Source organism: Cynocephalus volans, chromosome 6 (assembly GCF_027409185.1).
Source record: "Cynocephalus volans isolate mCynVol1 chromosome 6, mCynVol1.pri, whole genome shotgun sequence".
NCBI lineage: Eukaryota > Metazoa > Chordata > Mammalia > Dermoptera > Cynocephalidae > Cynocephalus > Cynocephalus volans.
This window is the reverse complement of record NC_084465.1, coordinates 16,791,566-16,863,654: the sequence shown is the minus strand read 5'-3', so window position 1 is coordinate 16,863,654 and position 72,089 is coordinate 16,791,566. Positions and strand designations below refer to the sequence as shown.

Sequence of the window (72,089 nt, the reverse complement as noted above, 5' to 3'; positions counted from 1 at the left end):
ACCGCGGCAGTCTGTGAAATTAGACGTTATCAGACGTCTGCTGAACTTCTGATTTGCAAACTCCCCTCCCAGCGTCTGGTGTGAGAAATTGCTAAGGACTTCAAAACAGATCTGCGCTTCCAGAGCGCAGCTATTGGTGCTTTGCAGGAGGCAAGTGAGGCCTATCTGGTTGGCCTTTTTGAAGAAACCAACCAGTGTGCTCTCCATGCCAATCGTGCAACAATTACGCCAAAAGACATGCAGCTAGCACGCCGCATAGTGGAGAATGTGCTTAAGGATCTGCTGTGATGGGAAACGTTGCATTCTAAAAAAAAAAATTCTCTTCTTCTTGTAATTGGTAGTTCTGAATGTTAGATATGTTTTTCTTATAGGGTCAAAAGGTACCTAAGGGTATGACTGCAAGTGGAAATCAGGCATTGGCAGTTTTTCCATTTTCATTTGTGTGTGCATTTTTAATATAAATGCGGTGATGTAAAACATTAATGTAAGTCAAGCTGTTTCCATGAACTAGTTTCAGTAGTTCAACTTTATAACAATTACAAATGAACCTATTAAATTTTCTGAAAAAACAAAAGAGAAAGAATGGGGTTACTAGCACCCTGGGAGTCCCTTTTCCATATACTAACCTCCTCGGCTCACCAGAGGTACCCAACAGTCCAGCCTCTCACAACACAAGTTAATTTGGTCCATGTTCGCCCTTGTATAAATGGAATCACGCCATGTATTCTTTTGTGTCTGGCTTCTTTTGCTCAACGTCATGTTTGTGAGATTCTAAATCCTCTACTAGGAACCCCAACTTTCCACTGTGAACTTACACATTGGATATTGGTCTCTCTCCAGTTTCCTACATCTTCTGTCTCCAGAAAACTGTAATGTTAAAGAAAGCCCATTTTATTCAAATAAATATTTAGTGAGCGCCTAGACTGTGCCAGGATTGTTTGGGGCTGACCCCAAAATGTGTTGCCAAATTGAGACTTCTGTTTCAGTGAAACATCTTGCCTACGTAGTTTTCGGGGATGTGGAAGATTCACATTGGTATGTGAATTCAGTCTTTTAAAGGAATTTATTACCTGCCCTAAAAACACCCCAAACTGCAGTTTAGCACACAACTACCAAGAAGCAGCAGAGCTTCTCACATATGTCTTTTGAATACATCATAAAATCTAGGTCCAAGAAGTTTCTGTCTCAATTATTTCTACTTTTCTTCAAATGTTATTTGGTTAAATATTGGGATTCTCCCAGCTAAAAGTTATAACTCTCTCAAAAAGCCCTGACACTTGTTATTCTCTGAGCTTCCAGAAATAACCTATGTGCAGATACTCGACACTGGTTTCCCCATGGACATTCGTGGTACTTCAATCCTCTTGTCTAATTAGTTCGCTGTCAGCATTGCTATGAGACCAATGGTCAGTCACCTTCTTCCTGGGCCTCAATGTTCTCTTCTCTAAAAGGAAGGAAATGTACTACATCAGAGGTTTTTAACCTTGAATCCCTGGATCTGCTAGGGAATCCACTAATCCCTAGAAATTATGTAGGTGCATTTCTAAGGGAATCCACAGTACAACAACCTCCCCCAAATTAAACACCATTTGGGTCCAATGATCACAAGAACATTTTTAGCACTCACATTCTGTAATCCTGTGGCTTCTTGCGTCAACCAGAAAGTTGGATTTTGCTAAGCATCTGGCTCCAGCTGAATCTCAGAAAGAAAAGATGATTCACCTTGCCTTTTTCCTTCCATAAATTTTTCTGCCCTAACAGAAAAAAACACCGTAAAATTGCAGCCCATCAGTGTCTCTCTGATCTCTGCAGGTGAGATAACATCAAGGGTCATTCCATTTAAAATAGCATGGCCCTGGATCCAGACCTTCAGTTTTAATACCTCAATCTGGGTCCGATTGTATTTGTCTGGCTTGTTTTCTAAATGCTGTAGCTATTGTAACCCTCAGAACTTGTTTGCAGATCTGGTTCTCATAACCAAATAGATGGCAACATACCAATATATTCTGAAGAGTTCCAGAGTCTAATTTTCTCTACCCAGATAAACCGCTCCGCAGCAGAACCAAACAGCTAAACGTGGCAGGTTTGCCAAGTCCAACATGGGTGCTGGCCTGTCTGCCACCTGAGTAAAGGAGTGAAGCAGAGCCTTCCCACCTTTCTAAGGTCAGAGCTCATTAATTCAGACACAACAGTATTCGGTTACGCATTCCCTCTGTGTGACTGGTTCACCTGGCAGCGCCCTAGCAACAACGTGAGCCAAAGTTTTCATTACAAACTACCCTGGTCACTATAAAGGAACCATCTTGTATTCCTTACAGAGACAAGCCATGTTGGACTCTTAAACAGTGTCTTCAGTAATTACACCGGTTTCACTGCAGATGGAAGAGGTGGTTTCAGAACTCATCTTCTTCCTAAAAATATACTTCCCTGTTCTTAGGTATAAAGAAATAAAACTACACAATCATCCCTTGCTACTCCATGTGTGGCCCGCGAGCCAGCTGCAGCAGCACTCGGAGCTTGTTAGAAAAGAAAACAGCTCAGCCCCACTCCAGACCTACTGGAGCAGAATCTGCTTTCTCACCGGACCTCCAGGAGATTCTTAATGGTCAGCGCATTAAAATTTGAGAAGTACTCCCGAGGAATCACCCCAAACCTCACTAGCAGCCGGTGCCTGACTTCTATCTGCGACATTCTAGCAGATAACTAATGATCGATAAATGTGAGCAGAGGAAAAACTTGGAGGGAGGGGGGTAATGAAGAAGGAAAAAGGGGAAGGAGTGGGGGAGAGCACGCGGGAGCCTCCCCAACGGGGCTCCAGACCTCAGGCATGTGCAGTCCGCCTTCACAGTTTTCTCCATGGTCACCTGCTGTCACCTCCATTTACCTGTTTAATAGATTTAAAATGTAACTCACTCTTAAACTTTCATTACCCTTGAAAAGAAAGTTCATGCCTCGGGTTTTATGTGCTTGTTACATTTTTTTCTAAACATACATTAAAATAGCTTCATGGTTATTAACGTTTTGTTAAGTGTTCTTCCTAATCCCCCCAGATTAGGGATTGCACCACACCTGGGGACACCTGCTCTGGAGAAATGATTGTCCAAGTGCAGAAAGTGCCCTGAGAGCCAGCACAAAGCGTACAAGGTGGGTTCTGTTTTCTCATGTTCTCATGTCCTGCATTGCAGGACACGGGGCGTGGTGTGATAGTTGTTATTCAGGCAGGTTAAAGCAGCAATTGACTGCACATCAGACTCAGTGCAGACCACTCACCAGAACCTGCTTAATTCTTAAGGGTACTAGAAAGGACTTGGGAGAAAGATCATAGAGTAACAAGCAACCATTCACTCAATAGTCCAAGGTAACGTAAGGTACATTATTTAGTTTATTTTACTAAACCCATCACTAGCACTGCAGTATAAAACTATAATCTGGGCTCAGAGCATGGATCTAAAATAAGCAAGTAGGGCTGGGTTGTGGCTCACTTGGGAGAGGGTGGTGTTGATAACACCAAGGTCAAGGGTTTGGATCCCTGGCCAGTTGCTAGGAAAAAAAAGAAAAACCAAGAGCAAAATAAATATAAAATAAAACAAGCAAGAAGCTCTCTTCTGCATATTGCTTTGCCTTAAGGAGCCCAGGAATTTCTGATCCCCCGTTCACTACAACTTTCCTTCACTCAGCTGGTCTTCATAGAGTTTTTAGCAACTTGTAGAAAGTATACTTCCCCTTATCCTTTGAGAAAAGGGAGATGCAAAACAAGCCAAAAATTTTATAATGTGAACACACGAAAGTGCTACTTTTTCAGAGAAACAGGAGAAACCAAAAATCCAAAAGAAAACAAAATAACCAAGAGGTAAGAAACAAACACTAGAAAGGAAGGTAGCGATTAATTGTGGGACTTGCTAGCAGTTCTCGGGAACTGAACAGTCATACACACATTGGAGGGTGGCAGCCTCTTTTCCAGCCCCACTGAGAACACAATGTAAAAAGAACAGACTCAAATCGTCACAAGAGCTAAAAAAGAACAACTCTAACTTATTAGGGATATCAAACTCTGATCCAAACCAACAGAAGAAATAATGTGCTCGCCTCAGAAAATCTTTTTTAATGGATAGCTTTAAAAAAAAAATCAGCCCAGCTCTATTACGGGTTCGGGGCGGTTCTGGCTGGCCATCAGGGAAGCATCTATGGTCCCTTTCAATCCAGTTATAAAAAGCTCCTAGGACCTCAGCCCCAGCCTTTTCTAGGAGTACAATTAATTCTATTGCATTAAAGACTGCCTGTGGTAAGTGGACCATCAATGGACTCGAGTCTTTCTGTTACTCCTGTTTCTGTGCTTGAAAGAAAAGGGGTCTTCTCACAGACCTCTTTGTAAACAGACTTTCTGCAAATTGTGTACAGTATAGTAGCTGCACCATAGGAGGGAGAATTTGTCACGTAAAGCAATTCTATGACGTGCTTTAGCATCAAACTGAGAATCTGCAGCAAAGCTGGATTTCGAAAAGCAAGATGGAAGAGCCCAGGCCCAGTAAAAGGATGAATTACTATCACACCTAGGCCAGAAATGCAGGACAGCTGGCAGGTGCCCAATGCATGTAAAGCTGTGAGCACAGTGCTCAGCCCGAGAACCCAGGCGATACATGGCAGCTCTTAAAATACTTCCATCAGCCTTGTTTGGATACTGCTACCCTCTTCCCCCGCACTGCACAGAAGGACCGGCAGTGACCTAGGATCAAGATTGCATGTCGTGCTCATCAGTCTGTTCGATCCCCTTTCAGGAACCCATGGTGGTTCAGATCCAAGCTCCCCACACCTGCATCCAAAGTGCTCTCCGGCCACCCCCAACCCTCTTCCTCCACCTGGGTCAGGCCAGCCTGTTCTCAGTCCCATGTACAAGTTCAGCTCCTTCCTGCTCACGTCGTCTCCATTCTCCCAAGAGCAATGAGGTGAAAGTAAATGGGCTGACAATGACCTCCACCGATTGGAGCTGAAATACAGGTCGAGGACAAACGTGGAGGAAGAGCCCATGAATGAGCCCAAGTCCAGCCCTGTCCTAGTCAGGTTCTCCAGAGAGACAGAACCAATAGGAAATGTATATAAATATAGGACAGGGGACTTAGGGGAACTGGCTCATGCAATTGTGAAGGCTGAGCTGTCCCACAACAGGCCATCTGCAAACTGGCTGCTGGTAGCGTGGCTCAGCCCAAGTCTGGAAGCCTCAGAACCAGGGAAGCTGATAGTGTGATTCTCAGTCCGAGGCCAAAGGTCTGAGAGCCAGGGGGGCCACTGGTGTAAGTCCTGGAACCCAAAGGCTGAAGAGTCTCGAGTTCTGATGTCAGACAGGAAAGCAGAGTGTATCCAAGTTCCAGCGGATGGGGAGAAATTAAGCTTTTCCTCTGTTTTTGTTCTCTCTGTGTCCCCACTGGATTGGACGCTGCCCGCCCACACTGAAGGTAGATCTTTCCCACCCAGTCCACTCAGGCCCACATGCTAATTTCTTCTGGAAATACCCTCGTAGACACACCCCAAAAATAACGCTGTACCATGTTTCTGGGTATTCCTTAATCTAGTCAACACCTAAAATTAACTGTCACGACTCCCCTCTCCTCTGACTTCTGCTCCCTCCAGAATCCTCTGGAAAGTAATTGACAGCAAATGGCCCACACAGCTGGTGACTATGAGGAGCCTGCACTTCCTCCAAGAAACCCATCCAATGATCATCTGAAAACACATTGCAATTACCAGACATCTGGTTTACTAGAATAATATTATGTATATTTGAGTACCATTTAATATAGAAGTCAGATTTTAACTGTTTTTGGTCAAAGGCCAGACAGAGTAAGATTAGAGAGCAAAGAACAGCACATTGTAATCTTGAGTTAGAGTCAGAGCAAATACCATTTCAGAGACAGTTTCAAAGGAGGAATTATTTCTGGGTCAGTTTGACTGTAGAGTCTAAAATAACTTCAGCCTTCTAAAATAACTTCTCTAAAATAACTTCTCAAAAGATAAACTCTAAAAGTAATGTGCATGTCTGCATCAAAAAGTAAGAAACTTACCTTTTCTGAAACATCTTAAGCCAATACTTTTTCTCATTACCCCCAAGAACTTCCTGGTAAAAAGAGTTGATAGACTGACAGAGTCTAGATAATGTCATTCATCGGTCAAGGCTGCTGAGTGGGAAATGTGTTCCACAAAAGGCTGGTCAGTTTGGAAAAGATAAAGCTGGCCAGCAACGATGCCTTACGGTCAAGTCACTGTAAACCTTGTGTCCACCATAGCCTCCCTGTAGGACAGCAGAAGATTCAGCTACACAGACTTACAGTGCTAAGAACTTGTCATATGTGTCCACTTATTCTGCCTTGTGTGCTTTTGTGTGTTGAAATGTGTCCCCCCAAAAGGCATGGTCGAAGTCTTAACTCCTACTACCTGTAAGCGTGACCTTATTTGGAAATAGGGTCTTTGTAGATATAATCCAGTTAAAATGAGTTCACACTCCTTTAGGGCAGGCCCTAATCCAACAGGACTGGGGTCCTTATGAGAAGATAAAATGGAGACAGAAACAGACACAGAGACACAGACGCAGACATATTTTGTGTGTAACTACTGAACTGCAGATGCTTTAGCTCTCTGTTGTTTTTTTTTTTTTAATTTTTATTATGGAAAAAAATTTTAACATTCAAAAACATAGCGCAGTATAATGAATACCCCTGTGTCCACCCCCCTGCTTCTACAACTGTCCAAATTCTGTGCCTCTTGTTTCATTTTTCCCCAACCCAAGTTTATTGTGCATGGAGGGTTGTATGCAGCATTTTAAAGCAAACTTAACACTTGATGCCAAGTCATCTGTAAAGCTTCAGCCTAAACTACTTCAGATTTTTTTTTGTCATCTTGGAGGATTGTGTATTTTATTAATTATGTAAAAGGAATAAATAGTTTTTTATGTCTGGGTCTTTTTTAAGTTCTTTTATAGTACAGTGGTGAGGTTTTTTGTTTTTTGTTTTGGTCTTGTTTTCTTTTTTTTTTTTCAGTTTTTTATTTGGTGGTTTTTTTTAACATATTCACAGAGTTGTGCAACCATCACCACAATATAATTTTAGAACATTTTCATCACCTCCAAAAGAAACCCTGTACCCATCAGTCGTCACTGCCCGTTTTCCTCCTCCCCACCCCAGACCCAGACAACAACTAATCTACTCTGTCTCTCTAGATTTTCCTATTTTTCCTATATATTATTGTATAATGGGATTATACAACATGTAGTTTTTTGTGACTGGCTTCTTTCACCTGGCGTAATGTTTACCAAGGGCATCTATGCTGTAGTAAGTACCGGTTCTTCCTTTCACTTCATTGGAAATAATATTCCATCGCATAGATATACCACGTTTTGTTTACCATTCATCAGTTGATGGGCATTTGGGTTGCTTCCACCTTTTGCTTATTATGAATAATGCTGCAATGAACACTCATGTACATGTTTCTGTGTAGACATACGTTTTAATTTCTCTTGTGTATATACCTAAAAATGGAGTTTCTGGGACATATGGTAAATATATGTTTAACATTTTGAGGAATCACCAAACTGTTTTCCAAAGTGGCTACAATCACATTACAATCCCACCAGCCACATATGAGGGTTCCAATTTCTCCATAAATTCACCAATGTTTGTTATTCTTCATCTTTTTTATTATAGCCATCCTACTGGGTATGACGTGATACCTCATTGTGGTTTTGATTTGAATTTCCCTAATGACTAATGATGCCAAGCTTTCTCACGGGCTTATTAGTCATTTGTGTATCTTTGGAGAAATGTCTCTTTAGATCCTTTGCCTGTTTTACAACTGAGTTATGTCTTTTTATTGTTGGGTTGTAAGAGCTCTTTATTCTGGATACAAGTCTCTTATTAGATACATGATTTACAGATATTTTCTCCAATCTGTGAGCTGTCTTTTCACTTTGTTCATGGTGTCATTTGAAACACAAAAGTTTCTTATTTGATAAAGTCCAAATTACCTATTTTGTCATTTGCTGCTTGTGCTTTTGGTGTGTATCTAAGAAAGTATTGCCTGATAACATCATAAAGATTTAGTCCTCTGTTTTCTTCTAGGAGTTTTATAGTTTTAGCTCTTACATTTAGATATATGATCCATATTGAGTTTTCTAAATATATGGAGTGAGGTAGGAGTCCAGACTGATTCTTTTTCACGTGGATACAGACATTATATTTTAATTCTATTTTTTATTATCTTGCTCAATGATATTGTACCTGTTTTCCACAAATCACCTTTTAGATGACTTTTATCAACTATGGGCAGGAGTTTAAAAAAAGAAAACCCTAATGAAGAAATATTTCGAATGAGGAAACGGTTAGCCCTTCCTGCGTTGCCTGTCATCTGTAACTCACTTACCCAACTTTAGTATTTTCCCCTATTCTTACAATATTCTCTAGTGCAGTCCACCACTTGGTTGACTCAGTCTTACGGTACCAATTACTCCTGCTCTAAACCTCAGCCATTCAATTTAAAACTTCAATTTAACAAGGACTCCGGGTAGCGACAATGTGTCTGTTGGTCCTGGGTAAATCAAGAGATAAAAAGACAAGCATCCTGCCCTCAGACAATCACAGCTCAGATGCAGAGAGGTGGCATGTAAACAAACGATGACACAGAGCGAGCACAGACGCAGGCGGGAAGGTGTGACTGTACGAGGGGCCTGGGCAACCTCACGACGGGCAAAGATCTGAGCAAAGCCTTAGAACTGGGCCCTGGCGGGGGACACCAATGTCTGACGCCAGCTGGGTGAGGACCTTGTTGAGCTAGAGACCAGATATCCCTTCCAAAGGGCGCAGTCCCCACTCATCCCCAGCAGATCATATCCCTACAGCCAGGAGGATCCAGGGGTGCCAGATTTCTAAGTTTTTTTCAAGAGAAGTTGAAAAAAAAATCTAATTTTTGTGTGTATCCCTCATTTTCTTTCTTTCTTTTTTTTTTTAAAATAAGATGACTGGTAAGAAGCTCTTAACCCTTGACTTGGTGTTGTGAGCACCACACTCTCCCAAGTGAGCTAACTGGCCATCCCTATATAGGGATCCGAACCCGTGGCCTTGGTGTTATCAGCACCGCACTCTCCCGAGTGAGCCACGGGCCGGCCCTTGCATCCCTCATTTTCAAAAGTTGTTAACTAATTTGAATTTTAAAATCTCTACAGTGAGTTCCTCAAAAAGCTAAACACAGAATTATCATGTGATGTAGTAATTCCGCTCCTAGGTATATTCCCAATAGAACTGAAAATAGAGACTCAAAGAGATGTTGTACACCAATGCTCATTGCAGCATTATTCATAGTAGCTAAAAGGTAGAAACAACCGAAGTGTCTCTCAACAGATGAATGGATAAACAAAATGTGGTATGTCTATACAATGGAATTTTATTCAGCTATAAAAAGAAATAACGTTCTGATACATGCTACAACACAGATGAACCTTGAAAACATTATGCTAAGTGAAATAAGCCAGCATAAAGGACAAGTATTATACGATTGCACCTATGTGAAATATTTAGAACAGGCAAATTCATAGAGACAGAAAGTAGATTAGAGGTTACCAGGGACTGGGGCGGGGCTGGGGGGATAGGAAAGATGAGAAGTTATTGCTTAATGGTACAGAGTTTCTGTTTGAGGTGATGAAAAAGTTTTGGAAATAGTGGTGATGATTGCACAACACTGTCAACGTCATTCATGCCACTGTGTAATGGTAAAAACAAAACTCTAGAGTGGCTAGGCAAAACATCTCAGGGGTTGCGGTGTGAGCTATGGGCTCCCACTTTGGGAACTTGAGCTCAGAGTGATTAACACAGACACCTCATCTACTCTGAAGACCTTTACATGCAAGGCCTCGCCAACAATGCAATGCTCTGCACTACATGGAGTGGGGTTGGGGAGTTGGATGTCATTCAAAGTGTATATCCCCAATCCTCAAGGAGATTAAAGGCTAGAAATAGACCTACCAGTAGTAATACGGCAAAGCACTTTTAGGACATCCCAAAAAAACGTGCCTGGAGAGATTGGGAGAGAAGGAGGTCACAGCTGGGTGTGGGGTTCACTAAGGGATCTGTGAAGGTGCTGGCATCTGGGCTGAGTACTGGAGACGATGAGATGGCCTGGTGCTGCAGGGGAAGGAAGAGCAGGAGCAGAGGTCGGGGAGAACAGCAGAGTATGGAGTCCAGGTTGACTGGAGCAGAATCCAAGTACAGAGGTAGTGGAACTGTAGGAGGGGACAGGACAAGGGGACCAGGGTGGCCAAATCAAGGATTTTCCACTTCATTTTGAGCAGAACAATGAAGTTCTCAAAGCTGTCCCTGAGAATGATTAGCCAGTGTGCAAAATGGGTTGAAGAGAGGAGACAGAGGCCTGCCAGGAGGCCCCTGAACAGCAGGGTGAGAGGTGGGAAGGTCAGGACCCTGCAGTGGCCGTGGGCTGGAGGTGGACGGGGTGGGCCGGAGGGGCTCTCGTGGAGGAATGACAGAAACCGATGGCCACAGGAGGGACAAGACAGTGTGGGACTGGGGCCGAGGGTGCTGGCTGCAAAGATGACAAGAGATGGTTGTAGGTTGAGGGGGAAAGGTTTGGGGAGCTTTGATTTCTGGTTTTTGTCTGTGTTTTAGATCAGGGGAGCCTGAAGGAGCAGAAAGAATCGGTGGGGAGTTGGGGAGACTGGCGACGGGAGGGGAGAAGGTACAAGAGGGAGCAGAGTGGAGAGAGCAGCAAAGGGTTAGGGTCGCACAGACGGACGGGGGTGGGGGACAGAGGAAGTAAGACGGCCTCACACTCAGCAAAAGGTAATAAACGAAGCGACGAAGTGAGGGGACCGGGAGTGACTCTGATGGCCGAACAACAGCACATGCGCTGTAGACCATGACATGGGGAGCTGACAGGAAGAGCTTGGTGGCTGCAAGTGGCGCGGGGCCAGCGGGCGGGGGCACCCACTCAGCGCAAGGCCACCCTGTGCCCCCGTGCTGCCCAAGGACGCTTAGGGTCCTGTAATAATGTCCCAGAGGGATGCTCGGTCACAAAAGGCACATCTATCTGGGTTTTTGTTTTTGTTTTTTTTTTAAGTCTCCCCCCAATACTTTTAAAAAAATTGACAAATAAGAATATACTTATGGGTACAGTGTGATGTTTTGATGTATGTATGCACTGTGGAATGATTAAAGCAAGTTCATGAACATATCCATCACCTCACATGCTTAGCATTCTTTGTGGAAGCATATTTTAAATGTACTCTCTTAGCATTTTTTAAATAGACAGTACATGATCACTAACAAAAAGCACTGCTTTGAAATGGTCAACCATGGGGTTTTCTGAGCTTGGCAGAGAAACAAGGGCAGGTAGCCTTAGAGCAACCGGGAGGATGAGCAATCTCGGCCGGACGTCAGGAGGAGCCCAGGTGGGCAGGACAGCAGGTTAGAAGGAAAACTGGAGGGCCTCCCTCATGCCAAGTATGATAAGCTGTGCTGGCGCTAGTGTTTCATGATGAGAGGGACTCTCGAGCCTGTGTCTGGCTAAGTGCCCCAGCCATGAATTAGTGATGTCTGTCAAAGGAAAGGAAGAAGAGGGCACCATGACCACAGCTTGTCAACCTTGTGAAATGTGGCCAGAGCGATTGTGAGCTGAAAAGGTTGGAGGAACAACCCCATGTGATGATGAAGTCCAATAAATCTGATTGCCATTGTTGGTGACAGAAGTGTCCTGCAAATAGAAGCACCATCATCAAGGAGATCTAGAAAACTAGGAGGGTGGGATGTTGGGACGGTCAGTAACTTGGATGTTCAATTCTTTCATGGCGATGGCAGTCAGGAGGGTAGGAGAGGATCAGTCCAGCACTAAACTCATTTCAGGAAAGAAGAGAGATTCCTGGAAGTCAGTAGATAAGCGAGACGATGACAGGTGACATAATCACAGTTCAGGACGCACAAGGGAAGAGGCTGATGAACAGTGATGACAGAATGCAATTTGTTTCCAACGCTGTCATGGGCAGGACCTATGCCTTCTCTTTTATCTTCCAACCTAGCGAAGACCCTAATGCGTGGCAGATGCTCAATGACATGTGGAATGATGGGAAACATCTCCAGGGAGCACGATGCAGTCCATTCCCTTTTCCTGCCCCCAACATGAGGGAGCTGCAAGAAAAGGACACAATCTATGGGAAGTGACATGATCAAGAAAGTCAGGTGGATGGTAGGAGGACTGGGGCTGGGAGGGGGCGGGCTGCGCCAGGGGAGTTGCATCCTGGGCCTCTGCAGCGAGGGAGCCCACTCCTAGGACTAAGTATCAATTCCAGATGACAGTTCCAGGGAAGAACGTGTGGATAATCCAGTGAAACCCACTCCTACTTGAATAAAACAACTCAAAATGCAGGTCCTGTTGGTGGTGGATTGGTTTCACCTTTTATGTGAAAGAGGTTTACTGAAAAAAGAGGTGTGATAGAAATCAAACACAGATCAGGGGTCTAATCCCAACTGGGCTAACCAAATCTGTGCCCTTTTGAATAAATGCTGAATGACAATCTCACTGTGCCTCAGTGTCCTCGCTTTACAATGGGGCTAGATCTCTGTCCTACTCATTCCATGGGATTGCCTTGATGAAGAAAATTAAAAGCTATTTCAAAATATTTCATGTTTAAGGGCCCCAACTTATCCTGTTGCAGCGAGTTTTAGAAAACTATCCATTGTGCTTTAAAATGTTGTATAATGTTTGAAATAAGTGGGTTGCCCACCAGGAATCAGCAGTGATCTGGAGACCTGACGGTATTTATTACAAGTTTTGACGCCTGTGCAAAAGTGCTGTCATTCACACCCGACCTCCTCCTGTTTTCTGTCCTCACGCAGGACATAATCTACACAGCACCGTATTATTCATCTCATGCTGCTCTTTTTGGAAATAAATATATTTGGATGTTTGTTACTAATGTGGCATTCTCCCCAGAGCATCTGTGCTGTGCAGCAACTAGGATGGAAAACAGGAAACCACTAAAGCGACACACTTCCATTCTCACCCACAGTGCTGTCTTTCTAGACGAGTGCCCGAACCTGGACTTCCATAAGGTATCCTGGGACAACGCTGGTAAGTGACAGACACATCAGAGCTGCAAGGCAGACATGTCACAGTTTTACTTTATGTATTTCCAAGAAAATCAGCTTTGTAAAGTGGCAAAAGAGGTAAAATGATTTGCTACAAAAGTAAAGTGGGACACACAGCAAGAGCTGTGCACTGATCAGAGGACATGAGAGCTTGGCCAAAGGAGACCATTAGACATGTGTCCTGTCGGTTGACCAGCTGAAGATGGATTCATTTCTGAGCATAACATGGCACCAGTATGATTTTTAAACTAGTGATTGTGTCGCAGGTCAAATACAGTGAACCCTGGGCCCAGATCCATGCTAGGGTATTCAGTGTTGAGCCATGGGGTACCTTCTCCAGTAATGGTCCGCAGTAGGTGAGGACCATGCAAGAGACGTGAATGCACCTGGCCCAAACATTATCCCGCGAAGCAGAAATCCGACAGCGGTGATTTCATAAATATAATTCTTGCTGAGCAAGGGAAGAGAGAAAGGAATAAAGAGAAAAGAGTGGGACAAAGAAAGAGAACAGGATGCAGATTAGCTTTCAGAAGGGCAGAACATGACATTGAGGGACACTGTAGAGATCTGTGCAGGAGCAGCATTCAGTTCAGTGGTCCCTAAAGCCAACGGTGAGGATTCACTCCTTCTCTGGAGCATACCCAGGGCAGGTCCCCTCTCCCCCAGCACCTCCCCAAGTGCGTCAGCCTCCTCTCTGCTCAGCAGTCCAAGGATTCTGGGGAAGGCACAGAATTTAAGTCAAGGGAGGAAGCTGCAGGGAGCCTGACTCATGCCATCCTCAGTCACTCGGATCACGGGTGGGCAGGCCTGCAGGAGATGAATCACTGGGAGCTGTGAATGCTATTCTGAGCTCTGCCAAGGACACGGGTGCTCTTGCTGGCATCCTGGCACCCCACACAGTTTCTCTCCTTCCCGAGCTGGCTGCCAGGAAACAAGTGTTGTAAGAACTGAGTATCCAAGTATTTTTAGACCAAGACAGAAACCATCTAACACTTTCTATTCTTCCTATTTCCTTCTTGGTTCCTGGAAATCACTGATAGAACACTGGAACTGAGAATCAACTCCTTCCCAGCCTCATTGAGGCAGACTTGCTAAGAAGCCATTTCAGGGCAGGGCAAGGCAGGGCAGTACAGGGCAGGGCAGACCTGGAATTCTCAAAATGAATCACCTGGCTATTGATCTGACTGAAAGTACCCAAGAAGTACATAAGTTGAAGTTCTAAATTCTATAAGGAAAAAACAGACTAGTGCCTACAGCTCTGCATAGCTGCACAGCAACTGAGTTAATTTCTCCATCTATCTGGCTCCCATACAGTCCACAATGACTTACATCCATGCAAGCCATAGACAGTTCAGTGCTGAACAGACTACATCAAACCCACCAAATGCTGCTACCAGAAATTTAAACAAGAACGTGTCTGTGTAGCATATTCACATGGCTTTGCACTAAATTGCAAGAGGGTCCGCAGGAGAAAGTCAGCTGTCCTCCATTGTCTGGTGTCACAGAACCGTGAGATGGGCGTTTGGAAAAGCAAAGGTTGTGCTGTATGCTTCAGGAAGATGGCGAATGCAGTATGTTCCATTAACAAATATTTACTGAATATGAGGAAGGCATTTTGAGGGTTACAGAGATGAGGGAGGAACTCTCAAGTGGGAGAGATACGGACACAAATCATTTTAAATAAGCACTAAGTCCTGTGGTTTGGTGAAAGTCAGGCAGGATCCATGACTGTGCCTTAGAGAACAAGCACGATTTCCACAAGTGAAGACACAGAGGTGGTACTAAAGGTGCAGAGAACTGTCCCATTTTTCTACAAGGATGTGGGGAGATCAAACGGAAAAGTCACGTGGGGTTTGGACACACAGTGCCTTAAATGACAGGCTTGGGGAGCTTGGGCTTGATCCAGTGGGTGTGGAGAGCCCACTGAAGACCCTAAAACGGTGACAGTGATGATCAAATCAGAGCTTCCAGAAGCTCAGTCTGGCAGCTGTGTAGCATGGATTGAAAGGGAGAGAAACCAGAGGTAGAGAACCAGTGTTTTAGTTCAGATGGGAGTAATGAAGGCCTGTTCGAGCGTAGTAACAATGGGATAGAAAGGAAACAGGTGTGTACAAAGTTATGGACGTGATTAAACAGAGCCCAAATATTCACTGGACGTGAGGAAATGAGGGAGAAAAAGCCATCAAAATGACTCCGGAAAAGAAACCACTGGAGATGGACATGTATTTTTTTTTCTTTTCTTTTTCTTTTTTTGGTAGCTGGCTGGTACAGGAATCTGAACACTTGACCTTGCTGTTATCAGCACCACACTCTCCCAAGTGAGCCAAGATGTGTTTTTTCAAGTAGAAAAAATGATTTTTTTTTTCTGGCCAGTACAGGGACTGAACCTCAGACCTTGGTGTTATCAGCACCATGCCCTAACCAACTGAGCTAAATAGCCAGCTTAGAAAAAATGATTTTAATCCAGATTGACTGAGAAGAGACAGTGCATATGGACATGAGGAGGAGGAAGAGATTTGGGGGTGGTTCTCCCTTGGAAGGCCATGTAGATGACCGGAACACAGTCAAAAATGCTTATGAGAGCAATCATGGCTGGAGAGAGGGATCTGGGAGTCATCCACACAGGGTCCCAATGGGAACTGTGGGGCATGAAAAGCTTTCTGAAGGTGACACTAACCAAATGAAGACCTCCACTGAGAGAATGAAAGAAACAGAAATAAAATAGGCAAAAGCAAAAAGAATGAGTATTGGTTGAGTCTCAATCCATGCCTGTGCTAAGAGATTTGTGTGTGTGGTCTGTGAAGAATCTTTCCCATTTTACAGGTGAGAAAACTGAATCTCAGGTAGTCTACCAAACAACCCAGCTCCCCACATCAGAAACCCAAGAGTCATTTTCTACAAAACCATCTCCTTCACCTCTCACAGTCAGTTGCAACACACCTTGTTAATTCTACCTTCTAACCTTCTTTGACTCTATTCCCTTCTTCCAACCTTACTTTAGGGTCTTGCTTTAGTCCCTCAACTCTTCCCTGCTAGGTAATAGCTTCCTGTCTCCAGGTCTCTGTTCATGGTCTTACCCACTAGCAATCCATCTTCTCCCCCACCACCCACGTGTTCTCACACACAAATGCGGTTCTCACAAAGCCTTCAGAAGCTTGCAAGGCCCTCAGTGAGTTAACTCCACTAACCTGCTAGGGTCACCTTGGGCCCCTCACTTGCAGGCACACCACACTCCAGCCTCATAGTCCTTCCTGTGGTTCACAGAATACAGCTTCCTTCACATCTCTGCACATATTCTCTCTCTTCTAAGACTATCTCCTACTGGTGTTCAAAGCAATTCAGACATCATATCCTCAAGTTGTTCTGATCTCCCCAGGGGCCTGTTTTTTGCACCCCTCACTGCCCTGACAATACCTCCATTACCGTACTTATCACACTATGATATTAAATCCATATGACAGTCTCTCCCATTATACTATCAGCAGTTTGAGCAGAGACTTTCTTTTTTACACTGGTGTCTAACACTCGAGATTTCCCAGTAGACTTAATGAACTAATCAATTCAAACACAAGTCTGATTCTGGGGTTCACATTCCTTCCACTATATAGAGTAGAAAGAGAAAGAGGATAGTGCAGGATGACAAAAAGGCAAGAGGCCATTCTGGAAAAACTCACGGCTAACATAATACTTAATGGTAAATGTCTAGATGCTTTGCACCTAAGATCGGGAACAAGACAAGGATGTTCGCTCTCACCACTTCTACACAACATTGTTCTTACTGGAGGTTCTAATCAGGGAAATTGTGCAAGAAAAAGAAATAAAAGGCACCCAAACTGGAAAGGAACAAGTAAAATTATCTCTATTCCCAGATGATGTGATCTTGTATGTAAAAAATCCTAAGGAATCCACAAAAGAATTATTAGAACAAATTAAGTTCAGCAAGGTTGCAGGATACAAGATGAATATGTAAAACTCAGTTGTATATCTCTATATACTAGAGTTGAACAATCCAAAAATGAAATTTAAAAAATAATTCCATTTCCAAAAATTCGAAAAGAAAAAAAATACTTAGGAATAAATTTAACAAAAGAAGTAAGAAGACCTGTGTACGGAAAACTACAAAACATCATTGGAAGAAATTAAAGATGACCTAAATAGATGGAAAGGCATCCCATATTCATGGCTTGAAAGGCCGAATATTGTTAAGATGGCAATGCTCCCGAAATTGATTTACAAAGTCCACACAATCCTTATCAAAATCCCAACCACCTTTTTTTGTAGAAATTGACAAGCTAATTCTAAAATTCATATGGAAATGCAGGGGCCCAGAATCACCAAACCAATTTTGAAAAAGAAGAACAAAGCTGGAGGACTCACACTTCCTAATCTCAAAACTTACTACAAAGCTACAATGATCCAGACTATGTGTATTGACAAAAAGATAGACATACAGATCAATGGAGTAGAATTGAGAGTCCAAAAATAAACCCTTATGATCAACTGATCTTCGACACAGGCGCCAAGACAATTTATGGCCAACTGATCTTCAACACAGGTGCCAAGACAATTCGGTGGGCAAAAGAATAGTCTTTTCAACAGACGGTGCTGGGACAACAAGATAGCCACAGGCAAAAAAATGAACTTCCCTCCTTCCTCATACTATATATAAAAAGTAACTCAAAATGAATCCAACAACTAAAAGTCAGAGCTAAAACTGTAAACATCTTAAAAGAAAACATAGGAATAAATTTTCATAAACCTGGATTAGGCGAAGATATCTTATGAAACCAAACTCAAAAGTGACAAAAGGAAAAATACAGGCTGGCCAGTGAGCTCAGTTGGTTAGAGCATGGTGTTATAACACCAAGGTCAAGGGTTCGGATCCCTGTACCGGCCAGACAGCGAAAAAATAAATACATGAACTCCATAATTCAAAACTGGATTCCAGATAATGGAAGGAATACTTGGGGAGAGAGGGGTAGAGGCTTGCATAGTAGACCATCCACTTGGAGAGTTTGTTTGGTATTCATGGTAGCTGGGGTGGTAGCAGCAAGAGGGAGCCTCAATTCAGAGGCCTGGAGACTTAAAGACTGAACAAAAAGGGTAGAGAGAAGCTGATTGAAGGGAGGGGGAAACTTCAGCCAAGGCTGAGAAGGGGGATCTCAAGACGGGGAATCGTCCAGGAGTGGAACCTCTAGATAATCTTGATCTCTCAGTAAAAAAGGCTGGGACAGAAATGTAAGTCAAAAATAAAATAGAGGGCTGGCCAGATAGCTCCCACGGTTAGAGCGTGATGTTGGGAACACCAAGGTCAAGAGTTTGGATCCCCTTACAGGCCAGCTGCCAAAAAATAAATAAAAGAAAAGAAAAAAACAGGCCGGGAGATCCCCACTAGTAATAGGAGGCGGGGGAAGGGGGAAGGAGAGAGAATCAACAACCAGGAAGGTTTCAAAACACAAGATGTAAAGTAATAACGAAATGCAGAACACAGGGCACTTCCCGGTGCTGAAAAGAGCAGCACGCGGTGACTTTGGCGCTCTGTCTCCCCCTGCTGAGTCAGGAGGTATGAATGACCTGCGATAACGGAGCTTAACAGCAGCGCAAGAACTGTTTCTTTGCTGGGGAGGAAGTGGGAGAAAAACATAAGCGTTGACATAAAAATTTCCTTACATATCAGAACTGCCATGATCCTGCAGCATTAAATGAACAGATAAAAAGGTACACGGGCTGTGCCATGCCAAATGCCAGAAGTATGTGGCGGAGAGATGACACTGGGCACCCCTCTGGGCCACTCTTGCTAGTTTTTTCTCTGAAAGGTTCTCTTTCCGATCCTTTTATCCAGAAGCTGCATCAACAGTCTCTAATTGATCACAGAGACCGGCTGGTGTGCTTGGGCAGGGTGGGGATTTGGTCTTGTTTTAACTTAATTAGGGATCTTTCCTTCGGTCATGACACAGGCTTATTTCTCAAAAGTTCTGTTAAATGACAAATCTGGGGATTATGCAGCACTAACTTGCTCTCTTACATGAATCCAACTAGTAGCAGCAACAAGGTAAAATCTTTTTCACACGACAGGGGCAGCTGGGGAAGGATCTCCCTGTGGCCTGCACATTAGTCCTTGCTCTTTCCACTCCCAGCCCCACACTCCTGGCTCCAGCATGGTTGCTCTTTATTTTAGAAACCCATTAACATCTTCATCCCATGAAACAGAGGCCCGTTATGCATGCTATTCACTAGGTACTGTTTTTAATGGAAATCAACAGCAATGCTGTTAAATTCCTACAGCCTTCTATGGTGAGCCTAGGAAAACAAACAAAATGCTAAATAAATAAACAAATGCACGCACACACAAATATCTAGGACTATGGTATCCTGATGGCACTCTCTAGGGCATATAATAACTATGAAACAAGGTAAAGGTCTTTGAAGTCTTCAGATGAAAGGTTTTACCTAAATCCAATCATCCCATTAAATCCATAGCAGCATTCCTGACAAACAGGGTGGCCCTTCTATTTGCATTTCTCTGATGATGAAGTTCTGAGATGACAACTTTCTCGTGCCACAGTGCAAAAGGAGATTGAAAAAAGGAGCAAAATCATTTGAAACCATTTATCTAATTTCTGAAAGGGCAAAAAAGAAAAAAAAAAGTTATTTCTTCACTCAGAGGGCAATAGCAGGCAGTAAAAAGCTGACTAATGGCATTTTGGAAAGAAGAACCTCATTCGGGGTTAATCAAACATTCATTAGGAAGAAGCGTAACTGAGCAGGGACCTTGATCGAAGGGGAAAGTCAGACCTGGGTGAGCTGGCCATGAAGTAATCACACCTGGCCAGGGACACAGAATGAGGGAAGAAATTACAATGGAAGAGTTTATTAGGGGGACAGAATTCTCCCCAGACTCAAACAGAAGGATCAGGAAAAAAGTGAAGAGGTGCTTATTTATTTATTTACTTTATTTTTTGCAGCTGGCCAGTGCAGGGACCTGAGCCCTGGATCTTGGTGTTACAACACTGCACTCTAACCAACTGAGCCAACCGGCCAGAAGGCCACTGCAGAGAGAATCCCGATCCCAGCACAAGGCGGGCCAGCCAGGGCAGCCCGGCCTGCGAGGTGGGGCCCTCGGCCCGGCAGCAGATGCGGGCTGCGGGGAGCTCGCACACCCAGCCGCACGACCCAACAGCTCTGCTCACCCTTCAGGACTCCGGCCCTGAGAAAGATGAGAGCAGCTGCCCCATTTCTACTTTGGAAATAAGCCTAGGACAAAGTTGGGTAAAGGAATGTGGCCACACGGCACAATGGAGAAACACTAGAGCAAAGTCAAAGACCTGGGTTTCAGTTTAGTCCTGGTTCTGTCACTTACTAGACTGTGTGATCCTGGGCAAACCACATAAATTCTCTGTCTTGGTTCTCACGTGTAAGCTACAGAACCACCTGCCAACCTCACGAAGCCTGTGAGTAGTGAACGGGACAGCAGTTCTTAAAGATTTATACATGCATGAAGCATTATCTTACTAATGACTGAAAGACCACATGCTAGGTGTCCAGGTACACAATTCCTTTTCAGGTGTCAGACTTGTTTAATTATATATATATGTAACTATATTATATGTAATTAGGTTATCGATGTGTATATAATATACGAGGTTCTTGCTTCTAAAATGCCATGTAGTAACATGTCATGTATAACAGACACACGTATAACCATTTAAGCCATTTGTATTATTTACAGTCATGTATATATAAACATCAATATTTCAAAATTGTATTTATTCTAGATATATACTGAAACAAACTTTGTCACCAGAAATGATCAGGGCAATTAAAGAAAAGCAAGAAGATGCCACTGAATCTAAAAGTACAGGAGAGGGGCTGGCTGGGTAGCTCAGTTGGTTAGAGCACAGCCTCGTAACACCAGCCACTAAAATAAAATAAAACTACAAAAGAGCCAATGCGAGAAGGTAAATGGACCTGTCTTGATTAAATGGCTGCTATGTCCTTGGACATGGTGCTGACTTTTGTGAGGCACACTATTTAATTAAGGAAATGACAACTTAACCAGAAACAACCAGGAAACAAAACAAGGCAGTAAAACCAATCGGCCTGGGGCAGACTGTACCTCGAAGATAAGGGCTCTAGAAGTTTACAGAAGGAAAAGAGCATTACAGGCAGCAGGGACATGGGGACACTGAGAGGGATGAAGGGAATCTGAAAGGCTGTGAAGAGGACAGTCAGCGCAGCGGAAGTGAAGAGAGCAGCTTGAATAACGTGGAGTGACACAGAGCCCACTGTCTGCTGTCGTCGAGCTCTCTGGGAGAGCTGGGAGAGCCGACAGGGCTGCTGCAGGGCCGGAGACAAGAATGGACTCAGAGCCAGCCAGTCTGACAACACGGCGGCCCCGCTAATCTGTGGCCATTTACTGCAGGAGGATGGTGTCGTGTGCAGAGCAAGTGGAAGGGCAGTGCGTAGGGTCAGGGCGTCACAGCCTGCTCTGGCCACCGTCCATTCTCCATTTCCTTCTGTCTTTCCCAACATGATCATCATTTACTCAGAACCAACCAGGCAGGGAACTAGCATTGGAAAAAGACAGCAAGAATTTCCTTGGGGAGTTAGATATAAAAATAGGTAAGACAGAAACAGCTAAGCACCAAATAAGTAATAGTGACGTTGCTACCAAAGGAAGGAGAGATGGTGGAGGGATAGGGAGGCTGGTTGGGAAAGATTTCTTAGACTAGATGGTGCTTGTGCTTGGCCAAGCCTTGAAGAAAAATGACTCAGGAAGCTGGGAGTAAAAACGGAGGATTACAGAGAAGTGTGAGTCAAGACAAGAGGAATGAATACACACGGCCATCTGTAGCGAGCAATGAGCTGGCCAGTCTGATTCTGTAGAAGGTTCACAAAGAGTCAATGGGAGATTCGGTAAAGAAATAGACTGAAGCTGGTTGACAACACCAAGCATGGTCAAGGGTTCGGATCCCTGTAGCGGCCGGCCACTCCCCGCCCCCACCCTGAAAAAAGAAATACATCGAAGCTGGATTGTAAAGAACCTTAACACCAGGCACTTGATTATCTTGACCAAAGTTTCTAACTTTGTGGTCCAAGGATGCGCTTCAAGTTTTGGCCCATGAACACCCTGTAACAAAATTCTGAATGTTTTTTATATGTGCTCTTTGATGGGGAGAGGGGAAGTGGTTTTCAGATTGTCAAAAGGTTTAAGACCTAGAAAACTTGAAAACAATTAATGCGGGCAATTGACAGAGTGGTCTGTGTGGGAATCGGGAGGGGGGTGAGGATACATAAGTTGAGCCCATTTCCCTTGAGACTGCGCTTAGCCACACACCAGATACTACTTAACAAATGATGCCGTTCCTCTTTAGTGGTTTCTGATTCACTAAGTATCTAACAGCGCCATTGGTAAATTACAAAAAACAACTCATCAGGGAGAGTTGGTGACACCTGCTTTGGAAAGGAAACCAGCAGAGGGTGAGCAGTGAAGAGAACCCAGGAAAGGGGTAGGAGGTAAGGGTGTTCAATGAATTAAATTGCCGTGGAAGCCAAGTAAGAGAGTCCTGGGAAAGATGAAGTGGTTACCAGTTTCACGTGCAAAAGAAAGATTAATAAAAATGAGGAATGTGGGGGGAGTCCCCAAATCCAATGATCTTCAGATGCACGGTTTGTGCAGGGTGATGAGATGTCAGAGGTTAAGGATAAGGTGTTCAAACCAGGACGCTTGGAGAAGCAAAAGCAAGTGCTATTGCTAATGGTGGGAGAATGACAGACATAAACCAGGACTGTTCTGGGCAAACATAGAGACAGTTAGTTACCCAGATGAGGAGGAAGTACAGCCAGAAAGGCAGCAGATACCATCTGTTAACTCTAGGGGGTTGCTGTGAAAAGAAAAATAGGACATTAGTCAGAAGAACTAGTAGGGATCAAAAAAGGCTTTATCAGTTATTTATCTGGGAGGCAGGGAGGACTCCTGGAGGTTTCAGAGAAGAGAAGGAGTAAAGGGCTAAGAGCATCATGTATCCTCCATACCAACATCAGGCTGCACAGAGGTCTTGCAACACTCCTCGCGTGATGCTGACTGTGGCCCTCAGGTCTCTCAGGAAGCAGGAAAGAACAGAATAAACATGTAGGGAAAATACAGGAAAATGGTCAGGGCCCCTCATATGTTCAGAATCTTGCCGAGCATTTGATGTAAATAAGCACATGCGCCCAGGTGTTTCTTGGTTATTGTCTAATACAAGTGCACACGTGCACCCAGGTGTCCTGGGTTACGGACTTTAGTATAAAGGACAAGTGGCTCTGATCCACAGTGCCCCCATTCCCCGGCTGCCCTCCAGAGGGGGGTAACAGGGAGGCCGCTGCTGCTGCAGGAGGCTATTGCTGCCAGTGCCCGTGGGATGCCCTGAGAGGCCACTGCCACTGCTGCTTCTGCTGCTGCTGTAAGCTACTGCTGAGGACTGAGCCCGTGCCATTGGCCAATGGCTCCTGGGATCTTTCCCAATTACCTAGTGTGGACCTGTGTGTAAGGGGTCTGGTGACCCAGCTTGACATGTGAGGAGTCTGGTGACCCAGACTGTACAATGGGTTTGAAGGGCCTGAGCCCTAGCCCTGATGGTGCAAATGGAAAACTTAGTGTAATTAAAATAATGAAATGTTTTGGCTTTAGTTATGATTTGCCTAGCCATACAATTAGCGTAGCTATTGCTATAGCAAGACAACCGGCGTAGTCGCGGAGCTTTACACAGCAGGAGGGGGAGGGACATTTCTTCCTTTGAAACTATAAGGAAAGAGGAAGGAAAACACCTTCAGAAAAGAAAAGGCAGGCCACAGCACAAAGTAGCTTTCACTGTGCCTCTTCTTCAAGGGGGGGGGAGATTGAACTCTTGGGTGTTAAAGTTCATTCCTGCCTAGGCTGGCAGAACTAGAATAAGAAAATATATTCATAAGGCAATATATCATTTCGTCTACTGCTGAGCATTTATTTTATTTTTAATTTCATATTTGGTACAGCTTGGGGCCATACATCAGGGGAACACTCACCCACTCAAGGATAAATTGGGTACTGGGTAAGAAAACACTGGTTAGTGTTGGGACACACAGACGTGACCACACTAATGGCATGGGGGGACGGGAAACTCTCTGAGCCAAATGTCAGCAAGAAGTTCAATAATAAACTGGGGCTCATCTACAGACGGTTCCGAAATTACAACTAGGCGATTCATCCAAACTGAGCACCATCTTCCACGGGGAAAGGACAAGTTTTCACAGAACACAACAGCCCCTAAGGTAGAGGAGCCAGGGCAACGCTGTGGCACCAGTGCCTGACTGCCAGAGAGCGCTCACTGTCAGGAAACCTAAACACCTGATCACAGTCTAAAACTCAGAGCTCACGGTCTAGATTTAAACCAAGCGCACAGATCTTTATTATAAAAGTCAGTTTATTTTCCCTCTCTGTTTCATATTTTCCCTTTTTCTCAGTAAATGAGCAATAAAATGATTGGAAAGCTGCATGATTAAATAACAAGTTCATCGACACACCACATTTCAGAGTATAAAGCGAGAGGCTGAAAAATATTCCCTAACCCAATGCAAATTAGGTATCCCTCAAAATTGCACATCTTCCTAATTTGATTACATAATTTAAAATATATATATAAAATGACCTTAAAATATTGATAATTAGCATAGAATTCACAGCCCTGAAGACATACATTCTACAATTTTCTAAAGAACAAACACCCCTCAGGCACTAGTAATCCATTAATGTGATTCAATGCCACATACTAAACACTCACTAGGACAAAAGGTCTTTCCCTTTTCTCTAATTCTAGCCTTCTGCTGAGGTAACTCCAGGAACCAGTTGTAACCAGTTGTAATTTTAGAGATTAATCCTCTAAAATTTGGGTGAAGCAGATTAGCCTCCTAGAGGGTCCTCAAGTTCCCACAAACCCACAAACCTGGTGGAGTACTTCAATCATGTTACACATTGGAATGTTCAGGATAACTGCTGTACCTTATGGTCCTTGAAAAGAAGGCTAAGTACTTCCAGGAGTCAAGTTAATTCTGAATGAAGATGGGGGAGAACAAGTTGACAGTAATTTGAAGATATTCCTGCTTCTAGAGCTGCATGACTTTTAGATCAGACACAGAGTGACTGAGCCAATAAGCATGTAGTGTGATCTTTCTCACCACAGTTTATAAAGAGAGTCTTTGTCCAAGGCAGGCTTACAGCTTCATCCAGCTTGAGCACTTTATCAGGATTTGATGCTTCAAAGATGAGCACTCTCTGCAAACTCATTACCAAGGCAAAAGGCAATGACCTTTTCTATTCGTGGAGCACCTCATCAATAAAACCATGCATGGTTCTGCCTCCCGTCTGCTCAGCTTGTGAGCCAGGAGAACAAGAGTCCAAGTCCAATGCAACATTTAAGGTTAAAAGGATAAACCTCAACAGGCCAAGCAAAGACACTGGCAGATTCACAGGCCATTCAGTACCTTCATAAAGCATCAATAAAAATCATCAACAATGATTCCTGTAGGCCACTGAAAACATTTGTGAAGCAGCAATAAAAATAATCAACAATAATTCCTGTAGTGTAGAAAAATAGCCCAGCCTTCCCTACCGGTCAGCACCTCCGGTGGCTGGCAGTGTTGAAAGAGGCCTGATAATCCGAGGTTCTGCTGGAGCTCTTAGATGACCTCAAAAGAGGGTGAATTAGAAAACATAACAGTCCTGACGTGTCTCCCACGGTTCGTTTCTTCTTGTGGGCACCAGTCACCCACTCAATACGTGAGCTTGTCTCCTTTGCACAAGATACAATACTTCCCTCACTATTAATGGTGAGATAAACACAATTGTACAACTTGTCTGTGAAGAGAAAAAAGTATTACATATGCAGCAACAATTTAATTACTTCTGTTAGAACATCATGTTTTGAACATAATGGATTTGGATGATTATACTCATTTTGACTTCACACAAAGATAAATTTTAATCTTCAGTGAATCAGAAAATGATTGAAAATTATAGTTAATATTACAAAATACTTAATGTCACATCATGGTTGTCAAAAAAAGACATGAAGTACACAATGTGCCATAGGTAGAGCAGAAAATTGATACTGGAGCTCAGATTAAAACCAGTATTTCTTACAATAATAGATCCAGTTTTCTTTCTATTCCTAGTATGATCAAACGAGCAGGTCATATTTCCCTCTACTTAGTGAGGATGTCAGACGCGGAACACAGAGTTATACGGCCCAGTCCTTAGGAGGTAGAAGGCAATGAGAAGGAATCTCCAGGGAATTCCTAGAGATGGACTATCCCAGGGCTCCCTGGACAAGGCTAGAGCACAGCTGCCTGGACTTGGGGTGACCCCAATTAGGATGCCCTGGGTTCCAGGATGGGATACTGAGCGCATCCCCTGGTGGACAGACTATCACCAGACTCTCTCACGTAGACCTGTCTTGAGTACTGTCCGATCAATAATGTGATAGAGTATGTCACATGCTTATTCAACAGACAGCAACATTTTAAAAGCACAAGGCATCACTCTGTATTAGCTATTTCCCAGAAAGTACAAAATCCCAGCCAAGAATGTCTAAGAGATAACAAATATTTCTTCAAGAGACTATCATTTTAGAACCTTCGCACATGACAGTGTTAATTATAGCCATGTTTCTTTTTTAACTCTGTGTTGCTTGATGTACATTGTAATTTCCTTCAGAATTCCCAGATTGCATTCAGTAGATAGAGAGTTGACTAGGAGAGTACACTGATTAATGGTTGGAGATACTTTAAATAAGTCTCTGTTTTTCTGGAATTATAAATGACAATACTCATTAGACTCAGGTCAAGGGCAATCCGAGGGCCCTTTTCCTCCTTGAAAAAATAATGTGCCTTTTAGACTAATAAAATGTTACTTTTCACAAAAGGGTCTTTAAAAGCAATGAGTAGTTTTGCTGGTTTCAAGAAATGACTTAAATAAATGCTTTGAACTAAATTAATAAGAAAAATGAGAAGTTAAGAGAAAAAAAAAAAAAGGCATACACTTACCATGAGAATGAAAAAGTAGAAAACCCACATCCATCCTAGCTTGTCCTGGATCAAAGACACTAAATACTAAAAGGAAGAAAAAAAAATTATATAATATGATTCTTTATATAAATAAAATGAAGTAGCTAAAAAGTACGCTGACTAAAGGTGTCTATCTTAGAAGATAAGAAGTGGGTTAGGATTTGTATAATGTTTTGCAGTTGACAAAGCTCTTCCACATACCTGTTCTGTTTAAGCTTAATTAACAGCCTCACTTTGTAAGGTTGCAGAGTCTGAATACAGAAACTATATTATAGAAAATGGAAGTTCAGAAGTTTTATTTTTTTTCACTTTGCCATTTAGTTTGGGTTTTTTTTGGCATCTGGCCGGCACAGGTATTCACGTTGCCATTTAGAGAGGAAGATAAACATCTTCAAGCCACTCCCATTTAATCATTCTTTCTTCCACAGAAAGGTACTATGTAATTGATGTTTTCAAAAACAGTTTGTCTTTTAAGAATGCCACTCATTTTTTCCATTGTGCCATTTGCTTATAGGATTACTATTCTACCTTAATGTTCTACAGTATATCCTTCTATTACTTTCAATTACTGAAAAAGGATCTAATAGCATTTAATCCATTTTCTTTTATTATGATAAAATATATCTAACAAAAACTTGCCATTTTAACCACTTGGAAGTGTGCAATTCAGTGGCATCAGTTACACCCATGACGTTGTACAATTATCACCACTATCTATTTCCAAAATTTCTCCATCATCCCCACTGCCCCATCTCCCCAGCCCCTGGTAACCTCCAATCTATTTTTTTTTTTTTCTTTGTTGGCTGGCTGGTGCAGAGATCCAGACCCTTGTCCTTAGTGTGACCAGCACCGTGCTCTAACCAGCTGAGCTATTTGGCCGGTCCCTACTTTCTGTCTCTATGAATTTGCCTATCCTAAATATTTCATGTAAACAGAATCATACAATATTTGTCCTTTTGTGTCTGGCTTATTTCACTTAGCATGTTTTCATGGTGTGTCCATCTTGTAGCGTGTATTGGTGCTCCATTCCTTTTTACGGCTGAATAGTATTCCACTGTATGAACAGACCACATTTCGTTTATCCATTCATTTGTTGATGGACACTTAAATTGTTTCCACCTTTTGGCTACTGTAAATAACGCAGCTATGAATACTGGTGTACAAATATCTGAGTCCCTGTTATCAGTTCTTTGGGGAATATACCTAGGTAGGAGTGGAGTTGCTGGGTCATAAGATAATTCTACATTTAATGTTTTTCTTAAAGAAGCACCAAAGTGTTTCCCACAGAAGCTGTACCATCTTACATTCCAGCCAGTGGTGCAGGGCTCCACATCTTTACCAACACTGATTTCCTGTTTTTTAAATTATAGCCATCCTCGTAGGTACAAAGTCATATCTCACTGTGGTTTTGATTTGCATCTCCCTAATGACGAGGGATGCTGAGAATCTTTCCATGTGTTCATCGGCCATTTGTATATATCTATCATAAAGATTTGTCCCTATGCTTTCTTCTAAGAGTTTTACAGTTTTAGCTCTTAAAGTTCAGTCTTCGATCCATTTTGAGTTAATTTTTGTATATAGTATAAGGTAAGGGTCCAACTTCATTCTTTTGCATGTGGATATCCAGTTCTCCCAATACTATTTGTTGAAGAGACCATTCTTTCCCATTGAGTGGTCTTGGCACCCTTGTTGAAAATCAAATGACCACAGATGGGAGAGGGTAACCTATGTTCTTTGATCACATTACTACTGAAATTTTTAAGTGGGAAAAATTAAAGCATGACAATTGAGTGATTTAGCCTAGATAACATCATGTAAAGCAAAAAAGAGGGGTCTAATCACCCATTAAAGGAAGCATAGTGGCCTTCCACACTCTCTGACTGTAACTTAATCTTTTTCAAAGCAGTTTTATTGATATTTAACTTATGTAACATAAAGTTCACCCATTTAACATGTAGTACTCAATGGTTTTTAGTGTATCTACAGAGTTGTGCAGCCATCACCATTATCTAATTGTACATTACCATCACCCCCAAAAGAAACCTTGTACTCATTAGGTGTCACTCCTCAGCCCTACCCAACCCTAGGCAACCACTAATCCAATTTCTTTCCTTACAGATTTGCCTGTTCTGGACATCTTATATGAGCAGAATTATATACAATATGTGGTCTTTTGTGACTAGCCTCTTTCATTCACTTAGCATAACACTTTTGAGTTCATCCACGCTGTAGCATCTATCAATCCTTCCTTCCTTTTTAATTGCTGAATAAGTTCTCCACAGTATGGATTTACCACATTTTATTTATCCATTCATCAACTGATGAACATTTGGGTTGTTTCTACTTTTTAGCTGTTATGAATAATGCAGCTGTAAGCATTTGTGTAGAAGTTTGAATGCAGACATTTGTTCTCATTTTCCTTGGGTAGATACTGCAATTTAAGCTTACTGAGCTCCTAGTACATGTCAAAAATGCACTAAATATTGGGAACACAAAAGATGAAGGAAACAGAGTTCTTCTTCCCAAGGAATGCAGAGTCTAGGACAAAGGACAGACGGATAAACCAGTAGAGGAGATTCACCGTGACAAGCGCTCTACTAGAGGTGTGTATCAACTGCCATGGCAACCAGGAAGAAAAAACAATTAATTCTTTTCTTGGGAAGTCAGGGGAAGGTGGAGGCAACCACGTTATTCAGGGTGAGTTAGCGGAGTGGCTGAGGACAAGGCTGATGGAGTTTAAACAGTAAGTCATGGAGTTTGGGGTTTCATCATCCAGGCAAAAGGAAATCACTCAAAAGGGAGCACGGAAGAGGAGTGAGTAAAGCACCTGATGTGCTCCCCCAACCACGAAGGCAAGTCTAATCTGACCCTAGGGATCTGAACGCTAGCAGGTGTGACATTCCAAATAAAAGTAAACTCCCTGAAAAGCTAATTATAATACACCTATTTAATTAATGAAAACACTATTGAGGAAGGATAATTTAAAATACTGTAATGTCCAAAAAGGATGCCCCATATAGTCACCCTTTACTCCATATATGAAGATGTCTGAACTGGTGGCCAACAGCAGTTTTTGAACTCAGAGCACGACTGGGTGAACAAATTTCTCCTACCTTTGCTAAGTTTTTTTTTTTTTTTTAACCCTTCGGTCTTATAATCAAATATCCTAAGCAAATCAATCACTCATTCTATAATCATTCAACAAATATTTGAATGTTTACTGTGTGCCAGGCACCATTCTAAATCCTAGGGCTACAGTAGAACACAGAACAAAATGTCACCCTCCTGAAGCTTACATTACTTACCTGAAGCTTACATTACCATAGGAGAGACAGACATTTGCAAGTATTCTATCCGGCTGGTAGTGATAAGTACTGAGACGGCTTACTTTCCCCCAGTGCCTGCTCCCTCATTAGCCACTAGCAACCAGACATCAAGGATCCACCCCCACAAAGCAAGCAAAACAGCATGAACAACCTCCTAAATGTCAAAACTAAGAGCTTTTGTTTTTCGGCTCTCCTCCTGACCTCTCTACATCTCTGACCTTCTTGACTGATGTCTTCTCAAGTGCTATCTCCCTGACTGCATGTTATTCTGCTGGCTTCTTGTTTCTTTGACCACTGGGCATTGCCTGAGGTTCTGCCTATATTCTCTTTCCCCATTAAATACCTCATCCACTTCCACAGGTTGAACTATTTCATCCATAGAGATGACTCTCAAATTCATATTTTTGCAAAATTAACACTCCATGACCTGGAGTGGTATACCCTAAGAGAGGGGTGCCTCATGACTGTCCCAGAGAAGAGATACCTTTCTGAGAGAAGGCCTGAATTTAAGCAGAAAAGGTCAATTAGAATAGTCCTGACTACATATAGTAGGCCAATGTTAGCTTAGAGGACCTCAAACATCAGACTGCGCAAGAATGACCAGGAAGGCTTATTGAAAATACAGACCCCCAAGCTCTAACTCAGCAAATCTGCAGTATGCTCAGAGTTCTGTACTTGAATGTGTATCCCAGGTGACTCTGATACAAGACATTTATGAATCACCCTTTGAAACACAGTTGTAGATTTTTGAACACGTAGTAAACTGAGAAACTGCCTCAAAGGTGGCTATGGAGTCCACGGAGACAGGAGGAGACAGGAGAGAGGAAGAAAGGGGGGTTGCATGCCAGGTGGGGATAAGGAGAAGCATATGCCTCATGCCCCCCCCACCTCTGCTCAGAGTACCAAGTTCAGCCTGGAAGAAGAGGGTAGTGGGTGGGGCAAGAGGATCCACCTGTCTTATCTGCAGATAGGAAGAATCTGTATAGAAAGAAGGAACTAAAAATGGTAGAGGGCCCTTCCATATTAGGTCACATCAGCTGGACCTCAGAGACTACAAACCTAAGGCTTTCCGTACAGCACTCTATAGCACAAGAGTGCCACCTACTGTGGCCTAGCCAGTAGGTATAAATTCTTCCACCTTTGAAGGAAGACTGAACGTTCAAATCCCACCTTTTCTCCCATTCTCTCACCTGGCCCACGGCTGCTCCAATGCTCCCAGTCCCATCAACAATTCCTGTGACAGTCGCCAAAGCCTCACTGCTCCCCTGGATCAGCTCTTGGCGACCCAGGTCCGCAGAAATAGCAGAGCTAATCATATTAGAAGGTCCACCAATAAAAAATCCTGAAGTCATAAACAGAACAGATTCTTATTAAAACACAATTCCTAACCCCACTAGGAATCTACTGGATAAGGCAAAATATTATCCCAATATTTTAATTAATATGTTGAAAAGAGACAGAAAAAAAAATAGGAAACTCTCCCAGAGAGTATCATCTTCAAACTAGTTAGCACCCACTTTTCTGAAATCCCTTCTTGAATTATGTGACACTCTGGTATATTATATAGAACCCAAAGATACAAAAAAACCTAGTGAAACATGTAGCCTTTCTAATCCTGTGAGGTTCATTCATTAATAATTAATTGCACTAGCTTGTCAAATTCTATTACGGCAGAGTTGCATCATACGGGCATTTGACTGCTCAAATTCAACCCAACAGTGAAAGAGACAGAGAGGAGGAAAAAGCTGTTGAAACGGGGCAGTGGCCTACGTGCCACGGCTCTCGGTGAGGCTGCCCAGGCACAGCTGGCCCACGTGCATCTGGTCACACTGCCAGAAGCGGCTCCACATGTCCCATGCAGCACAAGCAGCTCACTCTCCTGAGCACAATGTAAAGTGTAAGAAGACGTAATTTTTCTGTAGCATAGTCCTCTAATGGCACCCCACCATTTCATCTAGTGTTCGAGTGAGGAAATACTGCCCAATGCAACAGAGGAGGAAAAATGAGCTATACTGAACTTTTTGAAAGCTGGTGAATTGTTTTCTAGTGTGGTCTCTTCCTAAGTCACTTTCAGAACTAATTATCAGAAGCTGGGGTGCAATCAAAACTTGAGGAAAATCTGTCAGTAGGGACAGCTTCTGTCACAGTAGGGGCTGGAGAGGTCACACAATAGCAGATAAATAGAATCTGGAAAAGGAGAGGTCCTTCCTTTTACCATTAGAGTTCTCTGTAATTAAGGTTTGAGTGTTACTCAAACTGAGGGAGAAACCGGTTTCCCTTTTCCCTTTGATTTACAGACTAACAGCACAGTGAAAGAGAGACGGATGCCATACCTGTAACAGTCATCAGAAGTGCATTAGCGGACTTATTGTTTGGAGAACCTATAAGGAAAGACACAGACCACCACGGTGACTGGAACAGCAGATACATGTGCCTTCACTGAAGAGGACACAAAGATCTGAATCTCTGTGACCTCACAAATCACTCCCAGAGACAACAAAGAGATACTCTTTCACTGCCTCTCCCAACTTTTATTTTAATGTCTGTCTCTCACTGGTGTTCAAGCTAATAAGTCTTCTAAAAGCAAAAGGAAAACTCTACTCCCATCTCAACAGCATCTCAAGGGACATATACCCAACCTACTAATTATCATCTTTCTGCTTTTGAAACCTTTCCTCCTTTTATTGTTTTATTGGCTATCATGCCGTCTTTCTGGAGCCTCCCCTCAAACAAAGCATATAGACTCCCAAGCAAACTTTTAAACAAATCAACAAAGCAGAAGAGATGCCAGTTTCCTTCCAACACAAATAAAACCGTGTGATGACAGTTTTCCCAGGCATTCACAGGACAATACAAAGGTGGCCTGTCTTCCCTTGTAGCTGGTTTCAAGGATCTCCTTAGGGCTGATCGCTGACTCTAGGCAAAATGGCTTATCCCTAATAGATCAGGAAAACAATGTCATTGCAAAGGAATACTCACGACTATACCCAACAAGGGAACCAATCGCCAGAAGCAGACTTAGAGCCAAAACTGGTGCTCTCTTCTGTAATATGTCAGAGATGAAGCCTTGTAAAGTTCCACCTTTAAGCACAAAGAGCACATCACAATCAAAATCATGTCGAATTTAGCTCAGTTACCTGGGGAATGCTCCCCATATACCCTTTATTCTATCAGGATCGTTACATTGGTCTGTCCAAAAAGATGGCTGACTCTCCCAAAACTTTTCCTACATAATTTCCTTTTAGGAAAATGTACTGACTGTTAAATTGCCATGAAGGCTGATGGGGACAGGACACCACAAATCAGACAGCAAAAGAAGAAAAAAGGAAAAATCAAACCATCCATTATCCTTACTGTTTCCTCTACGAAAACAAGCTGTGAATGCTTTTCCTGATTTTTCTGCTTTTTAATTTAAAGGATGATTAGTTAAGGATCGTGCCTCACAGGCTATTAGTAGCAGCCAATAAATACTCACTGAAACTAAATGCAGCAATTATGGTTTGGTAATAACTAATAGGTCAGGATGTTTAAAAAGAGGCAATGTGAATCTTGCAGGCAGCACTGTCATATTTAGATACACTGCTATTTGGAGTTCTATGGGCCATGCAATATCTGGTATATCCTGTCAGACAGCAGGCACCTAGGCAATTTTAATTTCAGAGGACACAAGTATGCTTAGGTCTAAAGGTGGCAACCTCCCTTTTGGCTCTGGATCTAAGAATAAGGGCAGTCAAGTTCAAATACATTAATAGTACATACCGTGGGCTTTCAAGTACTCAGGGCAACTCAGTCTTAACACAATTCTAAATGTAAACATTATAGAAGGATAGAAAGGTTTTCCCATAGCCATATGAGTAATACCCACTAAAAGACTTTCTATTCATCCCTCTTATTTAAAAGTTTATTACTTCCTTGTTCATACTTCTGGCTATAACAAAAGGTCACTATTAAAATCTGCTGTTTACAATGAAGCAATTGCAAAACACTAGCAAAAATGAATCCCTGCTGTTATTCCTAACTCTATGATCTGACACTCTACACACTAAGGTATTATTTCTCCTTCTTTGGCCGGGGTGGTGGGGAAGGTGGGAGGTAGACAAAATGAATATATTCACATTCTAACTTCAATCTTTGACATTACAATTAGCTTTAGAGCTAAGATATCACTAAATGGTGGACAAAAGGGTTACATTTAAAGAGATTCATGTGTGGGCCGAGCCCGTGGCGCACTCGGGTGAGTGCGGCGCTGGGAGCGCGGCGACGCTCCCGCCACGGGTTCGGATCCTATATAGGAATGGCCAGTGCACTCACTGGCTGAGTGCCGGTCACGAAAACGACAAAAAAAATAATAATAATAAAAAAATTTTAAAAAATAAAGAGATTCATGTGTGCTTCCCAAGACAAAAGGACTGATCCATCAACAAAGGACTGAGAAAAAAGAGCCTATAAATCCTAGCCCTGACTTAGGCTGGGTCTTCCTTTCTATGAACCTTTTTTTTTTCCCTTAAAGAGTTTGGCTGTTTACTAGTAAGACAGTTTAAGGAAATGGCTGTGAAATAAGTAATAAAACTTTAAATGAGGCCAGATTTCATAACCCAATGAAAGATGATTAGTGACTAACTTTATTACGGAAAAAGATGCATCGTGGCATACCTATGATTCCTCCAACATCGTACCAAATGGACAGCTTGTCAGCTTCAGCCTCCTTCCACCTGAAGTTGTTACTCAGATAAAAGGGCAACCAGAAGAAGAAGGAGTAATTCACCAACTTCAAGCAGGCATAGGCCAGTGAATACTACAAGAAAAACATGTAACTATCAATAGGAAACAAACAGCATGGCATGCATGGCCACAATTTTTCATGTAATTAAAAATGAAAACAAAGGAGTTTGGGATGAATAGTATCTGATTTTTTCAAATAAACATCTTTACAAATTTCCATTTGCCTGACTCTACCTAGTCTCCCTCTTCCCTTTATCCCCATTAGCTTCTAGGCAGGCATGGACAGCAGGCCTTTGGAATAAAAAATACATACAGCTAGTTCTTAACTGTCCCGTTTCTCCTCCTATCAGTTCTCTGGTAGAAGCAAACCAGTGTTTTGAACTAGAATGCAGGGCACACACTCATATTTCTTTACTCAGACAAAGATAAATGGTATTCATGCCACTACCCCGCATTAACCACAGGCAAATAAATCCAGTAACCACCACAGCTTTCACTGCAAGCAGCCAGACTTTACTGGTCATTCTACTTCCTGCAAAGTTAATATTGTAAACAATGGAGAGCAATGTGACTAAGCCATAGTTTCAAGGTCTAAAAAAAAAGCCTCAACATTAAAATTACTTTCACATTAGAGTTTCTAAAAGCCCTGTATTCCCACATCCGGTGGAAAAGACCAGAGCATCTCCGGTGAGTCAAAAACGAAAAAACATAGTCGTCATTGGCCTTGTAGTTCTCCTTTGAGGGAAAAAAGTTGCAGCTGCCTGAAGATGGTGGTGGGGCTAAGATTCCTATTTTCAACACACTATTACCAGGAAATCCTGACTTTTAGCATCAAAGGAAGAAAGGGGAGGAACAGAGGGGCTGACTTCAAAGGGTGTCTGGCTAGCATATTCCTTTCCCGGGAGCTGCCAGTTACTCCCTAGGTATCTCTTGTTTTAAAACAGCTTCCCTGGCAGGGCAACAGCCACCCCCTAGAGAGCCAAATCCCAATCACGAGTGCATTTTGTCCAGACAGCCTGTTACAAAGACAAAGGAATTAAGTTACCAGATTTCCTTACACTCCTGCCCATGTCAGAGAACAACAGCGTGTGAGGTGTGGAGGCACAGCGAGAGTTCCCAATTTAGTCACAACCAAGTTCAGTCTCAAAAGTTAAACTATTACCAGTGCAATGTTTTAATAACTAGTTAAAAGATAATGATCATTAGCATCAGAACAGGCCTCAAGGTACCTGCATTTCCCTTATATTATTTTGCTTAATATAAGGGTTAATATTGGGTTAAAGACTTGTGGAAAATTACACTTACATTTTAATTCATTTAACTAACTATTCGAAATGTTAGTTCTCTTAGCTTGGGGATATTGGCAGAAGAAAATTTCTAAGTATGAAATAAGATGGCCTATAAATTTTGAACCTACCTGGGGGGTGACATTCATAAAGCACCATTAAAAAGTGAAATAATAAAAACAGGTGCCTGTTCACAACCCAGTAACCCAATGTTACAGACCCCAGGGAAGACTGGTACAACTTCTATTCCACGGAAAGGGAACTGAGACACAAGGATGGTTGAGTGACTTACCCCAGGTCTCACAGAAAGTTAGTGGGTAAGCTGGAAACATAACCTAGGCCTCTTAACTTCCACTCCAGTGCTACAGCGCCCGAAACATCAAGACAGAAAAACTGCAGCAGAAGGGATTTAGTTTAGACATTAGAAAGTTTTCCTGACCGCAAAGGTTGTGGAAACACTGGAATGCATTACCAAGAAATACTGCGGAGTACTCTGAGCTAGACCTTTTTAAAAAAAGGGCAAACAGTTTTGTTTTGTTTTTTTCTTGGAATAATTACAATGTAGGCAAATAAGGCAAACTTGATGAACCATTCAAAACCCTTCTTGGAATATATCTAATTCTATAATACTTCAACAGGCCAAAAATACGTATTTAAAAATATCAAATTTGCCTTCTTAATCACATGCTACATTGGGGCCAGCAAACCAGGGCTCATGGTCTGGTCATACCCACCAGTCCCATGCTGGCTATGGCTTCTTCTGCTCTACGGAGTTGAGTAGTTGTGGCAGAGATTATACGGTTCCCCCAAAGCCAAAAATTTACTCTCTGGCTCTTCAAGGAAAAGGTTTGCCAACCCCTCCATTAGATATCAGAGAAGCTCTGAACATATATTCCTATAATAAAGTATGGAAAAGAAGCTAAATACTCAAAGAAGCTTTATCCCAGGCAGAGAAAAGATCAGGGGCTGTATCTCACTGGCTGTGCTGGGAGATCTGAACAGTGCTCACCAGCATGACTCCAGGAAGGCAGCAAGCCTGAAAGAAGCTGATGGCCTTGACTTGGGTAACAGCACTGTCTTCTTGGACTGAATAATTAGGCTCATATTCATCTTCATTTTCGGCACCATTAATTAACGGCCGGTGTGAGTCTTCTTCAGAATTTTCTTCTGCCTCAATACCCGAGAGACCTAAAACAACAATAACAGCTACCATTTATAGAGTACGTACTATGTGCCTGGCATTGTGCTAAGGGCATTGCAGATACAACTACTAATGGGTCAATGTTATTTTTATTTACATTTACAGAAGAAGCAATTCAGATTCACAGACCAAGGTCAACTGAGGTCAATTAAGGTCTTATAGTCTATTTAATAATACTCAAAAGACAGAAGAATTATACATCTCTTTGCTTCTGTGGTTTTGCTTGTACTTGTTCTGTATTTAACTATAGGTAGGTATCAAACAATCATTTTTATGAAGGAAAAGAAATCTGTTTCAAGAAGTGAGATAAGAAACACAACCATGCTAATTCCTAGCCAGAGTCTCAATTATAAACATCATTTGTAAATGCTAAGTTTCTCCTGTACCTATGACAGGTGTGCATCACTCCCCTCAAACACATGCAACGGTGCCAGGGTGGCTGCAATGTCGACAGGACACTGACAGCAATACCGCTCCTTCATTCATGGAAAGGAACTCACAGCTGTCCTAAGAAAAGAGAGACTCGATTTCCTGGCCTCAGATTTCCCTTTGCCCATAACACATAAGAGTAACACATTCCGGATAGAAGAGACAGATTCGCCTCACCAATTTCTTCTGGTGACACCAGGAGTCCAAAGAAGATGACGATCCCACCAGCAAACTGCACAGACGCCGTCACCAGAAAGGCATACTGGAGGAGAAGGAGAAAGGTGGTTCTTGCACATCAGGGGACAGCCACCATAGGCACAGTCATTAAAGGCACACGAGTGGGAGGTGGTGGCAGGAGGGACAGGGAGACTGGGCAGCGAGAGCTCCTACTGCACCAGGCACCGTGCGAAGATCTACTTTGCTTTCTTATCCAATTTCCCAGCGAAGCTCCAAGGCACAGAGAAGCTAATGAAGGCCCCGTGGATGCTAAGTGGCACTATAATGACTGTGATATCAGGACTGGCTCCAAAAATCTTGTTCTTTGCATCACATAGCCTCCCACAAAAGACACAGTATGTGCCCTCAAAGATGTTGTATCAGTTGAGGGGATCAAACAATAAACAAACACTCTTGTACGGCAGCATGTAGCTGAATAGATAAGAAGGGCCAGTCCTAGTAAGAAACATGCACAGGAATTCAGAAGAAGGAAACAGCTGAGAGGCTGAAGCAGCCAGACAATGTCTCAGGGAAGAGCTGAAAATCAAAGCAACTGCCCCTCTTTCCAGGCACAACGTCAGCAAAGGCACAGGGCGGGAATGAGATAGAAAGCTCACTGCATGGCTGAAGGAAAGGGCTTCAGCTAGGACATAATAGGGAACAAAACTGACTCAGAAAGGTGGTATCAAGACTAAAGACTCAACCGCCAGGCTGCACAGCTGAATTTTATTTAACAGAGAACGGAGCCTGATGCGGAGAGTCTGAATTTTGAAACAAATGAGTGACAAAATTAAGTGTTTCCAGAAGTCAAATCTGGGAGCAGCACCGAGGGTGAATTGAAATACCCAACTGAACCAATTAGTACAATCCAGGTGTGAAGCTAAGAAGCCTAGAATAAAGGTGACCGTGAATTAAGAAAGGACTTCTCATTGACCACAGCTAGACCAAAATTCTTGGTGATCTGTTTAAAATTTATCTACTTTTTAAAAGTACTTACTTACTTTTAGTTATTTCGGTTCTTGAGTAGGCAATACGTTCATTCACATGACTCAAGCAACAAAAAGTAAGATGTACAGTGAAAACTTTCCCTCCCACCCCTTCCCCATCCACTCAATTCCCAATTTCCCCAGCATATAACCATTGCTGTTATTTAATTTTTACTGTCCAGAGATTGTTTTAGAAACATACAAGCTCATACAAATACATCCTCTTTCATTCTTCCCTTTTACACAAATGGATCATTCAAGACTCGTGGCTTTGCACCACTGCGTTCTTCACTTAACACACCTGTGAGATCTTTCCAGTGCGCTGGTCTCTAGTAGCACACAGAGAGCACGCCTTTGAACAGGTGTATCACAGTGTAACTATTTCTCTATTGGTTGGCATTGATTTTCAATCATTGGCTATTACAAACAATGCTGAAATAAAGAACCTTGTAGAGAGATCGCTTTCTACATGTTTAGGTAATTCACATGTGTGTTTAATTCTGGAAGATGAACCCGCTCAGTCAGAACGGCTGTAATTTTGATAGACATTGTCAAATTGACCCATTGAGGTGTTATTTACCCTCTCAACTGCAATGCCTATTTCTTCAGTCCCTCACAAACACAACATGTTATCAAACTTTAAGATTTTTACCAATCTAATAAGTATACAGTGTGGTTTTCTTTTCTTTTTTAAAAATTTGCATTTCTCCACCAACTAACACCTAAGCTCCATGAGAGAGATTTTTGTCTCTTTTAGCCAATGCTATATTCTCTGGTGCCTAAGGGCACATAGAGGGAATTAAATATTTATTGAATGAAAGAATAAGCTATGAGTGAAGCTAAGTATCTTTTCATTCATTTCCAAGCCATTTCTGTTTCATTTCCATGAACAACACATTCAAATCCTTTACCTTTCTTTCTGTGTTGTTGGTCTTTACCTTACCAATTTGTGGGTGCCCTTTACATATTAGGGAGATTAGCCTAGCCCTTTATCTGCAGCATGAGTTGCAAATACTTTTTCTCAATTGGTTATTTGTCTGTAGACTCTCATATGGTGTTTTTGCCATAAATAATTTTTTATGTGCTTGAATTTATCAGAAGTTTTTCCACTTTCAAAACAAGCCTTACCCTGCCCCGATACAGTTGTAGGTAGTAAATGACCACGGTATGATTTCATTAAATAACAATACATACACACATACGCGAAAAAGCTAGAAAAAAATACCTACCTCATAACCATACTGCAGTACAGAAGAAGCTAGGCACGCTCCCAAAATATTGCCTACTGAAGCACAGGCACTCCAGAGACCAAAAACAACTCCTCGTCTAAGATCCAGAAAGTGGAAGACAGAAGAAAATAGAATCAGACAGAACTCTGAAGGTTCACATTACAAAGAATAAATACTCTATTTTAAAATGTTTTCAAATACACCAAAATGCCAAAACATCAAATCTCTTCCAACTTTACAATTTTATTATGTTAAACTTCAATTTGGGACTTGCCAGAAGACACCGCTAGGAGAATTAAGACAAGCAACAAATTGGGAGAAAATACTTACATATCACTTGTCTGATAAAAGATGTGTACTGATATATAAGGAGCTCTCAAAACTCAATAATAAGAAAATAGACAATGCAACAGAATGTTCAAGAGCATGAATCTACAATCATCTCAAAATAAAAAGTTTCTGGGCCGAGCCCGTGGCGCACTCGGTAGAGTGCAGCACTGGGAGCGCGGCGACGCTTCCGCCACGGGTTCGGATCCTATATAGGAATGACCGGTGCACTCACTGGCTGAGTGCCGGTCACGAAAACGACAAATAAATAAATAAATAAATAAATAAATAAAAATAAAAATAAAAAGTTTCTGAAAAGGGGGCAAAAGATTTTCACAGGTATTTCACAAAAAAATATATGACACAAACAAGCACATGAAAAGATGCTCAACATCATTAGACATTAGGGAAATGCAAATTAAAATCACAATGAGTTATTAACTAAACACCTATTAGAATGGCTAAAATCAAAAAAGACGGGGCACACTGAGTGTTGGCAGAAGGTAAAGCAACTGGCACTCTTACACCCTGCTGCTGGGAATGTAAAGTGGTACGACCACGGTGGAAGAGACTGCCAGTTTCTTAAAAAGGTGAACACACCTGCCATATGATCCAGCCATTCTACGCCTAACTATTTACCCAAGAGAAGTGAAAACACATGTCCATATGGGGATTTGTACACAAACACTGTGAATAAATCTCTATGCTGAATGAAAGATAAAAATAGAATACATACTGTATAATTCCATTTATATAAAATCTTAGAAAACTCAAATTAATCTAAAGTGACAAAGCGGATCAGTGGTGGCCTGGACACGCAGGAGGAAACGGGGAGGTGGAGAAACTACCAGCGGACATGGGGAAACTCCTGGGGGTGACGGACATGTTCATTGTGTTAATTGTGCACATGGTTTTAGAAGAGTACACCGGCCAGATCACATATATTTGTACATTTTAAACATGTGCAGCATAAGCACAATAATGTACACCTCAATAAAGTCGTTACAATTTAAATAAAGAAGGATGGGCAGAGGAAGAGCCTGGTGGAAGGGAAGCTGGCTATTACCATCGTCCTGGAGAGAAATGATTAGTTTTGAATATAGGCAATAGCAGTAGTGCTGTTGAAAGAAAAAGGATTTAAGAAAAGTTCATTTTTTTAAATTCAAATTTGTGTTTTATTCTATTTGATACCTATAATAATACACTGAGTTAGATCTACATTTTGTAGCTCTTTAAGCATTTTCCTAACCTCACTGAGACAGAAGGAATTTTAGAAATAAACAAAGACAGCGCTATACGGTAAAAAGTAGTCTTCGAAAGTCTGAGCTCTGCTGCCGCGGCTGTGCAATCACACGCAAGCCATGAGCTGAGACTCGGGGTTCTAATCTGGGAGAACTGTGCTCCTCAGCAGACTGCATGCAGTCATACAGATGAAAGGGCTTCATGCTATAAAAACAGAAGCATTATTACTACCTAGTCTAAATTCGTTTTAAAAAACTATGACCCTGACAACCAAGAGCAGTGACATGACGCATCCACAGCAGTAGCTAGTTAGGGGCCATGTCCGCAGGAGATCACTTGATTTCTCTGGGCTCCAACTTTTCTCATCTGGTAAACAAATATTTGAGCTAGACAGTCTCTACATTCCTCTTCAGTTCTAAAATGCCCCAATATGATAAAATATTAAAGCCTATCAAGAGGCTCATGGAGGGAACAGGAAGAAGCTTAGGATCCGAATGACATGGACAGACCAAAGACATGATTTGAGAAGAAATTGGCTTACAGTAACTTTAAGCTGGCATAGTTTTAGTGGACTGTGGGTTATTGTTATGTTTCACTGGAAGTCACAATGTCCACAGCAATGCACTTTCAATCTCTCTCACTAGTGTTACTTGTTTAAAAACAAATTGCAGGGCTGGCTGGTTAGCTTGGATGGTTGGAGCGCAGCCTTATAACACCAAGGTCAAGGGTTCGGATCCCCACACAGGCCAGCTGCAAAAATAAAATAAAGATAAATTGCCTTACTTCAAAATTAAACTGTAATGGTTTTCTTGACTTTTTTTTCTTTACGACTGATCCACAGAAACAATGAAGTGGTCAGATTGTTTAGTCACTATCAAAGACCCAGCATCATCCAATTTATAAAAGCTTAGAAAACAATTCTCTTAGAATGTTACATGTTAAAACTAGTAATTATCTTTGGGTAATAGGATTTCAGTTGGTTTAACCTTTATTTTTCTTTGTTCATTTACATTTTCTGATTTGTTTATAATAAACAAATATCCTTTGTATGATTTTTTTAAAATCATGAATAAAAAAAATTACTTAAAAATCTTTTTTTTTATTTTTGGTAGCTGGCTGGTACAGGGATCCAAACCCTTGACCTTGGTGTTATAACACTGTGCGCTAACCAACTGAGCTAACTGACCAGCACTCCTTAAAAATCTTAATAAAAAATAAAACAGCACATGAGCAGGCAGCATCACCTGCTACAAAAGAAAACTAGAATTCCATAGGGAAACGCCTTTCACAATGCAATTGTATTAAAACAGTGGCGCTAGAGTACGAACGAAATAGAAATCACTAACACAATGACATATGCAGAGCAGTCTGATTAAGAGGTGCTTATTCAAACCACAAGACATTTTATAGGGGAACTTCACAACATTATAGATCAAATGAGCAAGTTAACTCCCATTATGAAACTGGGGAAGCTGGAAAACAGAGGAGCCAGCCAGAGCACACACTGATCACTACTGTGGGTGGATAATGTCTGCTGCATACACTGGTCCCCACATAAAAGAGCAAGCATACAAAAAAGACAGAGACATAGATGAGATAAATATGCATCTGACAATACATAAATACCTAGGAAAAATGATGAAAATCCAAATTCCTAATATTCCTGAAATCATGGCGTCACAACAATAAACAAAGCAAAGTTTTTGGTTATCTCCACTTGTTTTTCATCCTATAAAGTAACTATGGCTCTACTTCCTGGGTGGCCTAGACAGTACTTTAGTAGACACCTATCTTTATCCCATGGCCCACACCACACGCACAAAGTCAAATATAATCTAACAACTACCTGAAGGTTTAGCGGGGAAAATGTCCCATTTAACTAAGCCCCAAATTTTGGCATTCTTTATCAGAATCTTATTACAACTCTTGTTATATGACTTTAGGCAAGTCACACAGATAACTTTTGGCCTCAGTTTCCTTATCTTTAACTTAGAAGGTCATGGAGTCTCACAAAACGTCTCAGCTCTAAGGTTCACAGGATTTCCAATATACTCTGACGTGAATCCTTCTCTCCCTGAACTATTCTGACTTTCTAAAATAGAGGAAAGATGTGCACAGTGTCTAAGGCATCAAGTTAATTGGCTCTGACAAGTCTCAATAATCCAACATGAAAACCACGTAAACAGAAAAATCAAAGAGGAAGGAAGTGGCATACCCAGCTTTCCCAAACCAGTTGCCCATGACAGCTACCACGCAGGGCCACCCAGTGGACTGCAGCAGGCCGTTCACAATCCACAGGCAGCAGTACAGCCATTTGTTGTAGAAGTGCAGCCATTCTGTCACAGTGCCAAAGACAAACACCTTCGAGAAGGAAACAAAAAGGGACATGTGACATCCACATGGACACCTCTAGCACATGCAACTGCCTACAGTGCTTAACTTTCAGAGTAAAGAGACCGCGTGACGAACATACTCAAACAGCTGCTCCTGCTCAGAACTGGCACCAGCCAGACAGGCAAAGACGTCAAAGGACATAAAAGTCACTATATGATCATCCCCCCAACTTGCATCTTCAACTCTACAAAGTTCATTCCTCATTTTTACACCTCATTTTACATTTATTTCCATCTCCTCTCCCTCAGGCCTGAGTGTATGGGGGGAAGCCGAAGTCTGAAGTCTGCAGCGGGGAGGCTGCTGTGAGCCCCAGTGTGTCCACGCGCATAAACTCATTGACTCACTGACAACAGCCCCAGGCGCTGCTGGAGTAAGAGCACAGGTAAGTGCGGGCTATTGTTATGACTGCAGCCACTAGGTTCATCAGTGTGAGGGAAACCCATCCATCCACCTTGTGATCTGCTGAATCATTTAGAAGCTTTCATCAAGTGGCTGCTTTATTCCAGGCATTTTGCTCAAGTGGACATTTTATTTACACTTGAAGTCTATTTTGGGAATACTTGGCATGAGTTAAAAAAAAATAGTATGTAGAATACTGTCTGATTCCACTTACAAGACATTCTGGAAAAAGCAAAACTAGAAGGACAGAAAAATGGTCAGTGGTTGCCAGAGGCTGAGGGAGGTGGGAGCGGGGTAGTAGTCCAACAACTGTATTCGTTTGCTGAAACTCAGAACTATATATGAAAAAGAGTTTATGTGCATACTTCAATTTTTTAAAAATATTTTTAATAAAACAAAAAAGTATGTATACAGGTTTAAAAATAGAATGTATATATGTGCGGGTGAGTAGCTTGAGAATAAATAAAGTGCTTCGATCTCTAAAATTTCAAGAGAAAAAAAGTATTTTCCTGCACTCAAATGGCAGACATTGAAAAACAACAATAAATTAGGGTCTAACTAAACTCTATGGTGTCACTCAATCAACAAAAATTCCTTACTAGAAGCTAGTAAGCAAATGAAGATGAATCACGTATGGATCTTGCCCTATGTACATAGCACTTCATGTGCCAGGCACTGTCCTAAATGCCTCCCATATAGAAGCTCATAATCCTCACTTCAGCCCTAGGACGGGGTAATATGCACATTTTCTTTTCCAAATGAAGAAGCTGAAGCACAGAGAAATCGTAAGCTAGGAAACTGCAGAAGAGGGATGGAAACGAAGGCTGCCCTGTCTAGGGAATCGGTGCTCTTAACCACTATGCTTCCCACTCTCAGGGAAAGTAAGACTGAAACAGAAGTAACGAGGCTGAGCAGCAGATAATTACAAGTGCCCACAAAGAAACATAGGCACAGGAGCTCAGAAGACAGCACGATCGATTGATTAGGATCAGTAAAGTTAGGCATTCTGAAAGAGGTGTCATTTGGCCAATGACTGGAGGGAGACAGTGACTTAGACTATGAGAGCTGAAAAGAGAGCTATTCAAGGCAGGAAGCACAGCAGGAGCAAAAGCACCGTGGTAGAAAGGAGCAGGGTATGCTGGGGGCACGGAAAGTAGTCTGGTTTGGCTGGAGCAAAGGTGAAGCAGAGTGACAAACACGGTTGTGAAGGCAGGCTGGGACCAGGTTCTAGAGAGCACTGAACACCATGCTATTTATTTAGACTAGTGATTAGTCTTTGCTGATGCCTAAGGATCAAGGAAGGGACCTAATCAGAATCATGCTTTAAAAAGTCTCACCTAAGTGAAAAGGCATACAAGGGATTAGAACACTGAAGATTAATTTTACTCTTCTATGCTTCATAAAGAAGCAGAGGGACCACTTGGATTTTAAAACACTTGACCAAAATAATAATAATAATAATACCTTTCCAACTTACCACTAATGCAGAAGAGCACATGCCAAAAGATAGAACCCATCGTAAATTCAGTCGATCCCCAATGATGCCGCTGATGAAAAGACCCTAAAAATAAAGCATTTATTTTTCAGCTCTAAATAATGACACAGTCTGAAAAAAGACACATGCATTGCAAAGCAAATGAGGCAAATGAAACACTGAGATTTAAAATAAAATCTTATTCACATGCCTTGACTAGTTGTCTATGAGTTTCACCATGTTTTGTGAAATGGCTTTGGGCTTCTACACACTATATTCAAACACCTTACGAGCCAAGACACCATAATTCAGGGCAAACTTTGGTTTTACTTGGATTCCCTAACTGAAAACAACAACAAAAACTACATGAATAACTCTAATAAAACAAGCACACAAATAGATTTCATTTTCTGGAGTAGATTAATTCCCAAACATTGATTATAAGCTTCCCCAAAGGGACTCCACTCTTAGTTATTCTGAGTGAAGATGTGTTACCACATCATCCTGCCATTTCATTTCCAACCTCGTAAGAAATGGACAGAAGCTTCTAGGGCACACACGTTGTCTGTTTAATCTGATCCTTGAGTTTCATGACATCACAAGGTAGGGAGTGCAGGGAGGCAGAGACAGTAATCACGTGAAGATAGGTACCATCCTTCTGCCTTCTGCTGTCATCCCACTCAGTGGCAGGAATTAAAATGCTGAGCTCTCAGCAAAAAAGGAAGACCTCAAGGACAACACACTTTAGGTTTCTTCCATAAAAAAATAAAATGAATAAATGTCTTGATTTAAAACCTAAATTCAAATAGGACCAAGTATGTCTAATAAATTGACTATCTCTATATTAGAGAACATTTTGATGATAAAATGTCATAATAACGGTTTCTCCCTCATTCCTGTCAAGTTTTCACTTCTTCAGAAGAGGATCACGTGAGCATTAATGTAAATTCAGTGTTCTACAGCCACCACTCTCACGGTCATATGCCAAATGTAATAAAGGGGACAAGGAAAATCTCTCAGGCTGTTTCAGATTAGGGAACCAGTTTACTTTGCATTGCTCCAGAAAGCAAAATGCCTGGAAGTTGCAGAAGGAACTGCAGGTCAGTATAAAGAACTGGAGCACTGATTGTTCATGGCACTTATCTTTTATCTCCTACATCTATTTAATCCCATAGATAGGTATTATCATCGTAATTTTATAGATAAGGAAACTAAACAAAAAAAGGTTAAATTCCATTTTAAAATCAAGTTTACCAGAGCTAGTTAATAGTGGCAGGGCTGGTCTTTCCATTAAACCACACTGCTTCTTAAAGTGCTCCATGAAAGGACAGGATGGCTCAGACAGAAGCGAGCGTCTCACTGCTGGGAGTGCTCCAGCCAGAGCCCAATGACTATACATTAGGATTTTGTACAGAAAATGCCCAAGGTGAGGAGTTAGGATAAATAAATGACCTAAGGTCTGTTCCAACTGTTTCTGTAAGTTGCCTCTTTGAAGAAGATAATTCTAATAATTACCTAAGTAACCATGTAGAGATTACTTTGGGACTTTCGTCCGGTATTTCACATCACCTGGACACACAATTAAAAGCCTTTTTCACAAGTGGACACATTTTAAAAATAGGAAATAAGATGCTCAGGGAGAAAAGGACAGACTCCTACCACAGTCCACAGCTCCAGCTGTTGCCACCATCAGCCCCACAGCTCAAATTTGGCAGCCACTACAGATGTTCCAACAGCCAGAGACTCTAGCTGCCCAATCTGAGAAGACTACCTGACGTAGAATGACCCTCGCAGACTTGGAATGGCTCCCAGGACGCCACCCTCTCAGGTATCCCTCCTACCTTACCACTCCATTGTGGCCTCCTTGCCCATTTCTCCCCGCTCCCACCTCTAGACAGTCACACTTCTCCTCTATTCCACCTCTTCTCTTGACCACTTCATCCAATCTCACAACTGAAAAACCATCTATGTGCTAAGGACTTTTTTGTATCTCCAGCCTGAACCTGTACCTTGACTCCAGACTCATAACCAAGTGTCTGCTCTTCACGGCCCGGGCAATAATATGCACTCAAATGCAACACGTCCAGAAACGATTCCAAAGCCTACTCTTCCACAGTCTCCACTCTGCCATGACATTCCACCTCGGAGTTGTCCCTGACACCTCTTTTATATTCCACATTCAATCGGAAAAAAAATTATTGACTTTACCTCCAAAGCACTGCTAAAAGCTACTTCCCCCCACCTCCTCTTACTGCTACCCTGGACCCAAGCCACCATTATCTTTCACCTCAAATGAGAACAGCTTAACTCGTCTCCCTGTTTCTGCGGCAGCAAGTGCACCTGTTCAAACATAAGTCAGATCCGGTCGCGCCTCTGTGCTAACCCTGCCAGTGGCTCCCATCTCACTCAGGGTTCAAGGCAAAGCCTCGCCAAAGCCCCATCAAAGCCCCACCGATCTGAGCCCTGTGGCCTGACCTCACTTTTGCTATGACTGTGTTCAGTCACACTGAGCTCACTCACCTACCTCAGGTCTTTGTGCAAATACCCACTTCTTCATGATGTCTTCCCAGCCGTGCTGCTTAAAATCACAACCCCTACGGCCGGCCCGGGGCTCACTTGGGAGAGTGTGGTGCTGATAACACCAAGTCAAGGGTTAAGATCCCCTTACTGGTTATCTTTAAAAAAAAAAAAATCACAACCCCTGCCCAGGGCTACTTAGTCCCCTTTCCCTGCTTTATTTTCCTCCACAGCACTCATCACCTTCAAAATCACTCTATAATTTATTCACTTACAGCATTTTGTTACTGTTTGTGTCCCCTAGCTCCCAGCCTAAGAATATAAGCTTAATAAAGGTAGCGATTTTTTGTGTTGTTCATGATAAATTCCCATCGACACATGCTAGAAGCTCAACAAATATCTGTCAAATGAATGAACGAATAAATGGGAAGGACACAAAATATAAACTTGAGAATTACTAAACTCCTCAGTCAGCAAATTCAAAAGCCCTTACAAACATCCTAAGGTTTAGAGTCCCCTCCGTTTACATTTTTTCTCAACTGAAAACCGCAGGATTCTAAAACTTACCACAGCATAGGAGAAGAGGAAAATAGTGTCCAGTGTTCCGAGGAAGAGAGTGGCTTCCTCTACGCTGGGGAACAAGTGGTTGCAGCTCCAGATCTACAGAAACAGCGAGAACAAGTTAATTGCTGCTGGCACCCGTCAGCTCTTTCTACTTCTCAAAGGCCCTTCACAAACCACCCCCCATCCTCACAGAAACCTGGCGACGCTGAAAAGAGCGAACCTGTAAGCTGTAGGTGAGAAAACGTGCATGGAAAGGTGAGTGACATGTCCAAGACCACACAGTGCAGCGTGAGAAACTGCACACTTCCAAAAGACCAGCTCTGACGTGCTTCAAACGCACTTAGAGTGTTAACTCATACGTTTATTTCTTTGAAATCAAAATGTTCAAATGCTAATGACTAAAGTGAGAAAGCTGGGCAGTAAGTATAAAAGCAGACATTTAGAAGAAATAAATTCTGATTATAACCTTTTTGTTAGGCAGAATTCAATATCCAATAAATTAGAAATTATGTCTACTCTATCCAAGAGGAAAGGTACTCTAAAATACTCTTTAAAAACAATTTCCTGCAGATCAGTGGTTGCCTGGGGCTGGGGGTAGCAGGAAGGGTTGACTACAAACGGACGCAGGAGAATTTTGGGGGGTGGTGGATATGTTCTATATCTTGATTGTGGCAGTAGTAAAGAACACTGTGTGTGTGTCAAAACTTATAGAATCGTACTCTAAAAAAATTTTATGTGATTTTATGCAAAAATCACATCTTAATTTTAAAAATGGGAATACAGTATCTTTTTATCACCTACTAAAATCAAATCACAATGTCTTGCTAACTCCATTACCCTTCTGGTCTGATACTCAGAAAACTCGTAATCCCAACACTAGTCCTAAATATTTGTTACTGGAGAGAAGTTCCTTACCCTAATACTTACCAACCTCTTCATGTCTGGCACACACAGAAAACAATCTTTTTACAACAAACTAGGGTACACTGAAAAAGCTGTTCAAGGTCAGAGCTGATTGGCCTACGGATATTGACAAGCCTAAAATCAGGGGGCCCTCCCAGTGCCCACCTGGCAACTCCAAGGGCTTAGGGAAGGATCTCTCAGCCCACCTACCATCTATTCAGAGCAAACCAGCTGGGCAGCTCTCACAGAACCTCACCGGCCAGCCTGCAGATCTATGAAAGGAAACAGTTAAGTCCTATCTGTAAAGTGCCATGTCTAGTATGTGATTCTTTAGGCAATGGTTATATTCTTTAGCTATGTTTAAATGAATTGTTTTTTAAATTTATTCCTTTTGGGCTGGCCTGTGGCTCACTTGGGAGAGCATGATGCTGACAACACCAAGTCAAGGGCTAAGATCCCCTTACTGGTCATCTTTTGGAAAAAAAATAATAATAATAATTAATTCCTTTAGGATAAGGACCAAGTCTTCCATGTATTTATATAGCAACTAACAGTGAAAAGGACTAATCATTATTTTGTAAAGATCTTTTTTCGATGAATTAAATAATGGCCATTCATTTCCATTTTAAAGAAGATGACCATGGCATATGAAACCAGGCTGTGGGAGAAACCACTGAAGGAACTAGAAGTGTAAATTTATGTTGAAAAAGAGAGGACACAGAGGATATATGAAAGTCATCCTCAATTTTATCAAGGGCCATCAGTGGAAAGATGAGTTAGTCTGTAGAACTTTCAAAAATGTAATGAGCTGCTTTACAGCACAGTGAATTTCTCCCACATTAGATACCCATGATAGAAATTGGAAGAAAATTTCTCAAAAATATAGAAGGGATTCTTAAATAGGACGGAAGGTAGACTAGATCATAGCCCTCCAAATGTGGTCCGTGAAACAGTGGGGGATGGCGAGGGTCCTCGAGAGCCTTTCAGGGGTCTGCAAGGGCCAAACTATTTATGTCATATTAAAATGTGATTCATCAGGCCGGCCCGTGGCTCACTCGGTAGAGTGCGGTGCTGATAACACCAAGGCCACAGGTTCGGATCCTATATAGGGATGGCCGGTTAACTCACTGGCTGAGCGTGGTGCTGACAACACCAAGCCAAGGGTTGAGATCCCCTTACCAGTCATCTTTAAAAAAAAAAAAAAAAAAAAAAATGTGATTCATCTTTTTCCTTTTAGTAACTTTTGCACTAATGGTGCAGAAGCAGTGGGAGGTAAAACTGCTATGCCTTAGCACGAATCCAGGCATCACATCAAACTGTTAGTAATCAATGTAATCTTTATCCTCATAGAAAAATGATAAAAAGGGCCGAGCCCGTGGCGCACTCGGGAGAGTGCGGCGCTGGGAGCGCGGCGACGCTCCCGCCACGGGTTCGGATCCTATATAGGAATGGCCGGTGCACTCACTGCCTGAGTGCCGGTCACGAAAAAGACAAAAAAAAAAAAAAAAAAAAAGAAAAATGATAAAAAAAAATGTTTTAAAAGCCAATTTCACTTAAAAAGTGTCCTTGATGAAGCAGTAAAAATTATTAATTTTATCAACCCTGGCCCGAGTACACTTATTTTTCATATTCTGTGTGACAGAGTGGAAAGCACGCATAAAACACTTCTGCACCGCAAAGGGGCGTGGTCGTCCTGAAGAAAAGCACTGTGTGACTGCGCGAGTCACAAGCTGGGATGCATTCGTACTTGAAAGAACTGACAGGCCACAGTTATTCAGAGTCGGGTACGGGGCAGATAGTTCCTCAAAAATGAATAAAATGAGCCTGTTACTTCAAAGATCCATTCAAAGTACAAGACAGACAAATGGACCTTAATGTAAGGGTATTATTCCTAAGTCCATCGATACAGTTTCAGGTTCCACAACTACAACTAAACTTTTAGGAACTGTCACTTGTCAAATTTTGGTGTAGACAAATATCCACCAAAGATAAATGTCCACAATTAACTGAAAATGCTATGAAAACACTCTTCCCTCTTTTTTTTTTTTTTTTTTTTGTCTTTTTCGTGACCAGCACTCAGCCAGTGAGCGCACTGGTCATTCCTATATGGGGTCCGAACCCGCGGCGGGAGAGTCGCCGCGCTCCCAGCGCAGCACTCTACCAAGTGCGCCACGGGCTCGGCCCAACACTCTTCCCTCTTCTAACTTCGTATCTGTGAAAGGCCAAATTTTCTTCACATACTTCACAGGCTCTTTGAACAGACTTTGCAACAGACTGAATTCAGAAGCTGATGTGAAAATCCACTTCTATTATGAAAGACATGAAGAGATACGCAAAAATGTAAAGCAATGTCACTCTTCTATTTATGCTTTTGTTTTGAAAAAGTCATTTTTTCAAAAAATGTTATTTATGTTAATTCATTAACAAATAACTCCCCCCAAAAAATGTACTTTTTAAATTCTCAGTTTTAATTTCTAAACTAAGAAAGAGAAAAATCACAATCAGCAAATAAAAAAACATACCTTTAACAAAGTAAAATCCCCAAATCATAAGCAAATACATATAGTCATTCATCACTTAATGAAGGGGACACGTTCTGAGAAATGCATCCTTAGGTGATTTCATTGTACGAACATCACAGAGTGTGCTTACACAAACCTAAATGGTATAGCCTACTATGCATCTAATCTGTATGGTATGGCTACCATAATCTTATGGGACCACTGTCTTATATTTGGACTATCATAGATGGAAATGTCGTTATGTGGCATGTGACTGTAAAGTGTGATTCTAAAGCACTGGGGTCACTTCTGGGTGGCTTACAGAATCAGTCTTGTCATTTTACTACCACCTCACATACCGCTGTCACCATCAATGAGAAAGCAGAGTGCACACACATGGCATAAGATTCAGCATGCCAAAACAGCAACCTAAATATCTTCTATTAGAGTTATTTTACCACATTACCTCTAACTGCAATCTTTCATCCCTGTGTCCCTTCCAGGCCCATGCAAACCCATAATTAAGCCCTGTTGGGAACAAACATCAATCTGAACTGGAGAAAGAGACTTTAAGCAGGTGCTTGGTGTTTTAGGATTTTTTTTCTTTACTCCTCAGAGAAGTCACCAAAACTCTCTGCATGTGTGGCTGTCACAAGAATTGATGGATTTTAAACAGCTTTTTTCTGCCTCACTGTCAGAATTCAGCTGAAATACACTTCTGCCTGCCTCCTTAACAAGTGGGAAAAAAAACAAAACCAAACACTAAAAAAAACAAAGTAGAACAAAAAGTTTCAGAAAATAGAATAGAAAAAAGCCTAGAGAAGAAAGTTTACTTCTGTAATAAAGCTCAGATCAGAATAACTATAATAGTAGGTTAGAAATGTCCCAAGTATACATAGTGAATCATCCACTGTTTATGAAAGTCACCAACACAATTAACTTAACACGCTAAAATCTTACATGCTGTGATTCAACCTGGCCGCAGGGTGTGAATCATTACGATGGGAATGTTTGAGCCTGTGTGTACTGTAGGGTTTCCCTGTGTTGTGTTAGGGGACTATACTAAGCCCCGCCACTTGCTAGGCGTTGAGGCACTTCCTGTGCACATACTAAAGGTCACAGTGCGGTTTTCCTACACGAGAAATGTTTATAACAGAACAAGGGCCGGGCATGGGGTGGGGGAGGCCTGCTGACACGGAGAACTTCCTGAGCGGGGTGAGTGGAGAATGAGTTCAAGGCAGACCTGTGTTCAGGGCTGTTCTTTGCAGAAGATGAGTGGACAGGTTTACAAGCGAAATCTACCAAGTAAGAGCTCAAGACACCTTAAATCCTGCTTCCTTGTCCTGAAGACAAGTTTAGATTCTCTTGTACTACTCTCATGGAAGAGCTGTACAAATTTTTATTATCCTTTTCAGCCAAGTTGTTCTCAAATATTAGATCTAACCATTACCTCTTGATTATCTATAAACAAAGAGTTTATGTTCTTATGTTCACTTACTATTTCCAATGTTTGTGAAGAGTTACAGACAGTGACAGACCCAAAGCACAGGATAAGTGGCAGGTACACACCACCCTAACCACTCCACTTCCAGCAGCAGGCCTTGGGAAGAAAAAAACTTGGATTTAAAATATAAAGAAAGGAATGGAAAGTCAGCTCAGCTGTCCATGAGGGAAGGTATACAAAGAGATACAAAGATCTTCAGCGTGAATCAGAACTTTACTTCTACACAACCAATCTACCCAGACTACTTCATCTGTAGTTCTGAAAAACCAGAATTTTTTGGCAGCAATTAGAGTTAAGTAAATAAATAAATACCTAAGCAGAAAAGTACATGTGTGTTCAATAAGAGCTAATAATGTGACGTGCATTAACGGTAGAAAAGAGTTAACAAGGCCGGCCTGAGGCTGCTCTCCTTAGAAGGACCTGCTTGTGAGGCCGCCCCCGGAGGGCCCCCAGGAATGTGGATTTCAGAAAGGTTCCCACCACTCCATGATAAGAGTGGCTCACTGTGCCTAAACTGATTGAACGTACAAGGTGGTTTAGGCTGAATCCCCACTTTCCTTCTGGGAGCCTGGAATTTCGGTATGTGCCAGACAAGAGGGTGCCTATGTGACCAGCCCCAGTAAAAACGCTGGGCACTGAGTCTCTAATTAGCTTCCCTGGGAGGCAATATCTCAAGTGTGTCATCACAGCTTGCTGCTGGAAGAATTAAGCACACCTTCTGTGACTCCACTAGGAGAGGACTCGTGGAATCTTGTGCCTGGTTTCCTCCAGACTTCACACACCATGTGCCTTTTCCCTTTGCTAATTTCATTTTGTACCCTTCCACTGTAATGAACCATAGCCGTGAGTACTATATGCTGAGTCCTGTGAGTCCTTTTAGTGAATCATCAAACCTGGGGTTGGTCTTGGGGAACCCTCCTAAAAAAACAAAAGCAGCCTTAGGCAGTATAACCAGAAATGTAGTGCCTAAATCAAATCCTGCTTTTCTGTATACTAGTCAGAAAGTACCTGAAATACCACATGTAGTGCTCATTGTCACTACAGTGTAAACTACAGCTGAAGGAGCCAAGGATGTTTTGCCTAAACAAAAGAAACTTAGGGAGACAGGTAAGAGTTTTTTTCTTCAAAGAGCTGAATAAAAATGTAGCTGCCCACCTCAGAAAACAGTGAGTGTCTTCTCCCTAGAATTATTAAAGCAAGGGCCAGCCCGTGGCTCACTTGGGAGAGTGTGGTGCTGATAACACCAAGGCCACGGGTTCGGATCTCTATATAGAGATGGCCAGTTTGCTCACTTGGGGGAGCGTGGTGCTGACAACACCAAGTCAAGGGTTAAGATCCCCTTACCAGTCATCTTTAAAAAAAAAAAAAAAAATTATTAAAGCAGAAGGTGGGTGGTTAACTTTCAGTAATGACAAAGAAAGATTCTATACTGGCTGGGAGATTAGCGTACATGACCTCTCTAAGGCCATTTCCACCTTTAAGGTTTGGGATTATAAATAAACAGTTAAATGACTGGTCATTTAGACTCAGTCCGAAATCTAGCCCTCTATTCTCAGCATCTTTCCTTTTACAAGTTCCTGATAACTTAAATTCCAGAAAAATTGTACAGGAGCACCTCCACTAGAATGAAAGCTCCGTAAGCAGAGGTTCTTTTTAAAAATTTTCTAGGCTTTTATTTCTCTGTATCCTCAGTGCCTAGAACAGTGTTTATGTAAGACAGACACACAATAAGTAATAGACTGAATAACTTATTTACATTTGGGGGGTATATTCATATAACCTTCATACCTCTGTCAACTTTGAATTCGTCCAAATAAGGGACATAATTTTTATGAAATAAAACAGCTAAGAATATTAGTAAGATATCTATAATTTCACATAAGTAGAACTCAAGAAATGTGGTAAAGATTGAGTGGGGCGGATTTGAGCATTGAGAAAGAGCGTTGTAAAGGACAGCATCCCTGTCCCAAAGAGTCACCAAAGAATTTACTCAGTCTATGATGAATATAAGGAACCAGGATACATACTCCCTGACTTCAAAGTGTTTACACAAGATACAAATAAAACTACTAGAAAATATTTAAATACTGAGACTTTTTCTTTGCGGGGAGGGGGGGGGTCTGGCCAGTACAGGGATCCAAACCCATGACCTTGGTGTTATAAAAGCTGTACTCTAACCAACTGAGCTAAGTAGCCAGTCTGAAATACTGAGACATTAAACTTTGTAACACTGTGTGCAAGAATTAAGAGAAGGGAGAAATCAGTAGAAGCTGGAAAAAAACTTGATTGAAAAAGTGGCATTGAGGCTGGCTCAGTTGGTTCCAGAGCAGTGTTATATTACCAAGATTAGGGTTTAGGATCACTGTACCAGCCAGTCAACAACAACAAAAAAAGTGCCATTTTATCTAGATACAAGGGAAAGGTAAAATTTAGACAGGTAGGAAAAGATGAAACAGCATATAAAAGATAATGAGCAAAATCTCAAAGGCAGAAACAAGCATGGTATTTATGAAACTCAATGGAAAAATAGCCTAGCTAGAATTCTGTGATTTCAAAACAGTGAGAAATAAGCCAGTTGGAGAGGGAAAATGGGCCTGAATCAGAGCAGGCTTTGAAATCAGTAGAATAGTTTGGATTTATACCATAGAAAACAGTAAGGCATTTCAGAGCCCTAAGCAGGTGAATGATACAAAACAGAAGAACTTAGGGGGCCAGCCCGTGGCTCACTCGGGAGTGTGGTGCTGATAACACCAAGGCCATGGGTTTGATCCCTATACAGAGATGGCCGGTTAGCTCACTGGGAGAGCGTGGTGCTGACAACACCAAGCCAAGGGTTAAGATCCCCTTACCGGGGCCGGCCCCGTGGCGCACTCGGGAGAGTGCAGCGCTTGGGAGCGCAGCGGCGCTCCGGCCGCGGGTTCGGATCCTATATAGGAATGGCCGGTGCGCTCATTGGCTGAGCGCGGTTCAGGCAACACCAAGCCAAGGGTTGCAATCCCCTTACCAGTCACAAAACGACAAAAAAAAAAAAAAAAAAAAAAAAGATCCCCTTACCGGTCATCTTTAAAATAAAAAGGAAAAAAAAAGAAGAACTTAGGAAAACTTTAGGGGCAGGCACGGTCCAGTTCTTAAATCCATCCAGCACTTCATTCTGCTCACCTCTACAGGCAATTCAGCTGACGTGTTAAAAGCACTTGGGGTCCACTGCTCAGAGATACTGACTTTGACGTTGCTAAATGTTTTTCTTGAAGCATGGAGCAATGAATAACTACAAAATAGAAGAAATAAAGCTGAATGAATAACATAGAAAACGGCATTCAATAAAATCACATATATGTCCATGTGTTTTCTTCCATTTTAGAATTCTTCTCTTAAAAAAAAAAGGAGGGGTGGAAGGGAAGAAAACTTACTGCTTTATAAGATCTATCAACCGAGACTGTCTCCACTAAGTAAAAAGAAAAAAATAACTAGTCGTCTTCATCGTGAGTCTATGTTCACCCATAACTTATCCCCGGAACTAGAAGATCAACATGTGAATGATCCCAAACCACTTCAAATCATGGCTGCAGTTCCGTGAAGAATTTTAAGTCTCTAGCAACCACTGGCCACACAGCATTAGCCATTCAGTAACTGTTCCCTTGGGGCCTGTCTTTTCCTCATACTGATGCCTGCCCCACACCCTTGACAAATGGACAGCCCATCACCAAGCATCCTGCCTTAAAAAAAAAAAATTGTCATCATTTTTGGTGCCTTTGGTAAAGAATAATAATAAAATCTACTCAGAAGAAATAAGAAATATCAAAATAGTCGAGTAACAGGGTTACATATACTGGGATACTTCAAAAAATTCATGGAAAGATTTGTATTAGTTTTCAATTCTACTTTTCCACAAACTTTTTAAAGTACCCCTGTAACATGCCCCTAACACCAAACAGCCTGATTTCTGCTATGTTACTAAAGAGAACCACTCAGGGCTATAGAATCACACACATGGGACGATTTCTTCAGTCATTCCGACTAGTCAAGGACTGCTAACACTCAGGGATCTTGCAGGAGGTAAGTCTCTCACAACTGTCTCATATCATCTTTACTGCGCGAGGAGGCACAGGGCATTCCCTGAATAGGCACATCCTTTGTTCTCAAGCTACCGGTTTTAACAAATAGAGGACTCCTCATTAGATCAGGGTTTCTCAACCTCCACACTATTGACATTTTGGGCCAAAAGATTCTTTGTTGTAGGGGGCTGTCTTATGCACTGTAGGATGTTTAGCAGCATCCCTGGTCCCCACCACTACATGCAAGTAGCACCCCTCCCCCCATCGTGACAACCAAAAATGTCTCCAGACATTGCCAAATGTCCCCTGGAGGGTAAAACAAGCCCTCAAGAACTACTGCACTAGAGCTATCAAAAGCACAACAGAAGGATTAACCTGTCTATTTCATTATAAGCCTATGCCAATCAGCTCATTAGAAACTCATGACACAGTATCACCCTCAAAAGAAAAACAAAACAAAGCAAGAAAACAACTTTAGCAATCCACTTACCTGAAGAAGGTGAGCAGAAACACAACAACATGATGCTGACTGAAATGGGAAAGCAGAGTTCCTCTTTGAAAAAAATTTGGCCAGGCCATGTTCTTCCTGAACTTCCTTCTCACCTTTGACCTTAAAGTTTTGATAGTGAATGCCTTACATAATTTCTTCTTTCTGGAAGGATAAAAAGGATATTTTAACACTATTCAAAACAGATTATACAAAAACAGAATTAGTTAGATTTATGACCAGTCAGCATACAGACCTGGGGAAAAAGATCTCACAGGCTAGTTGACACAAGAAAACTGGATAGATAATTATGTCTTATGGATATCAGCTAGTCCTAAAAAAAAAAAAAAAAAAAAAAAAAAAAAAATCCTTGACAAAAGATCATATCCTAATAAACTCATACAAACTAATGAGAAAATCACTAATTCTTATAGAAAAGAAAAAATGAATAGACAACTCAGAAGAAATAAAATGACTATCAAACTTAAGAAACAAAAGTTCTAATCTCACTAGTAATATTAGAAATGCTAATTAAGGCAAGAAAATGTTTGCATAGCTAAACAAGATTATACTCAATGCAGCTCAGGGTATGATTCCTGAACTCTCATTTACTGCTGATGGAAACAAAAATCAGTATAATATTATAGGAAAATAATCTAGCCATGTTCACCCAGAGCCTTTGTAGCAGATTGAATTATGCCCCCCAAAACTCACGGAAGTTTGAATTGTGTCCCCCAAGTTTTACATATTAGAAACTTGGCCCACACTGTGACTGTTAAGAGGGTGGGAAGTCCTATTATGGTAATCGGAAGGTGGGGCTTTGAAGAGGTGATTAGATTGTAGGACCATGCCATAGTGAATGTATTAAAAATGGTGGTCAGGGGTGTGGTTCTGAGGACTTTAAAAGAAGAGAGAGGAGACTATGTCTCTCTCTCTCTGCTCTACCATTTCATAATGTGATACCCTGTGTCACTGTCACCACCACCAAGACCCGCATCAGATGTGTTCCCTGGACTTTGGACTCGCCAGCCTCCAAAACTATAAGCAATAATTTTTTTTTCTTTCTAAATCACTCAGTTTCAGGTCTTTTGTTATAAAAATTCAATTTCCAGGGATCTATTTCTAAAGAAATACAAGATGTACTCAGATCTATAAACAAAGGCAGTTTTTCACAAAGTGTTGGAGAAGCTTCTTTTATATAAAAGAAACAAACTTTGTGCCAGTCATAAAGGAACAGGGGAAAGAGGCCGGGCCATCCCTTGGTGTCTCTTTCCACTAATTCCACCAGCTTTTCATTTGACTGTACTCTCTAAGAGCTGCATCAGTGCTCTGATACACAAGAACAATTAAGCATAAAGAAAGCATCTAAACTTAATGTCTTTGGATCCCCACTGGCTAGCTGCCAAAAAGTCAATAAATAAACTTAATGTCTCCATTTATGAGTTGGCAGAAGCAACCTAAATGTACAATAAAGGAATAATTAAACAAATTATGATATGTCCACATGGCTGAATATTATGTAATCATTTGCCATGCATTTACAAGACTTTTTAATGACAATAGAAAATGTCAAGTGAGGCTTCTGGTCAAGATGGCACAACAGACAGTCCCCAGCATCACTCTCTCCCACAAATCAACCAATTTACAACTATAAAAATGCAACAACAGCCAAGCTGGGGCCACTAGAGCTCAGGGGAAGAGGAGGAGAGACCTACTGAGTGCATGAAGTTGGGAAAGCCATGATGAGAGGAAGAAAAAACACTCCAACCATTTTGTGCAGGTGCCGCTTTAAGGCTGGAGCTGCTGAGTACATGGAGCAGGAGCTGGCAAAAATCGCAGCTATGCCCTTCAGATGGAGTTGCTTAGAGGCGGCAGGGGAAAAGAGGGTCTTGGTGGCCCCCAGGACAGCAAGACCACTAATAAGGTTCCCATGGACCCACATAGGAGCGAGGAGCCAGAACAGCTAAAAAAAAAAGAGCTGCTCGGAGGCCGGTGAGTCATCCCAAGGGACCAGAGCACAGCTAGTCCCATGGGAAGTGTTTGCAGCATGTACAGTAGGAGAGATAGGCCCACTGGGGGAACACTGGGGCACAGCAAGGACAGCTGATCTGCCCCCCAATCAGAGCAGGACCACTCAAATGAGACTGGTTGGGAATGCAGATATGCATGGGCTGCAGTTTGATGAAAAGACTCAGGCCCAGATCAGAGTTTCTACACAAGCCAGGTGCATCGGGTCTCTGGAGAGCTGGAAGAACCTATAAGGTCAACCGTTAAAACCTGAGCTGCACAAAAATCCTTCCCTAGGGAATCAGCAGTAAAGCAGCAATTTAGTTAAACCACACAGCTCAAGTACTGGTCCCCACAGGAAGTTCTCCTATTTTAGAAGTAAGGAAAGGACAAAAAAATTAGTTCTGGCCCAGGCACACCACCAGCACCTCAGAGCTGCCCAGGGACCTGAGGTCTGGAGTCATGGACCAGACCCCACCCCACAACAAGGCACACCACCAGCACCAAGGAGCATGCTAAAAACATCATCTCCATGTGGGTGGCCCACCACAGCCACCACAATAACCACAGCCGCCACAAAAGCAGCTAGATGCCACAACCACCATGCAGATGGTCCGCCAGCTGCCTGAGTGCATTGACACAAGGAGAGTCACCAGCAGAGATCAAAGAGGATGTCACTCTCCACAAAGCCCATTCCAGAGTGACAGAAGAAGCATCTGCTCTGAGATATTGGGGGACCTTAACACACCTCTCAGCATTGGACAGATCATCTAGGCAACAAATTAACAGCGTAACCATTATTCTTTCAGAAGGAGAGAAGAAATCTAGGATAATTAGAGGGGGGAGGGGGGAGGAACAGGGGGATGGGGAGAGATTGGACAATGGGCATAAAGAATAAGTACGATTTGTAACAATGTATGTTAGTAATATTGATTTGATCAACATGTCAATGTTGAACCCCAAAAATATGTATAATCATGATTCAATAAAAATGTTTTTTTAAAAAAGGAAATTTCAAGTGAAAAAAGTGGGATATGTAATCAACTCAACTCTTTACATAACATTTACAAATAAATAGGGAATATGCTAGTTCTGTCTGGGTAGTAGGATAATGGGTTACTTTAATTTTCTTCTATATACTTTCCTAAAAATTCTACAGTAAACATGCATATTATTTTTATAACAGGGGGAGACAGCTACAGCATTAGAAAAGTCCTATAATTTATCTGCATGTAGGGGAAAAAAATAACAAAATGACTCATATGATAAATATGCTACGGTCGTCAAGGTAGGAGACAAACTGAAGAGCTCCCAATACGAAAAACAGAGAATCACAAGGCTTTGCTTTTGCTTTCAAGTCTGTGTTCACCGTAAATTATACTACTTGTTTTCTTTCTTTTCTTTTTTTTGGTGGCGGGCCAGTACGGAGATCCAAACCCTTGACCTTTGGTGTTATAAACTACTTGTTTTCACTAGCCACAGCTTAGATGTACCCAATCCTTAGAAGCTGACAGACCCAGCAGAAAGACCATTCTTGTAACCTTTGGATAAAAGGAACAAAGGGTTCTTGTTTGGATTTAGAGGTTTTTTTTTTTGTTTTGTTTTTGTTTTAATAGCTTTTTTAAAGTACATCTGAAAAATGGACCTAGTAGCAAAGTAACACTGTTTCCATTTATTTTTCCACAAAGTTGAGGTGGTTAAATTTATATACACATTACAACTGTTTCACTTACTGGCTGTGAGACCATGGACAAGTTACTCTCTAGCATTGCAGATGACCACCTGTAAAATGACCTATCTCCTTTGAGAGTTATGAGGCTAAAATAGACAATGTATGTGAGGTATTAAGATAATTATTTTGACCTGCCCAAGATTAATGCCAAATCAGTAAAACATAGCTTATTTCATTTTTAAAAATCATTCTGAAAAAGGTTAACAAAATTATAAGCAGAATGAGACTATAAAATTCCAACCACAAAATGTAAATAAGCTTTCTGTCTATAATTCCAGGGAGTAAAAAAACAAGAGCTATCAGTGTTGCTACTAAATTTACCTCCATCCCCCAAATTAAACATGAAATCCAAGTGGAACAACTCAAGGCTTTAACATTCTCTATAAATCACAGCTCTTTGTATGGAACACATTCACACCTCAAAACACCGCACTGAGTTCTTCAGGAAAGAGTATGGGATATAAAAATCAATATTTAGTAAGGTAAAATAATAATTCCAAAAGGTGTGCTCCAACAGATTGAAATTGCATTGGTTTGGCAATAACAGTTGTGTAATTCAGGGCTACACAGTTACATTAATAACTTTAAATGATTACCAAGATATTTGAGACCATCTGGACTTAAATTTCCAAATAAACCATAGATAGGGGAGAAAAGGCTTAATAAGTACACTGGGAAAATAGTTTTAGACATTCACCTGCTGTTGGCAGAATGCCATTTAAAATGAATACTATTATAACATTTGGTCCCATTTAATTATAATAATTAATAATAATAATACCCTGCATATATATCCTATACATTGCAGAAGCGATTTCCAGTCACCTGTGAGCTCAGAGGCCCTGGGGAACACAGTTTTTGCCAAGTCTGAATCAATCAAGCACATCCTACTTTCTGAAGACCCATTTCTTTCCTGTTCTTAATATAGACTGAACAAAGTTTTAACATTCTTCAAGTATATGTAAATACTGTTATAATGAATAAAACCAAACTTCATTTCAGTATTTCTGAATTCACAGTAGCTTGTCATTTAGTACTTGAATCAATGAGTACCGAATACACAACTATCATGTGGTAGTTGACAGCAATAAGAATTAGCTTTTTTTTACCTTATTTAATTGACAAATACAAATTACATGTATTTATCATGTACAACATGATGTTTTGAAATATGTATACATTGTAGAGTGGCTCGAACAAGCTAATTAACATATATGCATTCCCCCGCATACTTGTCATTTTTTGTGGTGAGAACACCTATAATCTATCTACTCTTTTAGCAATTTTCAAAATACAATACAGTCTACCCTTATCCTCAGGTTCTGCATTCAGAGTCAACCAACCACAGATTAAAAATATTGGGGGAAAAAAAAAACTGTGTCTGTTCTGAGCATGTACAGACTTTTTTTCTTGGCATTACTCCCTAAACAATATAGTATAATGATTACTTATGTAACATTTACATTGTGCTAGGTATTGTAAGTAACCTAGAGATGATTTTACATATTCAGGAGGATGTGCAAATACTAGGCCATTTCACATCAGGGACTTGAGCATCTGGGTCCTGGAACCAATTTCCCTCGGATACCAAGGGTCAACTGTACATTAACTAAAGTCCCCCACGTTCTACTATAGGTCTCTTGAACTTATTCCTAACTGAAATTTTGTATCCTTTGACCAAAGTTTCCCCAGCCCCCAAGAATTATCTTAAAAGAAAAAGAAAAGTCCTTGTTAAAAACAAGACCCATGCCATCAGATAAGATCCTGAACAATGGAGCCCAGGTATACTTGTCAAAGAAAGTTCACAATCACTCAGATGATTTTGTAATGAAGCTTTTTTCAGTCCAAGACCACCCATTAAAAATGGTACTTTCCAGAATGGAACATAATATTGCGTAATCAATGCTGAATAAAAGATGACTTCACACTGTAACGTGTCCAGGTAGAAGGCAATCTTGCCCTATATAACACTGTCTTGGGATATAAAATTTTCCTAAATTATTATTCCTAAAATTTCTCTTTCTACAGAGATATTTAGAGTTTATTCCAACCCAAATGTAGTAGGATTTTAAAGCTGCCTTGTATTCAGAACACTGAAGGTCTCCTGCAAAGCGGGAAGGGGCGAGCTGGCCAGGAAAGGACCTGGTGTACAGAAGGCACCAGCACCTCACGCTCATGCTGCCCAAGCCTCTAATCTGCCCCATCTCCTCACCTGCTCTTCTCACCACACTCTCTGGAAATCTACATATATGGTTAATGAACTCTGTGTCTTTACCAGACACCTGGCTGTCCCTTGATGACCTCAATTCACCTGGGACCTCTCCAGAGGAAGCAATCTTTCCTCTTACAACCTACGCGCCTCCCAGACACAGGGATCCGAGTCCTTATTCCCCACTGCCATTTCCAAGCCATTTTCCCCCTTGCAAGACTCTGCTTCTTTGAGGATTTGGGAGGGGGGGGTTGAGGAGGGGAGGGCAGTTGGCCGGTATTGGGATCCGAACCCTGGACCTTCATGTTATCAGCTCCAGCTCTAACCAGCTGAGCTAACTGGCCATTTCCCCCTTTTGAGACACCAGCTTCTTTGAAACCCCTGCCCCAGGGCTTTGCTGCCTGCCGCCCCTCACAGATGGCACCAGTGGCTCCTGTTCCCATTCCCTCCCTCCACCGCCACCTTCCCACCCCCACAGCCACGTGGGTAAGGTCACGTGCCACGATCAGCTCCGTGTTCTCTCCACCACCGACCCAATAAAAACATACTCCATGGTCAAGAGCCAGTCCTTGTTCTGTGTAACCTCCCCAAACCCTTTCCTTCCAGATTGCTTCTTTAACCCCCCACACTCCAACAGTCAGTACCTCAGCAAGGCTGCTCATCATTTTCTCCATTACCCGTCATCCCCCTCCTCTTGTCTTTGTTTCCTTAACTTAGAATCTATGCCACGTCCCTTTCCTTCTCTCTTGCCTCTGTTCTCCTTCCCTGCACCCAAGCAGCTGAGCCAGGCCAGAGAAAAGTCCTACAAGCAGGTTTATTTCACTTTTCAGATTCAAAACCACAAACCTCGAAGGGCTTGCGACACTGCCCAGCAAGCCTCCCACACTTCCCTAATCACTGTGCTTTCTCAACCTCTGAGACAGCTATTTCACACTTCTCTTCTTAAACTTCCAAATCTCTCTCCTCCTTCAGACAGTACCACGCTTTTAATCCTAGGACTTCCAGACTTATGGCTCTACCGCACACCTTCCAGGGTTCCAGTGGACCACCTGACATCCCTCCACCGACCTGAAACAGCATTCTTCATTTCTCCCTCCAAATCCATCCCTCCCCCAGCATTCCTCACCTCAGTACATGGTACCATTCCTCCCAGTCAACCAAAGTAACTAGACTTATCCTTTATTTCTCCTTTTTGCTCGGCTTGCCCTTCTGCCATGTTATGATGCAGCAGAAGGCCCTCACCAGAGGCTGGCGCCATGCTCTTAGACTTCCCAGCCTCCAGAATGCGAGCAAAATTAACTTCTCTTCTTTATATATTATCAAGTCTGTGTGGTATTCTGGTGTAGCAGCAGAAAATGTACTAAGCCACCCATCCATCTCCCCAACCTCCACCTCACGACATCTCCCCACACCAAGCCCTCTCTCCTGCTTCAGGCCTTTGTGCTGGAAGTCCACTGCCTGAAATGATTTTCTTCTGGTTCTTTGCAAATGGCTTGCTGCTTCCTTCTTTTGGCTCATGGCTCAAATGTCACCTCCTGGAGTGGCCTGCCATGACCACCCTATTTAAAATGGTCTCTCTCACTTACTACATCTCTTTCTTTCTTCCCTTCACAGCATTTCTCCCAATATTATTAGTTGGCTTAACTGTCTACATGTTTAGTGTTAATCTATAAGCTCCATAAAAGCAGTAACTTTCTCCATCCTAAGTTCACAGCCTAATCCACAGAACCTAGCAGAACATTTAGAATGATTAATAAAGATTTTTGGATGAATGAATTTATTTACTGGGCTGGCCAGTGCCTCAGTTAGAGTGCAGTGTTACAACAGTAAGGTCAGGAGTTTGGATCCCTGTTCTGGCCAGCCACCAAAAAAAAAAAAAAGGAAAAAGACCATACTTCCTCCATTGACTGATGGCCAAACAGTGAATGCTCACAAAGTGCCAGACATCATGGTAGGTACTTGCTACACATTATTGCATTTATGCCATTTTTTTTTTTTTTTTTTTTTTTTTTTTGTCCTTTTTCGTGACCGGCACTCAGCCAGTGAGTGAGTGCACCGGCCAGTCCTATATAGGATCCGAACCCGCGGCGGGAGCGTCGCAGCGCTCCCAGCGCCGCACTCTACCAAGTGCGCCACGGGCTCGGCCCCACATTATTGCATTTAGATGAGAAAACAGACATCAGAAAGCAACCTCTCTTAAGAGATGAAGTGTGCATTCAAACCCAGACCTACTCTAGATCCTATGGTATACTACCATGTAAGGGGAAAGGATGAACCAGAAAATATCTCAAGCTGGGTAAAACACAGTAATTAAAACTAACACACCCTAAAGTTATACATCCAGGACAAGAAAAAGCCCACCTTACTGTAAGAGTGGTTCTCTTACACACTCAAATGAGAAGAGCATCAGATGGGTAATTAACCTCACTCCTCAGACTTCAGTTTTTCCTTTGCAAAGTAAAAAGATTATGGGGTATTTTTGTTGCTGTTTTTACTTTTTGTTTTTTCTTTTGGCAGCTGGCTGGTATGGCAACCTGAACTTGGTGTATATTCAAAGTACAAAGAGGGAAAGTACCAAGTGGATAGCTTAGTCCACCATTTTTTCAGTATTGTGCATACTGTAAGTTAGCATCCCAATATTCAGCACTTACACAAGTATCTTCATTATCTCACATTACCTAATTTGAAGCTGTTTACCTGTACCACATAAATCCTTTTTATTCAAAACTCAAGTCTTCCTGTAATTTTCCTCTCTTCTTAAATTGTTTCATTACCACAAATGTAAAATACCTAGCACTTATCTGTAATATTCTCTCACTTGATTCAAGGGTTCCCAAAACCACATTCTTCCTATCTTTGAACATGTTCCAAAGACAACCAGTTTTCATGATAAAAATCTTGCCCTCTTCTAGACAAAGAAACAAGTTAATGATTACAGTGACATGTTATCATTGATGAATAAAGACAAATCAGAACCTTGAACAATGTACAAAGCACTTGATCCTGACAGCTGGAGAGCAACAAGACATTGCACTGACTTTACTTTTATAAAAGTATTGTTTCAGAGTCATTTTCTTATGCAGAGACTCGAAATGGAAGAGTTAACAGAGGAATAGTACCATTCAAGGGACAAAGCCAGGTGCAGACCCCAAAGAGGCATTCAATTTCAAGTTGGACCCCAAGACCCTCCACTTAATTATCTTCCTCGAGCCTCGATTTTCTCATTTGAGTATTAAATGAGATAATTTATACGGAGTTCTTAGGATAAAGTCTGGTATACAGGAAACACACAACATATGGGAAAGAAAGAATTCAAGCACCAAGGCATTGAAGACATTCTCTTCAATAATAACAACCATTTTACATATATAAGTTTGTGTAAAGACAGAGATAAAGCAGAGGACAAAGAAGATAGCAATTAAGAGTCAGCTTCTGCTCACCCCGGGAACTACTCTCCTCCCTATGAACATTTTCAGTAAAATTTACCATAAGATCATCTACAATCTTCCGTGTATTTCAAGAAACATCAAAAACCCTGTGGACACATTCCCACTACCCCTTGTCAAACCTAAGAACAAACAGACCACACTCAGCAAATAAGAATAGTGATGGAATGACGAATTTGACCAAATTCCTAGACTGAGGTCATCATGGTAGTTACCAAAAAAACCAAACCCAGCTACTCCTCTAGGCCTCCTCTCCCTCTTTAACATCCTTTCTGAAAAGCTTCCCCACCCACCTGAAAAGCATCCCTCCACCTGCACTAAACGGTAAGTAAGTCGTTTCCCTGTTAAGTCAAAACGTGCCAGGTTGCAAGGCCGGCCGAGGGACGGGGCGGTAAAGGGCACGAAAGCCCCGCCGCCGCATGGGATCGGGCCTCCGGGTCCCCCGAGGACCCTTCCGCCTCCTGGCGTCCCCCTCCCCCTGCAGGCTCCGCCAGGACCCCGGAGCACCGGGCGGCCGCGCCGAGGGGCCCGGGCCCGGGGCGGGGGGCGGGCAGGGGGAGCGAGCGGCCAGCCTTGCCCGCGGCACCCCACCCGCCAGCTGCCACCACCTCCCTCTCCGCGTCGCCCTCCGTCCCCTGGAAGCCCCCTCGGACCCGCCCCCCTCTCGGCTGCGGCCCCAGGCGCAGCGGCTCGCGCACCCGAGCCCCGCAGCGATCGCCGCCCTCCCCTGCTCCACCGCTCCGCTCGCCGGCTCCCCTCGGCTCCGCTGGGCTCCGCCGCCCCAGCCGCCACCTCACCCGGGGCGCGGCGGCCAGGGTTTCCGGGCGCTCACGTGACCCGCCCGTCCCGGGGCATGCTGGGAGTTGTAGTCCGACAGCGGCTTCACCTGCGCGCTGCCGGGGGCCACTGTGAACCGAGCTGCCGAGGCTGGGGGGGACACCGGTGACGGGCTGGCCCGTGAGATCAGCTGGTTAGAGCACAGCCTTGTAACACCGAGGTTAAGGGCTCGGATCCCGTACCGGACAGCCACACACAAAATAAAGTTAGGGAATGATAAAAAGTAATTTGGGGATCATAGCTATAGATCATATTTTTCAAAAGAGCGTTATGCCATTCTTTGTTTTTATAGAAAACAACATGCTGCCGAGTGTGCTATTGACCTGCCTGAGTTTAGATTTTTGTTTAAATTAACTAAATGCCGTTGGCCAGGCAGGCGTGGCCATTAGTATGCCTGTGTCATCGAGGGTTCTGCACCCCATCGCACCCACCCAAATAAATCAATGAATGGTAAGATCCTGGAGGCCTCGAGCAAAAATTAAAGGCCTTACAACACACGTCTCTGAACAAGGGTGCTCTTCCCTCTTGGGCTCTCTTTCAACTGCTGGGGAAATATACATACATATTTTTTTAATTCTTAAGGCAGGACTGGCCGGTTGCTCACTCGGTTGGAGCGCGGTGCTGTTAACATCAAGCTCCAGGGTCCCAGTCCCCGTCTGTAAGAAAGTAATCTAAGTGATTCACGTTCAGAAATGACTTATCTGAGGGTGTTTTATTGAGATGGTAATTAGTTCCTAGCCCCTTTTGTTTTCTTCATTTTCCCGCAGTTTCTCTGAACAGATAAGGCTCTCCTTGAGATGGTAATTAGTTACTAGCACCCATTATTTTCTTCCTTCCCTGGTGTTTCCCCCTTCACGGGGCTTAAGCGAGCCTTTTTCGTGATCTTGTCCTGAGCCCCCAGACAAAGGAATTCCTTGCAAGGGGGGTAATAAATTTTAGCCATCTTTCGGGAAGATTGTGCGTTCCATAGTACTCAGCCAGTGAGGAGGTGGAGGGAGGGACTTGCATACTAGGAAATAAATTGCTTGCTACGTCCCTTTTCCACGTGCCTGCCCTTCAGACACCCCAACCTCGCAAGTCTCACTTCGCTGTACCTTGTGTCTCCATGTCCATCCTTTGGCATTGGACAGGTAAGGGCATTTCTCACACCGACCTGGCCAGCAGCCGAAAAATAAAAAAATAAAAATTCCTAACCCAGAAAATCTCTCCATAAAGACAGCAGAGAAAGAAAATAGTTTTATTATTGAATAAGCATTGAACCAGAATGGGACGGGCATCACAGGCAATCGCTGAGATTGCAGACAGGAAGGAATCTCACCCCCCTTACATAGCCCAGCACACACAACCATATTATGCATTTCCTCAAGGTAAACTATCACTAGTCCACAAATGAGGATTTAACAACACCTTTTGTCAGACATAGTTCCTCCTAACTTAAAAAAAAAAAAAATTTAATTGAGGTAAATTTAAACACAATAAAGTGCTCAAACTTCAAGCATACAGCTTGATAAAAAATTTTACGTATACTTGCCTCCTAACTTTTATAATGGTAATTGAGGAAACTACCTGTGTTGTCTTTAACCAGAGGTGAAACAAACTTCTCATATATTTGCAACAGGAAGCAGTTTTGCAAATCGCAGCAAGGCGCTAACTCCCTCCATGTTTGCATTTCAAAAAGATGGTTCCCAGGTCCTTGGGGACACGGTTCTGAGTCACCAGAATGGGGTGAGGCTTACTTAGCCATTATAAAAATTTACATATATTTGAAAAGGACAGAGAAAGAAACTTTGAAAGAAAAAAGGAGAGAGAGGGAGAAGACTCTTCCCTTATTTTCAACAGGGGAATTAAAACTCTTTTTTTCCATTTGTATTTGCCCTTTCACACACCAGTGGTAGTTTTGTCTCCAGCTATCCAAGGGTGTGGCTGGGGAAATGAAATGTCAGGATGAGCAAAAATAAATCAGCCAAACATGTCACTTTTATTTTTAGAAATATAATATGGAATATTATTTAGCTTTAAAAAGAACTGTAATTCGTGGGGCTGGCCCGGTGGCTCACTCGGGAGAGTGTGGTGCTGATAACACCTAAGGCCACGGGTTCGGATCCCATATAGGGATGGCCGGTTCGCTCACTGGCTGAGCGTGGTGCTGACAACAGCAAGCCAAGGGTTAAGATCCCCTTACCGGTCATCTTTAAAAAATAATAATAATAAAATAATAAAAAGGACTGTAATTCTGATAACTGCTACAACATGGATGAGTCTTGAAAACATTATGCTAAGTGAAATCAACCATAGAGCGCAGCCTTGTAACACTAAGGTCACAGGTTTGGATGCCCCTACTGGCCAGGTGCAAAAAAAAAAAAGAAAAAGAAAAAGAAAAGAAAAGAAAAAAGCTAGATGCAAAAGGACAAATACTGTATGATTCCATTTATTCAAGGTACCTGGAGTAGTCAAATTCATAGAAAGTAGGATGGTGGTCACCAAGGGCTGGGGGTAGGAATGTTACTGGCCGAGGCTCTCCCAAATTGGTACTGAACGCACAGGTCTGGCTGCCTTCCCCAGACAAAAGCAAACCAATCAAAAGTCAAATGTTAGTGAAAATGGAAGTCAGCTTTTATTCAGGAATACTGGTGACCCAAGGAGAGATGGCTAGCTAACCCATCCCTCCAGTAAACCTGAAGGAGAGTGGCGAGGCTAAAGCCATCTCAAAGACCCAGCTTTACTGAGGGCGTTTTAAAGAGGGGGATTGTCACGCTAAGGCTAATGTCAGAATCCTGCTCACTGCGCCAAGTGTAAAGCTCTTAATCCTGTTTGTGACACCAACTGTAAAGCTAGGGCTGGGTCTGGAGCTCACAGACCCCTCAAACCCGTTCACAGACTG

At 42.2% G+C, this 72,089-nt stretch overlaps 1 protein-coding gene across 2 annotated transcripts; it reads right to left on the bottom strand.

Annotated features, from left to right (window-relative positions):
* Nucleotides 1–25,818: 25,818 nt before the first annotated feature.
* Nucleotides 25,819–69,144, bottom strand: SLC37A3 (solute carrier family 37 member 3). 2 transcript variants are annotated; one of them, XM_063098688.1, is made up of 16 exons: nt 69,070–69,138; nt 59,234–59,311; nt 58,981–59,142; nt 57,595–57,703; nt 49,531–49,623; nt 46,450–46,533; nt 44,395–44,540; nt 40,611–40,707; nt 38,357–38,441; nt 37,559–37,737; nt 35,195–35,336; nt 33,521–33,622; nt 32,875–32,922; nt 31,732–31,883; nt 27,195–27,260; nt 25,819–26,007 (listed from the first exon to the last, which is right to left on the bottom strand). In XM_063098688.1, the coding sequence occupies exons 3-16, from the start codon at nt 59,067–59,069 to the stop codon at nt 25,915–25,917; spliced, it is 1,485 nt and encodes a 494-aa protein (XP_062954758.1). In that variant the 5' UTR covers nt 59,070–59,142; nt 59,234–59,311; nt 69,070–69,138; the 3' UTR covers nt 25,819–25,914. The 2 variants fall into 2 exon arrangements, with proteins under 2 accessions (XP_062954758.1, XP_062954759.1); XM_063098689.1 differs by lacking the exon at nt 59,234–59,311 and having other exon boundaries at nt 69,070–69,144.
* Between the last annotated feature and the right edge of the window lie 2,945 nt (nt 69,145–72,089).

What these genes read in the sequence shown, in the direction of transcription:
- SLC37A3 (XM_063098689.1), bottom strand. Translation starts at nt 59,069, where the DNA reads ATGGCCTGGCCAAATTTTTTTCAAAGAGGAACTCTGCTTTCCCATTTC. An exon ending in CAGCTGAATTGCCTGTAGAG is followed by an intron (nt 49,624 to 57,594) that starts GTGAGCAGAATG and finishes CTGTTTCTGTAG; the next exon opens with ATCTGGAGCTGCAACCACTT. An exon ending in TACTGCAGTATGGTTATGAG is followed by an intron (nt 38,442 to 40,610) that starts GTAGGTATTTTT and finishes CTTCTCCTCCAG; the next exon opens with TATGCCTTTCTGGTGACGGC.